Source organism: Salvelinus namaycush, chromosome 9, assembly GCF_016432855.1.
Source record: "Salvelinus namaycush isolate Seneca chromosome 9, SaNama_1.0, whole genome shotgun sequence".
Classification (NCBI taxonomy): Eukaryota; Metazoa; Chordata; class Actinopteri; order Salmoniformes; family Salmonidae; genus Salvelinus; species Salvelinus namaycush.
Window position 1 is genome coordinate 9,600,642 of NC_052315.1, and position 71,263 is coordinate 9,671,904.

The following is a 71,263-nucleotide window of genomic DNA, read 5'->3' on the forward strand; positions in this document are numbered from 1 at the left end:
GTTCTTGCTGTGAGATGTTACCCAACTCTTCCACCAAGGCACCTGCAAGTTCCTGGACATTTTGGGGGGGAATGGCCCTAGCCCTCACCTTCCAATCTAACAGGTCCCAGACGTGCTCAATGGGATTGAGATCCGGGCTCTTAGCTGGCCATGGCAGAACACTGACATTCCTGTCTTGCAAGAAATCACGTACAGAATGAGCAGTATGGCTGGTGGTATTGTCATGCTGGAGGGTCATGTCAGGATGAGCTTGCAGGAAGGGTACCACATGAGGGAGGAGGATGTCTTCCCTGTAACGCACAGCGTTGAGATTGCCTGCAATGACAACAAGCTCAGTCCGATGATGCTGTGACACACCGCCCCAGACCATGGCGGACCCTCCACCTCCAAATCGATCCCGCTCCAGAGTACAGGCCTCGGTGTAACACTCATTCCTTCACCGATAAACGTGAATCCGACCATCACCCCTGGTGAGACAAAACCGCGACTCGTCAGTGAAGAACAATTTTTGCCAGTCCTTTCTGGTCCAGCGACGGTGGGTTGGTGCCCATTGTTGCCGGTGATGTCTGGAAAGGACCTGCCTTACAACAGGCCTACAAGCCCTCAGTCCAGCCTCTCTCAGCCTATTGCGGACAGTCTGAGCACTGATGGAGGGATTGTGCATTCCTGGTGCATCTCGGGCAGTTGTTGTTGCCATCCTGTACCAGTCCCGGAGGTGTGATGTTCGAATGTACCGATCCTGTGCAGGTGTTGTTACACGTGGTCTGCCACTGCGAGGACGATTAGCTGTCCATCGTGTCTGCCTGTAGCACTGTCTTAGGCGTCTAACAGTACAGACATTGCAATTTATTGCCCTGGCCACATCTGCAGTCCTCATGCCACCTTGCAGCATGCCTAAGGCACGTTCACACAGATGAGCAGGGACCTTGGGCATCTTTCTTTTGGTGTTTTTCAGAGTCAGTAAAAAGGCCTCTTTAGTGTCCTAAGTTTTAATAACTGTGACCTAATTGCCTACTGTCTGTAAGCTGTTAGTGTCTTAATGACCGTTTCACAGGTGCATGTTCATTAATTGTTTATGGTTCATTGAACAAGCATGGGAAACAGTGTTTAAACCCTTTACAACGAAGATATGTGAAGTTATTCGGATTTTTACAAATTATCTTTGAAAGACAGGGTCCTGAAAAAGGGACGTTTCACTGAGTTTATGATCTCTGTGGTTACTGTTCACTGAGGATAACTCTTGGTGGTCAGGTTATGCGCTGACACCCTGTGGAGACTGGGCCTTGGTGGTCAGGTTATTCTGTAAACTTGGTATTGTTTGATTGGTCAAAGGTGGTTGTTTTTGGGTTGCAAGGTTACACCTTCAGATGTTATAAATGGAATTAAATGCCTTTTGTTCTCTCTCTTACCCTGTATCCTGCCCATGGAGGAAGAATGTATGACTCATTTGAATTTCCTAGACTTTTAGGCCTCAGGCCTAGTAAGCATCTCCTTGTTCATGCTTAACCTTAGGATCTATATTCTTGGAATGCTGTGGAGCTGAAGCTTCCTGCCTTGTATGTGAATACATTCATTGTTAAAATATCTGCCTTTGATCTAGACAATTGTCAGACCAATTCTTACGTGTCAGTGTCAACTCATTGCCAAACGCTTGCTTATTTTAAAGATCTTTATGGAGTCAAACATTTGAATAGGCTAATTACATGTTAAATATTACTGCCCATTACAGTCCTACCTTTCAGGGTAGAGTTTGCCTGGTGATTTTGGAGGGGTCAGACTGATTCTAGCATGAGTTACATACAGGTACTATGCTAGCCGTGAGATATTAGCACACAAGACCATTTGAAAAAACAAAGATGTTTATTGAATGGGTAATGGAGCAGATTGCTTTCCTCTCTTTTCAGACAGTGTGGACAACAGTCCATCTTAGCCTGTTCAAACTCTCCCACAAGCTAAATCTTTTGACTCATCTGAGTAAGGAAGTGTCACTGACCGCAATGACAGGGCGAGCCGCCAACTAAGAGGTAAGACACAAAACTACACAGCCCAGGAAACAAAACAGCATGATGAGAAACAAAAAGACAGTGACCAAAGGTCCCAGCCCCCTGCCCCAATCTCAAATAGATGTTTCTCTCCCCATGGCTCAATTAGCTCACTCTGGCTATTTACAGTTTACCTGGCCTCATCTCGGCCTGGGCGAAGGAGGGAGAGGAGTAATGAAATGTCAGTCGTTGTCTCTGTCATGATAGGCTGGGGGGGGGGGGGGGGTCCATTGGCTGTAAAGGGGATGTGGTGGTGTTGGTGGGGGGTATTATTCCTGTGTATCAGTCATATTCAGGGGTGTGTGTGATGGGGGGGGACAAGGCTTGGTTGTTTGTTATTTGTCAGAGGGGTTGATGACTCCCCCACCCCCCCTATCTCCAGCATTCTGTTCTGTGGGCCGCTCAACCGAGGCCTGGGTGGCTGTGACCTCATCCACTCTCCTCTCCTCCACAGTCCCATAAAACACCAGGGCTTGACGTTACGGCTTCTTCACCTTCTTGATGGACGAGGAGCTGGATGCAGATTCTCTGCGTTTACGCTGGAAAGACAAAAAAAAAAAATGCACCAAACGCTGTCAGCCATTGGTCCAGAACATGTATAAACCTGCATAATTTCACATGAAACTATGAGAATACTAAGAACTGTGCACATTGGAAAATTTTCTAAACGTATTCTCTTTGTCAAGTTGTATTCAGCTAATACAGCAGGGTCGTATTCATTAGGATACACTATCAAAACATATTGCAACAGACAATGAAAATAGGCATTTCTTATTGGACAAGTTTAGCAGGGATGCAAACTGGTGAGGGCTCAAAAAGATGACACAAACATGCAAAACATCTCTGCTAGGAGGAAATGCAGGTTGGAACTAATTAAACCACAAAGAATATGATCTACATGATCAGTCTCGGTGTGTAAAATAAAAAGTGGTTAATATGAACCTAACTCACAGCTAAAAAATGTAAAGAAAGTAATCCAATGTTATTTGTTGCCTAGACTTTACTGCAAATTACACAAGTCTTGAGAAAGAAACAACACATTAATATTGCAATTAGCCATGAAGGCCTTTATAATAGAACGCTTGTGACCACACACATCTAAATATTGCACTTGAGAAAAAAACATCTTAAAGTAGCAATAGAATGAAAGAAACAGGCATTCTATTTTTGCTGTATTATAGTGGCCACTATAGATATCGATCAAGAGCACAAGGCTACATGTATGCAAGAATAACGTTCACTGAGTAAAATGAAGTAGAATCCAGCCAGTAGTGATCCAAACCCCCCCTCTCCCCTCCCAAACGTTTCTCATCGGATCTACACGAATCACGCAGGTCACCTATTTTGGATTCAAAATGGCAAATTTCGCCGAAAAAGGTGACCAGTTTGCATCCCTGGTTCAGGTAGTCCCTCCCGTGTCGGTCTGTTTAATTCCATTTCAAATCATATCAAATTTTATTTGTCACGTGCCGAATACAACAGGTGTAGACCTTACCGTGAAATGCTTACTTTGGTGCCTAATGGTTTTTGTGAGTGGGGTGGGCTGAGAGACTTACTGAGTTGGGGGTGAGCGGAGCTCCCACCACATCGATGATCTGTTCCTTGGCCTCGCCCTTGATGTCGTCTGGGCCGGGCCAGGCGGGCATCTCGGGACCCCCAGGGGCCTCTAGTCCTCCTCCTCCTGGGGGCACAACAGGGATCCCCCCTCCTCCTCCAGCCTTCAGCAGGGCCTCGTAGCGGTGGCGCAGCATCTGTTGTTCGTACTCACAGTTACCGTGGGCCTGCTTCAGCTCATAGACCAGCACCAGGTCACTGCGCAGCTCGTTGAACATCTGGACTATCTCCTCTGTGGGCATGGGGTTCAGGTCTACACAGAGAGAGCAACGTAGGGAAAGATGAAAAACACACAGATAGGAAATATCCCACTAACCATTGTACGAGGCCCACAATGCATTGGCAGTAACCAAACGGTTTGCCTTGTTTTACTTGACCTACATGGACAAATCAACTCAAAGGATATTTAAGTCCAACTATCTAGTCACAGTACCTTGGTCTGTGTTTGCTCTATTTTTTATTTTTTTATTTTCACCTTTATTTAACCAGGTAGGCCAGTTGTGCACAAATTTGTTTATATCCCTGTTAGTGAGCATTTTTCTTTGGCAAGATAATCCATCCACCTGACAGGTGTGGCATATCAAGAAGCTGATTAAACAGCATGATCATTACACAGGTGCACCTTGCGCTGGAAACTATAAAAGGCCACAAGTTGAGGGAGTGTGCAATTGGCATGCTGACTTTAAGAATGTCCACCAGAGCTGTGCCAGATAATTTAAATGTTGCATTTCTCTACCATAAGGCGCCTCCAACATCATTTTAGAATTTGGCAGTACGCCCAACTGGCCTCACAATCGCAGACCACGCCAGCCCAGGACCTCCACCTCCAGATACTTCACCTGCGGGATCGGACAGCTAATGAAACTATGGGTTTGCACAACATAAGAATTTTTGCACAAACTGTCAGAAACCATCTCAGGGAAGCTCATCTGCGTTCTCGTCATCCTCACCAGGGTCTTGACCTGACTGCAGCTCATCATCGTAACCGACTTCAGTGGGCAAAATGCTCACCTTCGATGGCCACTGGCACGGATGAATCCCGGTTTCAATTGTACCGGGCGAGCGGTTTGATGCTGTCAGTGACCTATGGTGGCGGTGGGGTTATGGTATGGACAGGTATAAGCTACGGACAACAAACAACGAGCAAAATTGGATTGTCGTGCCATTCATCCGCCGACATCAGCTTACCGTAATTTCTGGACTATTAAGCGCACCTGAATATAAGCCGCACCCACTGAATTTTTAAATAATATGTATTTTGTACATAAATAAGCCGCACATGTCTATAAGCCGCAGGTGACAACCGGTACATTGAAACAAATGAACTTTACACAGCCTTTAAACGAAACACGGCTTGTAACAAAAATAAATAGGCTTTTAAACGAAACACGGCTTGTAACAAAAATAAATAGGCTTTAACGAAACACGGCTTGTAACAAAAATTTTTAAAATAGCAGTAAACAGTAGCCTACCAAGAAAGTCATTGGTCACTATCTTCCTCCTCCTGTGCACTGAAACCACTGAAGTCATCTCCTTCGGTGTCGGAGTTGAATAGCCTCAGAATTGCTTCATCCGATGTTGGATCGTTTTCATTGTCGCTCTCGTCACTTTCATCCGGAGGCAAATTCCCCGCCGAGCTCATGCTGCCCTCTTCAACACGCAGCAGTCCAGCCTTTCGAAACCCATTGATGATAGTGGATTTTTTGACAATGCTCCACGCTGTCAGGACCCACTGGCAGACTTGACCATAAGTTGCTCTTCGCATGCGGCCCGTTTTAGTGAAGGATTTCTCCCCACTTGTCATCCAAGCCTCCCACTGAACACGGAGCGCCACCTTAAATGCACGATTTACACTGATGTCGAGTGGCTGCAAATACTTTGTTGTGCCCCCAGGAATCAGTCTTCAAGCTCATTTTCTAGTTCGGGCCATCTGCTTTTCTTCCCTCTGAAAGCTTTTGTTGTCTTTTTACACTGAGTCAGTTCCACACGCTGCTGTTTCCAACGTCTTATCATCGACTCATTAAGGCCAAGCTCCCGTGCAGCAGCTCTATTTCCTTTTCCAACAGCCAGATTGATCGCCTTCAACTTGAAAGCTGCATCACATGCATTTCTCCGTGTCTTTGCCATGATGAGGGTGACAAAATGACTACCGTAATCAGAATGATGGGAAGTTTGAGCGTGCTCGATTTACGTCACATTATGTGACGGTGCTCAGTTTTTTGGCGGCATGAATCTTGTGAAAGCGGGAAAAATCCATAAATTAGCCGCGTCATTGTATAAGCCGCGAGGTTCAAAGCGTGGGAAAAAGTAGCGGCTTATAGTCCGGAAATTACGGTATGTTTCAGCATGATAATGCACAGTCCCATGTCGCAAGGATCGGTACACAATTCCTGGAAGATGAAATTGTCCCAATTCTTCCATGGCCTGCATACTGACCAGACATGCTCTGGATCGACGTGTACGACAGTATGTTCCAGTTTCTGCCTATATGCAACAACTTTGCACAGCCATTAAAGAGGAGTGGGACAACATGCCACAAACAACAGCCTGATCAACTCTATGTGAAGGATATGTGTCGCGCTGCATGAAGCAAATGGTGGTCCCACCAGATACCGACTGGTTTTCTGATCAACGCCACCTACCTTTTTTTACAGTATCTGTGACCAACAGATGCATATATATATATGTGTATTCCCAGTCATGTGAATTACATAGATTAGGGCCTAATGAATTCATTTCAATCGACTGATTTCCTTATCTGAACTCTAACTCAGGAAGCCACTCTAACTCAGGGGCGGGAAGCCTTGTGGTTAGAGCTTTAGGCCAGTAACCGAAAGGTTGCTGGATCGAATCCCCGAGCTGACAAGGTGAAAATCTGCCGTTCTGCCCCTGAACAAGGCAGTTAACCCACTGTTCCTAGACTGTCATTGTAAATAAGAATTTGTTCTTAAAACTGACTTGCCTAGTTAAATAAAAGGTTAGATTTAAAACATTTATATATTTTTTAAATATTCTAATACACAGAAAATAAGTATTTCAGTAACAAATAATACACATATTTGAACCCAGGTCTGGTTGTTTGTGTGAGTGAGACAGCGCCTTGGTTTGCTGTTTAACATTTATGCTGAGATTATGGTAGGTATTATGCCTAACTGAACTCACCCACTTCCCGCTCTGTCAAGATCTGGTCAATGGCCTTGATTTTCTTCTGGCCTACCGAGCTCGGCAGCTTCATCTGTAACACACACAGAAAATAATACGTTGGGGTGTATGGGGTGTATTTCAAATGGGAGTTCTTTATGGTGTTTCAAATGGGAGTTCTTTATGGTGTTTCAAATGGGAGTTCTTTATGGTGTTTCAAATGGGAGTTCTTTATGGTGTTTCAAATGGGAGTTCTTTATGGTGTTTCAAATGGGAGTTCTTTATGGTGTTTCAAATGGGAGTTCTTCATGGTGTTTCAAATGGGAGTTCTTTATGGTGTTTCAAATGGGAGTTCTTTATGGTGTTTCAAATGGGAGTTCTTTATGGTGTTTCAAATGGGAGTTCTTTATGGTGTTTCAAATGGGAGTTCTTTATGGTGTTTCAAATGGGAGTTCTTTATGGTGTTTCAAATGGGAGTTCTTTATGGTGTTTCAAATGGGAGTTCTTTATGGTGTTTCAAATGGGAGTTCTTTATGGTGTTTCAAATGGGAGTTCTTTATGGTGTTTCAAATGGGAGTTCTTTATGGTGTTTCAAATGGGAGTTCTTCATGGTGTTTCAAATGGAGTTCTTTATGGTGTTTCAAATGGGAGTTCTTTATGGTGTTTCAAATGGGAGTTCTTTATGGTGTTTCAAATGGGAGTTCTTTATGGTGTTTCAAATGGGAGTTCTTTATGGTGTTTCAAATGGGAGTTCTTTATGGTGTTTCAAATGGGAGTTCTTTATGGTGTTTCAAATGGGAGTTCTTTATGGTGTTTCAAATGGGAGTTCTTTATGGTGTTTCAAATGGGAGTTCTTTATGGTGTTTCAAATGGGAGTTCTTTATGGTGTTTCAAATGGGAGTTCTTTATGGTGTTTCAAATGGGAGTTCTTTATGGTGTTTCAAATGGGAGTTCTTTATGGTGTTTCAAATGGGAGTTCTTTATGGTGTTTCAAATGGGAGTTCTTTATGGTGTTTCAAATGGGAGTTCTTTATGGTGTTTCAAATGGGAGTTCTTTATGGTGTTTCAAATGGGAGTTCTTTATGGTGTTTCAAATGAGAGTTCTTTATGGTGTTTCAAATGGGAGTTCTTTATGGTGTTTCAAATGGGAATCTTTATGGTGTTTCAAATGGGAGTTCTTTATGGTGTTTCAAATGGGAGTTCTTTATGGTGTTTATGGAGTTTCAATGAGAATGCTTTATATTGGTCTTTGAGAGGGAAGCTGAGGTCCTATGGTGATATTTGGAGGGGGAACCATCTAAGCAAACCAATATACAATTCCTATACAGATCATGTGTGACTGATAATTTTAGTGCATGGCCATGCTTACCCTCTGGCTGCGCAGCGTGACTCCAGCTGATTTGAAGTCAGGGAATTTGATGCCTGCCGTCTCAGGAACAGTCTGTTGTGGACAGACGGGAAGACAGTAGAGAGGTGAGCACAGAGACAAGACAAACAAGCAGGGTGGCATCAGGTTCCTTATTAAGGGATTGGGCGAATGGGAGAGTGTTTGTATACCGGTTTCTCCATCTCTCGTTTCAGCGGGAGCTTCTTCTTGGTAGCCTTGCGCTCGGCACGTCTCATCTCTGTGTTGGTGTCTGCTGCTGTGATGAGCTTCTGCAGGTCCTGGGCCTTCTTCTCACGATCCTTCTTCCTGCTCTCCATCTTCCTCAGCTCCTGCATCAGATACTCCTCTTCTGCCACCTTCAGGACAAAACGGGGAAGTGCAACATGAGCGGGGGATTAAAACGGAAGAATGAGTTACGAATAATATAATTAAGCAATAACACTCGACAAGGCCCGAGGGAGTGCCTGGACACAACGCGGAGCGCCTGGACACAACGCGGAGCGCCTGGACACAACGCGGAGCGCCTGGACACAACGCGGAGCGCCTGGACACAACGCGGAGCGCCTGGACACAACGCGGAGCGCCTGGACACAACGCGGAGCGCCTGGACACAACGCGTAGCCTTGGTATATTGGCCATATATCACAAACCCCTGAGGTGCCTTACTGCTGTTATAAACTGGTTACCAACATAATGAGAACAGTAAAAATACATGTGGTATGACATCAGCCAATCAGCATTCAGGTCTTGAAACAACCAGCTTATAATGGTCTGTGACCTCTGGACATACATTAAAGACCTTCACAGCTTGATAGATGCAAATATATTTTGGTCACATGGTCTGTTTCTAGTAGGAAATACTTCAGACATTGTATTGGATTCGATGAAATTGTTCATGTGTGCCCTAACTGCCGCCAAAAAGGCAATAATTTAAAAAATAATTTTTAAAGTGGTTTGAGCCAAATACTTATATAAAAACTTATTGGAGAACTTATTCTTATTCTGTAGCTACAAAAACTCTAGTGGGCTGGTTAGAGGCCATCTCCATCATCAAAGACCTGGGTTAGCTAACTGCTGTTTCAACCCCCCCTTCTTGCTCATGTTTTGTTGTTGTGGTAGTCTGTGACAGCTATCTCGTTTGATTGGCACTGATAAAAACACCCCCCCCCCCTTAATTAAAAAATATATAACACTAAAATAATTTAGGCCTATGTAATATAGCCATCCTTCTGTCCAAATCAACGTACAATTTTTTATTTAACCTTTAACTAGGCAAGTCAGTTAAGAACAAATTCTTATTTACAATGACAGCCTAGGAACAGTGGGTTAACTGCCTTGTTCAGGGGCAGAACGACAGATTTTTATCTTGTCTGCTCGGGGATTCGATCTAGCAACCATTCGGTTACTGGCCCAACGCTTTAACCACTAGGCTACCTAATGAGTGCATTGTCTTAATTTATGCGATCCCAGTGAAAATATAACCCATGACCATGCCAAACTCCGTCCAGGAGTTAGACACCAGATACATGATAGGAATCAAAGGCTGAAAGTAATTGCACCTCAAAGGGATAGTGCAAGATTTTGGCAAATAAGCCATTTTCTACTTTAACCCAGAGTCAGATGAACTCATGGAAACCATGAAATTGCTCAGTAGCATTCGCGCAATAGCTGTACCCTTAGACTTCTAGTCATAGGTGAGTTAGCAATGGCTCGCAAATCTACTTTCAACTTCCTTCAAACTGCACACAGAGACATAAAAATGGTAACCATGATTTCTTCTGACTATGGGTAAGTAGACAACTATTATCTTGGACTACCATTTCAACCTTCAACACTAACAGTGGAATTGTCTTTGGGGAGGTGCTGCTAACCTGATCAGGCGTGCGGTTGAATAATCTCTCCAGCTGCTCTTTCCTGCGCCTCTCGTGACCCGCGTCAAATACGTACATCTTGGGCTCTGTCCCTGTTGCAGCGCGAACCTTGGTCAGCTTACCGCAAATGTTGTAGTAACGTTCCTTCAGGTCCTCTGTTGACCGTTTCTGAAAGTACAAATACAGAAATGTTACCGGCAGGTACAATTATCATGGGAAGACAATATATTTCATGATGCATCACATTCAAATATTTGCCCCCAAAAAATCTAATATTCTAAATGTTTTGAAATACTTGAATCTTCTTTTCTGTATTGTGATTTGTGGATTCAAATGTATTTAAAATGTGTGTGTGTGTAATGTCAGTCATAGATAGCCTCCTCACTCTGTATTGCTGATGGTCGTAGCGGTCGTGGACGACGATGAAGCGCAGGTCAAAGCGCTTGCACAGGTCAAACAGGTGGTCCGTCTCCGCCTTGGTCCAGCCGTCATCATGGAGATACATCTGGTACTCCTGCTCCGAGTACACTGGCACCTGCACTGCCTAGGGAGGAGACGGAGAGAGATTTTTGCATTTGCTTTGGCTATAAAGCCCCTTTGAATTGAAAAAGAGCGAGACGGGTGGTCACAGGGAGGGAGAGAGAGATGGAGAGAGAGGGAGATGGAGGGGGAGAGATGTGTGAGACCGACAGTGATGAAGTGAACAATAAAGAGATAAAAACAATAAAAGAGAGCGGAGAGAAACCCATCTCCTTACCTTGTTGAAGCGGGCGAAGGGGTAGTCCTTGCCTTCCTCTGCCATGCGTCTCCAGTGGTGGAAGACGGCTCCGTCTCGGCGGGCTGGGTTGGTGAAGGGCATCCATTTCCAGGGTCGCACCCGCTTACAGCCCAACTTGGCCTTCACTGTCCGGTAGCCCTGAGTAGTGTCACTGGGCAGCAGGGGGGGAGCATCTCTGCTGAGAGACAGGTGGTGGTCAGAATACTAATTCAGTGACACGCCCTATTAAACGCAGCAATACAGAAATTTAATCACAAGTAAATACCATTTTATGAGATCAGTGTTCACGTAAATCTAATTTTATTGGTCACATACACATATTTAGTAGATGTTTTGCGGATGTAACGAAATGCTTGTGTTCCTAGCTCCAACAGTGCAGAAGTATCTAACAACTCAAAAGTAAAAGAATGGAGTATGTTCAGCCCAAGAGGCAGGGCAGCCAGACAGAGGGAGTTTGCGTCAAACAGGGTTCCTACTTCTTGTCTGAGTAGAGCAGGGCGTACACCTCTCTGTGCATCCCCTCTGGTCTCTTGAAGGTCAACGTTTCAGTTGTTTTCTTGGCCTTTTTCTGTAATGGGGGGATTAAGGTTGAGTGCAGATCAACTGTGCAATTTAGATGTAAACGATAGACTGTCAGTTGATAGGCTTGTGCTAATGAAACTCAACAATGGACAGTTGGGACACAGTAAGTTGTTCCACACAAGCCACTCTCACACACCATCAACAGACAGGTCCTCAGCAGGTTGTGACCAGAGGGCATCATTCTTACCTTCTCGGAGTTGATGAAATCCTTCTTACTGATCGGCCCATCATTGTCCCCTCCGGCCAACTCCAGAATATCTCTCACATCGGCACCAGCTGCCATGATGACGTGTGCTGTAAAGAATAGGAACTCTGTATTTGTATTCTGTCATTGTGTGTCAAATGTATATGTCATCACCTGATAGCTCACCTAACTATCAAGTTATTTACCGTACGTTCTTGGCTAGACATGGCAAGCAGAGCTAGCAAGCAATGTAGCTAGCTAATCTCTTTGCAGAGGCTACTACTCGGTCTTTGCAGAAAGCCAACGTTAACGGTCTATAATTGATGGATACATTATTTAGTTAACATATGTATTAGGTGTATTCAAAGAAGATACCTGTATTTTGTGTCGATAATTTAGCTAGTTAATGCGTCGCTCACGTTGACTAGTTAACGTTAGCTTTCAAGCAAATATGTTCAGCTAGCCGGCTTTAGCAAACGTTGCAGCGCTAAAGCCCAGCAGGGACATAGCTAGTTATGGAATACTTCATTTTCAACGTAAAGTTTTACCATTTACCTTTTTGGTGAATCCACGCGTCTGTTTTTGTCTTTTTAAATCAAATATTCTGTGAAAGTATAAAAATTGGCTAGCTAGCTAACCGGCTAACAACAAGCTATAATCAACAAGCTTGCGTTCAGCGGAAACCGGAAGTAATTCTTCTTCGCCAGTAAAGCCGCTTCTGTAATACGTTTTTCGCCACCTACTGATGTGGAGGGGGTGAACTTGGGACAAAATGATTTAACCACATTTAAATTTAAAAAAATGTATTTATTTATTTAACCTTTATTTAACCAGGTAAGACAGTTGAGAACAAGTTCTCATTTACAACTGCGACCTGGCCAAGATAAAGCAAAGCAGTGCAACACAAACAACAACACAGAGTTACACATGGAATAAATAAACGTACAGTCAATAACACAATAGAAAAGTCTATATACAGTGTGTGCAAATGAAGTAAGATTAGGGAGGTAAGGTAATAAATAGGCCGTAGTGGCGAAATAATTACAATTTAGCAAATAAACACTGGAGTGATAGATGTGCAGATAAATCATTGATAAATGATATGACACATGTGATAAATGATATGACACACATGCCATATGTTGTCATATATAAGACATGAATACATGTAGAGAAGCAACATGTTGACTGTTTCATTAAAATCCTTATTAAAAACAAGTTTATTATTGTTCTGAACATGCCCCACATTTTCCAAAGTACATTGAAATTGGAATGATACTGTTTCGCCTGGAAGAAACATTCAGAAAATGATTGGATGGGTTATCAACAAAGATTACATAAAATTAAAATTTTAAGTGAATTGCTTTCTTATACTTGAATATAGAGGAATTCAACACCAAAAATGAAAATAACAAAAATGTTGTAACCTGTCCACTCTATTTTCTCATCTTCCTCATCCTCTACTTTCTGTTCATTCTGCTTGATCTCAGTGGTGTACTCAGACTGAACCACCACGCGGTAGGAGAACTGGTCTGAGTGGCACGGGTAGGCCTGGACCACACTACTGTTGACTGGGAATTTGACTCAGCCAACAGTGAAATCCTGGACATGGAATATATACTCCCCTTCACACATCAGGACAACCTTGTTGAGGTAACGGATGCCATCCTGGTATTCTTTGGGCAACTCCCTGTTATTCTGGGCAGTTTGCGAGACCATTGGCAGCGTTGCACAGTGGAAATAGTTGTTTGAGCATTCATGGTTGTGGATATACACCCTGGTATGCCAGTTTAGCTTTTTAAACAGGGCAAAATAAGCACTGTTGTGCACAGGGGTGTTGAAGGAGGCACTGAGTCATGGCTTGCCAGTGTAGATCCTGGGTGTGTATTCCACTTTTTTATGGAGGAGGTCCCCAAGCAGCATCCGGAAGGGCAACGCATTGAACTGAACGCCCTGCAACATGCCGGCATTATACAGCTCTAGTTGGTCCATGTACAGTTTAGACTTAGCTTTGAGGTTGAAAACATTTTCAGCAGCGATCATGGGAAAAGGGATGCAGTCCAAAAGGGCCACCTGGTCTTCGTGGGTGGATGAGTTACCCTGATCCAACAACCAGTCCTCCAAACCTTTTAGCAAGAAGACCTCCTCTGGCACTACCACGTCTGAACGGGCCAGAAGGTCCTTTACTGTGCACAGGCCAAGACCAGTCCAGGCTGGGGAATGGCTCAGTGACTTACAGTTCCAGGCAAGGTAGCGCAGACAGGTTTCCTGCAGAACTGGGTCGCCTGTACAGACGGAGTGCTCGTACAGAGAGGTCTGGGTCTGGAAGGAGGAATCCTCTGGGAGCAGTCAGGTGAAGAGCCTCCCTTCCTCCTCCTGGAGCTGCGTCAGACTCCAGTCGAACACCATCTTGTGGATGCACTGGTCAGAGGACGCAGTGATGTTGATTTGCCTTGTGTACAAAGATACCTGGGGAAGAAGGAGACACAAGATACATGGATTCTCTGCCACGACACGGCTTTGACAAAGAAATGGTGGATGTAATAACAGGCTAACTAGGCTCTGGTTTGTAAAGTAGAGCAGGTTGGTCTCACCTTACCTTAGAAAGTTGGTGAAATGAGGGTGGCAGTTGAGTCTGACGTCTAGGTTGAAGTTAATGAAGTTCTCCTCCTTTGAGACGTTTAAGATGGAGGCCTCTGGATCGAGAGTGACGGTCAGCTTGTGAACACAGATGTTTTCCACAGTGCTGTTTGCGACCCGACCCGCACCATGATGTCAAAGTCACAGTCGCGTCCACTTTCAAACAGCCCCCCCATGTGGTTAGCAAGGCCTGCGTTGTGCTCCAGGGCGTAGACACGGCTGATATTCTGAGCAGATTCTGATCAAATAAAAAAATATTGGTCAACCACATCATATATTGAAAAGCAGAAACAGTATATAAACAAAATATCAGAAATTGATCATACATTTTCATCCAATCTAACAGAACGATTCATTGAAAACCGGAGGCTGCTTAGGGGAGGACGGCTCATAATAGTGGCCGGAATGGAATGAATGGAATGGTATCAAACATGGTTTTAATGTGTTTGATACCAATCCATTGACTCCATTCCAGCCATTATTACGAGCCGTCCTCCCCTCAGCAGCCTCCACTGTTGTAAACTGAGCACCTCCTTGAGCATGTACTGTAACAGTCGTCTATACTAGCATCTCAAAGTGAGCCATGCACCAAACATTTCTGCTGTTTCAATTTTCATTAAGTGCATTTCAATGATACTGTGTCTGGTCTTTAGGTCTTTGTGGATGAGTATTTGTGGTCATTGGTCAGTCTTACCTCTCTCACAGACCACACTAGCATCCTCCGTCTGTTGGCAGTCAGTGACCCCCCCCCCCCCCCCCCCAGCCTTTGAAGAGACCGTGGGACAGGTCTTGCCCATCACAGCTTAGAGCCTGTGTCCAGATTACAGACGGGTCCTGGGTCAATAAAAACAAACAGTGAAGGTGTGATATTCTGTACCTATGCAAAGATACACATGGGGCTAGTTTCCCGGACACAGATCAAGCCTCCATTGAATCAAAACTGCGATGAGTGGATACAAGAGAAGTTATACAGATCCAACCTAACTTGTCCGTATATTCCAGCCACCACGGCAGTGAGAGCACCAGGTGAGTTGAGATCGCAACACACCACCTATGCCTCAATAATGTCCCAGTTGTCGTCACACACGGTCCCCCACTGTCCATTATATTAGACCTCCACACAGCCCTCAGAGGACAGCTTACCCCCCACCAGCCTCATGGCCCCATTCTGTAACCCTGAATGGAGGCATTAGAGTACAGTCAGTAAGTCAGTCAGTTAGTCAAATAGCGAGAAATAGTAATGGTGTCTTTTTGTAGGCACTAACTCCGCCATGGTTGTACTATGAGATAATCTTCATCAGCTGACGTCACTTTTTGTGATTTGTTAAGCATTTGTGTAATTTTAAAAAGGCTTCATAATTCATCAAGGTCATGTGGACTGATATAGGACTGATATAATCTCATAGAATAAAACGTATAAGATCTGCTAAGTCTGTGTTAACCTCAGACCTTTTTTTCAGCATTTATCGCCAAACCCTATTTTTTCCCCAAAGGAATGGCTGAACGAACCAGAGGTAACTCATTTCCGTTTTTTAGGACTGCAAGCTGGCGAGCTCTATAGTCCCCCAGTACCAGTTAACCAACTAAACAGTCCTTCAGGATGGCATGATCATGGCCAAAAGGGTACAGATCACAAAAGGGTACAAATAACAACAAAATGATCAATAAGTTAAAAGGATAATAATAAACAAGCATCCAATTGTCTACTCTAAAATTAGGTTATGCTTTTTTATACTATTTAAGGGTGGTTTGTCAGACACTGATTCAACCTAGTTCTGGATGAACAAACAAACATACAGTGGAAACTGTTTTATTCGATGTAAAATGTAAGCTAAAAAAGTATATTTTGTGTGCACTAGTTCATCACGCACTGATTTTTATCTGCAACAAGTCCATTTGGTGGAAATACCACTGGTGGGAAAATGCACATATGTTTCAATTGGATGGAAACCTAGCTACTGACAGCTACTCAATTAGCCCATGCTGGTACATTTTTGGAGATTGGTAAATTAGACAAGTTAGTCTAGCCAGCTATCTAAAGGTGTAGTATTCATGGCCAAATTACTGACTGGGGACGCAGGGCACATGCTACAGAGGCCCTGGCCCTCATGGGGGCCCACATTGATTTTGATAGTTACTCTCACTCAGATATCATATTAACATGGCACAAGTCAATTGCAGGAAATTAGCTCATAAAACTGCAAACATTTCTCCCCACCTCATCGCAAAATATGTAGAACTGCAGGAAATTAGCTGTAAAACTACAACAAAAAAACAGTTCTTTAAAGCAAACGTATTTCTTTATCTTTTGTTAATAAAATGTGTTTTCTGCTAGCAGATTCCTCTGTATAGTTTTTAATTCTGGTGCTGAGTTAATGTGTAGCAGATAATTGTATAGTTAATATACTATGTCTGCACCATCGAGAGCATCCTGACGGGTTGAATCACTGCCTGGTATGGCAACTGTATGGCAACTGCTTCTCCAAATAGCATTTTAGAATTGTTTTATTGTGTATAAATGCAGTAAATGAGCTTCAACTTAAGATTCCTTGAATATAATTAGAAATACAGTTTAAACGACTTTTAAACCAATTTTCTATATAGAGAGCCTCTAAAATATATGTAAACAGACCATAAATGTCTACATTTTTGTTTTCTGTGGAAAGCTGTGAGTGTTATATTACAATATCAGTACTTGTTGCATTTACAATTTATCTTAGCCCTATCACCTATCATGGCTCCCAAGTGGCGCAGGGGTCTAAGGCACTGCATCTTAGTGCTAGAGGCGTCACTACAGACACCCTGGTTCCATTCCAGGCTGTATCACAACCAGACGTAATCCCATAGGGCGGCGCAGAATTGGCCCAGTATCGGCCGTTGTAGGCCGTAATTGTAAATAAGAATTTGTTCTTAACTGACTTGCTTTGTTAAATAAAGGTTATAAACAAATAAAACAGCTGATTTCAGTCAGTGTATGGTCATGGCTAGAAAGCATACAGCTTTTGTCAAATTAATGTCAAAAGTTAGCATTTTAGCTAACCCTTTCCCAACCTTAACCTAATTTTCCTAACCTGCTATGTTAGTTATTCTAACCTACTAAGTAACCTTTCCTAACGTTTTACGAAAAGTCAAATCTGACAAAAACTGTATACCATCTAGTTAAAACCTCAGTGGCGGTGGAATGAATGCATTGTTGGAACGGAATGTTGGCAGTTAATTATAAAAATGTATGGAATCATTCGTCTAAAACTGGCTGGCTACCTAGCTAACAAACATGCAGTGCAGATAATATTCAAATTCATTGTTTTACAGGACATCTTCTGACAGGACTAGCAAACCATAGTTGACCAATTCCCTTCCCAAAAAGGCAGACTTTTTCTAGTTCTATGGTGCACTGTACCAGGAGGGAGGAGGCAACGCTGCTAAGCAACGGTACACACAGGGTGCCAACACACAATTTGAGCCAGCTGTGATTTCCAGCTAATGCATGTCGTTTTGGCTTGATATTTTGGCAGTATACTAACAGCAGGTAATCGATTATTTTCAACAAAGCAATTCACGTTTCAATGTAGGCGTACTTATGTGCGACTCACTCGATAACATGGCTTGCTAGTTAGGCATTTGACTCAAATTTCCAAAAGCAGGCTTTTGGCTAGCTAACGTTACTGTACAGTAGCTAGAATAGTTAACGTTAGGTATTGTTAAAAGGCTAGTTAGGTCCATCCAGCTAACTAGCTAGCTACTTTTTCCACATTAAAGCTCTGCTTTGCCCTCTCTGTTTGACAGTGTCAAAAGCAATAATGTCCACAAGCAAGGAACAAGCAGCTATCAGTAAAGTTATGAGTTTCCTTCAAGAGTGGGATCATGGCAACAAGACGGTACGCAGCCGCATGCTGACCGTTTTTCTGACTCAAAACACTGGAAAGACTTGCCCTGAGTTAGAACTGGAATTCGCACAGGTTGCCAGTCTCTTTCTGGCTCGGCTCACCGCCTGGATGAGGCTGACGTATCCTTGCATAATGCATTTGATGTGGTTAGATAACCAGTCCAGTGCTATGGTGTCATTCATATCCACATACAAAGGCCGCATGTTTGGAGAAGGGGATGCAAAACAAATGTGGTGTATTTTGGCATTTTCATTTACTCAGGCTCATTCAGCTACATGTTCGGAACATGCTTAGGTCTTCAACTGAAAGCAGTTGGTGTGTTCCTCTCTGCAGCTAGCAAGTGAGTGGAAAAACATTGTCTGAATTTGTATAGCTAACACATTAATCTCTTGCACCATAAGGTTTAGTCACATACCCTTTATCTTTCCACAGTCATCGTTATCTCATAGAGTTCCTGGAGGTTGGAGGGGTCCTAACCCTCCTGGAGATCTTAGGTCAGAAACAGACCAAGGAGGAGGACAAGGCAGAGGCCATTCGGCTGCTTCAGATAGTCTCCAACGCTGGACGCAAGTACAAAGAGCTAATCTGCGAAAGCTATGGTAAACAACTCACCAAACTATCTCTATGATACATACCGTGTTTTTAGTATGCAGTTGGATTTCTAAATTGTTACAGTTCAAATGATCTATGTAGAGAGAAATGATTCGCTGTTATTGCTCCAAGATGTGTTGAGTTTTTCAGTCTATGATTAAAGACTGATTGGCAAATAATAATAATAAATCATTTAATTTGTAAAACGCTTTTCTCAGACTCAATGCGCAAAAAAATACAAACGAATAATAATAAAAACAATCCAAAACACAGAACTTAGAACATAGACAACAATCAAAGCTATATATAGGTGTCGCCAGATCCGGAGGACATGAGAACAGAATTAGCAGAGGTCCTTGAAAGTGTTTCTGAACAGCACGGTCTTGAGCTGTACCTTAATAACCTTTTACTGCATTGGGCTAAATCCGGGTAGTCTTAAACAAATCTACTTTGAAACCAAAGTATACACCTCACACACATGGTTATGGGCAACAACAAAATAAATAAGACACCTGTACCATAGAGTTGAAATGTATACAATTTTGAGTTTGCACCCCAATATTACACTTTATATACATCACAGAAGACTAAAATATAACAAAACTGTTTGACATAGAAACACCAGATTTTCGGCTGTTAAAAAAAATGGTTTATTAATGATGAAATTTTGAGAAATATGAATAACATTCCACCCATGAGGCCAGTAGTCATTTGACTGCAGGAGAGGGCTACAGGAGGACAGAGATTCTGCAGCCCTAATAGTGTCTGGAAGTGCGTTCAACAGCCAGGGAGCCGCGCAACTGAAAGCCCTGTCACCCCTAGTTTTTAGTCAGCTGCGGGGCTGCTGAAGGGAGAAGGACCTAGAGGAGTGAAGGGTGTGTGTTGTTGATTGGTTAATGTTGTTTGATTGGTTCTCAGACCATATCACTGTGTCCACTGTTTCCTCTCTCCACGTGGCTTGCAGGTGTGAGAGCCATTGCAGAGTGCCTGGCCAAGTCCAAGACAGAGGGGACCCAAGAGACAGCACGGGCCCTGCTGGAGTCCCTGGCCCATGGAAACCCCAAATACCAGAACCAGGTGTACAGAGGGCTGATCGCCCTGCTGACCTGTACCTCGCCCAAGGCCCAGCAACTGGTCTTACAGACCCTCCGCATAGTACAAGTATAACAACACACATACACACAGGCAGTCACACACGCTTGCTGACACACAGGCATGCATTCAAGTGTGCTTACACACACACACACACACACACACACACACACACACACACACACACACACACACACACACACACACACACACACACACACACACACACACACACACACACACACACACATGGGCTCAACTACCATGGGACATAACAGCTGAAAATCCAGCTGTGTGTGACCTTGTCATACACACCTGACTGCTGTGGCTTGAGTGTATTTATGAAGGTAAATGATTGGATATAATTCTGACCCCTAACAGGACATAGTGAAGGAAGCCCACCCCAGCATCGTGGGACCTCTGTTGAATTTGTTGAGGTCCCTGCATTTGGAGGTGCAATATGAGGGTAAGTAATAGCTAGGTGTGCGTGTCAACTCTCAGCTATCCAGACAGCCTGTTCTACATGTATTTCAAATACAGATCTCTTCCATTGACATCTTCAGCATCCACTTGTACTTCACGCTGTAGTATCTGATTCCTATAGTATGCAGTATTATTTTATAATCTCTTTTGTAATTATTGTGTTGTCTATCTCCCCCCTCTCTCTCTCCCAGCTATCGAGCTGATCACAGATCTCAGGCAGTGTGAGGTCAGACCGGCGCTGCTCACAGGTCTCGTAGCGCTGCTCAAACCGGCTATGGAGGGAGTGCAGACATACAAGATCCTGGAAGGTCTCACATCTTCTCCTTATTGGTTCCCCAGTAAATGAGAGGCAAAGTCATTGTGCATCTAGTCATTGCGTAGTTCTCATTGCAACCCACTAAGAGCAACCCCATAGGACGTTTCTTGCTACAGTTCTAACAGTCCATTTTCTTCACACACAAGATGTGATATTGCATACGTCTTTTAACATAGTCATCATGCCTGAAGCAATGTAGATCCCCTTTCAGCATAGAGTTCTAGGTAATGAAAATGTTTTTGTATCAATAAAACACTTGAACTGTTATTGATGTGTTGATGTCCATTCCATCAGACCCAGAAATGACCAAGATGACTGAATCCCTGCCAGTGTTTGTCCAACAAGCTGCGGCAGCCAAAGCTTTAAGGTGAAGTCAGAACCCTCATGTATGGGTATCCCTTAGAAATATCATTCTGACATGGTCTGTGAATTTGCCACAAACTGTCTGAAACTGAAAACTGAAGTTAAATGCTGTATATTAGTAGAATCAGCGGCTAATCTGATTTATTTGTCACTCACTTGTTAAATTAGAAGCGATTTGCTTGTTATTTTATATTGCCACTCAGCCCATATTTAGTACTTTAAATGTAATGACATACAGATCAGTACAATTAGTACAATCCAGGCTGTATCACAACCGGCCGTGATTGGGAGTCCCATAAGGCGGCGCACAATTGGCCCAGCGTCGGCAGAGTTTGGTCGGTGTAGGCCGTCATTGTAAATAAGAATTTGTTCTTACCTGAAATGTAAAAAAAAAAAAAATGTATTAGTCTGTAACAGTAACGTTCATGATCATCATATACCAATGCTGACCGTTTTGACTGTATGTGCCGAAGGTTGCTTGCTCAGGGGAGTCAGGAGCTGTCCCAGGAACTGCTTCCTCTCAGAGTGGTGCACCACTTGATGTATGCTATGGGAAACCAGGAGCATGCTGACGCCCAGAGACAAGCCAGCCTGGCACTGGAGGTAAATTCTACCCTGTATATCAGTACAGTGTAGAATGTAATCACTCAAGCCAAGTCTTATCTCTGCCTTTGTCTTTAGCATTTTGTCCGTACATACCCAGTGGTGGAGGAGCATGTACGCAGAACCATGGGTATCAATCTGTTTGCAGCCTTCATGGTGAGCTGAAATCTATTTTGTATGTAAGAGTATGCATCTACACTGAACCAAAATATAAACACAACATGCTACAATTTCAAAGATTTTACTGAGTTACAGTTCATATAAGGACACCATTCAATTGAAATAAATTCATTAGGCCCTAATCTATGGATTTCACATGAGTGGGAATACAGATATGCATCTGTTGGTGACAGATACCTTAAAAAAAAGGTAGGGGCGTGGATCAGAAAACCAGTCAGTATCTGGTGGGACCACCATTTGCTTCATGCAGCGCAACACATCTACTTCACATAGAGTTGATCAGTGTGTTGATTGTGACCTGTGGAATGTTGTCCCACTCCTCTTCAATGGCTGTGCGAAGTTGCTTGATATTGGCGTTAAGACTGGAACACGCTGTCGTACACGTTGATCCAGAGCATTCCAAACATGCTCAATGACTAATGATTGGCTGAGAGAAATTGATGATAAAAAGATTGTGGGGGCTGTTTTGTTAGACTTCAGTGTGGCTTTTGACATTATCAATCATAGTCTGTTGCTGGAAAAAAACTTTTCATGTGTTATGGCTTTAGACCTCCTGCTATATTGTGGATAAAGAGTTACCTGTCTAACAGAATACAGAGGGTGTTCTTTAATGGAAGTGTCACGTTCGTGATGAATCGGACCAAGGCACAGCGTGGTATGCGTACATTCTTTAATATAATAAGAATGAACACTGAACAAACGGAGGTTCCGGACTGTGGCCCGTCGTTGGAGGTTCCGGACTGTGGCCCGTCGTTGGAGGTTCCGGACTGTGGCCCGTCGTTGGAGGTTCCGGACTGTGGCCCGTCGTTGGAGGTTCCGGACTGTGGCCCGTCGTTGGAGGTTCCGGACTGTGGCCCGTCGTTGGAGGTTCCGGACTGTGGCCCGTCGTTGGAGGTTCCGGACTGTGGCCCGTCGCCGGAGGTTCCGGACTGTGGCCCTTCGCCGGAGGTTCCGGACTGTGGCCCTTCGCCGGAGGTTCCGGACTGTGGCCCTTCGCCGGAGGTTCCGGACTGTGGCCCTTCGCCGGAGGTTCCGGACTGTGGCCCTTCGCCGGAGGTTCCGGACTGTGGCCCTTCGCCGGAGGTTCCGGACTGTGGCCCTTCGCCGGAGGTTCCGGACTGTGGCCCTTCGCCGGAGGTTCCGGACTGTGGCCCTTCGCCGGAGGTTCCGGACTGTGGCCCTTCGCCGGAGGTTCCGGACTGTGGCCCTTCGCCGGAGGTTCCGGACTGTGGCCCTTCGCCGGAGGTTCCGGACTGTGGCCCTTCGCCGGAGGTTCCGGACTGTGGCCCTTCGCCGGAGGTTCCGGACTGTGGCCCTTCGCCGGAGGTTCCGGACTGTGGCCCGTCGCCGGAAGCTCCGGACTGTGGCCCGTCGCCGGAAGCTCCGGACTGGGTACTGTCGCCGGAAGCTCCGGACTGGGAACTGTCGCCGGAAGCTCCGGACTGGGAACTGTCGCCGGAAGCTCTGGACTGGGAACTGTCGCCGGAAGCTCTGGACTGTGGAAGCGCACTGGAAGCCTGATGCGTGGTGCCGGAACTGGTGGTACCGGGCTGAGGACACGCATCTCAGGGCGAGTGCGGGGAAGAGGCACAGGCCGTACTGGACTGTGGAAGCGCACTGGAGGCCTGATGTGTGGTGCCGGAACTGGTGGTACCAGGCTGGGGACACGCACCTCAGGGCGAGTGCGGGGAAGAGGCACAGGCCGTACTGGACTGTGGAAGCGCACTGGAGATCTGGAGCGTAGAGCTGGCACAATGCGTCCTGGCTGGATGCTCACTTGAGCCCGGCAAGTGCGGGGCGCTAGCACAGGACGCACTGGGCTGTGCAGACGCACCGGAGACACAGTACGCAGAGCCGACGCAGGATATCCTGGTCCAAGGAGGTGTACTGGAGACCAGGAGCGCTGAGCCGGCACCATCCGTCCTGGCTGGATGCCCATTCTAGCCCGGCAAATGCGAGGAGCTGGAATAGAGCGCACCGGGCTATGAATGCGAACTGGAGACACCGTGCGCATCTCTGCATAACACGCTCCCCACGGTAAGCACGAGGAGTTGGCTCAGGTCTCCAACCTGACTCAGCCAATCTCCTCGTGTGCCTCCCAAATTATTGGGGCTGCCTCTCGGGCTTCCGTGCTAACCGCGTCCCCTCGTATCGTCGCCGTTCCTCCTGCGCTATCTCCACCTGCTTCCATGGTAGGCGATCCTCTCCTGCCAATATTTCCTCCCACGTCCAGGATCCTTTACTGTCCAAAATCTCGTCCCATGTCCATGATGTCTGCTCCTTCTGAACACGCTGCTTGGTCCTTTTATGGTGGGTTCTTCTGTCACGTTCGTCGTATGAATCGGACCAAGGCGCAGCGTGGTGTGCGTACATTCTTTATTATAATAAGAATGAACACTGAACAAACGAACCAAAATAACAAAACGACACGTGAAGCTATACAAATGAGTGCTGACAGGCAACTACACATAGACAAGAACCCACGAACACCAAAGGGAAAATGGCTACCTAAATATGATCTCCAATCAGAGACAACGATAAACAGCTGCCTCTGATTGGGAACCATATCAGGCCACCATAGACATACAAATCACCTAGACCTACAAAAACCCTAGACATACAAAAGAACCTAGACAATACAAAAACTAACGTACCCACCCTAGTCACACCCTGACCTAACCAAAATATAAAGAAAACAGAGATATCTCAGGTCAGGGCGTGACAGGAAGCCTCTCCAACAAAATCCAGGTAGAACCACAAATTCCCCATGGCAGCTGTATAGGCCCATCCGTGACTAGCATTCTTCTCCAGCATGCCATGGGCCATTGAACGAGTATTTTCCCACTGAATTTGTTTACGACGCCGAACTGCAGTCAGGTCAAGACCCTGGTGAGGACGACGAGCATGCAAATGAGCTTCCCTGAGACGGTTTCTGACAGTTTGTGCAAAAATTCTTCGGTTGTGCAAACCCACAGTTTCATCAGCTGTCCGGGTGGCTGGTCTCAGACGATCTCGCAGGTAAAGAAGCCGGATGTGGAAGTCCTGGACTGGTGTGGTTACACATGGTTTACACGTCTAGTTTTGATTTACATTTAATTGGTTGTCAACTAACGGGAATTCAACATGAAATCAACAAAAAATGTCACGATGTCATTGGATTAAGGTTAGAAGTTTGGTGAAAAAAAGACAATGCTCTTATGTTGATGACTTTTTGCAAATCCAATCAGTTTCCCACGTTGATCCAATGTCATCACTTCGATTTTTGGGGGGTTAAATGATGTGGAAATAATGCTGATTCAACCAGTTTTGCCCAGTGGGTGCACACCTGACACACAGCAGACTCAGGGACATCCATTCTGTTGAAAATTATGCCTCTGTCTCGAACAGACCTGCCATAAGTGAATGCTTCCATACTGACACGACTCACGTGATCCACAGCAGAGGGAGGGCTGTGACATGCTGGTCTGGACAGAAGGCCGTTTTAAATGCAGTGTTCGCGCAGAGTTGTCCTTATCTTTGCTGAGTTTTGATTGATTCTCTTAAATGTTTTTTCTTTCCTGGGGGGTTGAGATTAGGACTCACGTTTTTTGGATTTGAAAATCCAACAGTTGTATTGAAAGGGGGTGGCACTCTGGGGCTGTGTGTGGTCGTCCATGTTGGTTTGAGTGAGAAAGACACAGAGGAGAACCAATCAGTAAAAAAGCACATCCCATGCATTATCGACGCATTGTGCCGAGTCTCGACAACATCAAAATAGCCTTTCTAGACTCAGAAGTCAGGAGTACTTTGAGTTAGGTGTTAGCCAGACTAAATGGCACTGGCTAAAGTGGCCAACTGGTCTGAGCAATGATGTGTATAAACCCTGGACTGCTGATGCAATGTATTGGCTATTGAGAGGCTTTGAAACCACGGGTCAGCCATATTGGCACTCCGCAGTAGGCACAGTCATCCATAGGAATGAATGGAATTCTATAGTATATCAATTAAATGTTTCAAGGACAAAATTACATGTATTTAAGGATTGTTGTTGTTGTAGTGGAAACAGTAACATTATTAATTTAAAAAAAGAATACTTTAAGAATTTTTTTTTATAGGTGTTTTCATTCTTTTTTTAACGTTTATCTCACATAATATAATTTAGAGGTATGCACTAAGGTATCTGCAATAGAAATGTGGCAAAAAACAAATGTAGACATTAATAAATCAATTTCTATAGCTTTTACAACGGTGGGGGCGTGCCAAGATGGTCATTGGGTCCGAGTCTTCACTTTTTTTGAGATTACAATGCATTCAAATTACTTTTATTAAAAAAAAGAAAAAAATTGTTTGCTTCTCTACATTTTTTAGCACAAACCTGAGACTCTCTACATGAAGATGGATGAAATTCAAGCAGATATCCTGCTATCAAATAAAGTCAACATTTCAGAAGGTAATTGTATGAGACTTTCTCTTCAGTTTTGCAATATTTGTGTAAGTAAACTTGTATCCCTAAGCCTCACATCATTAATATTAATAATAGTTTATTAAGCTTTTATATTACTGTAACTTTCCATTACAAAATAGAATTTCAAATGAATATCTTTCATCTTTTTATTTACAGTTCTGGAGCAGCAGAGCTCAGAAGACTGAAACAGACAAAGTACAGGCATGCCATTTTGTATAATAATAGTTTACACTTTATTTTCATGTTACAGTAAAATAAATCAATAAAAATAACAAAAAGTATTCAGCCCATATTATTGTTTTTGAACCGATTGCTTAGCAACTGTAACCATGAGAAATGCCTTTCAAATGAAGAGAATAAGTGGTTTAGCCTGGGTACCAGTGTTTATAGCTGACATTCCACTTCTTACTTGCACTGCTGTCATTTGCCAAAGAGACTTGTCTTTCTCCAATCTTCAAATATGAACATTCTATCATAAATGAGCTCAAGGAGATAAGGATTTGGTCCTGATTCCATTACGTTCAGTGCTATCCGGAATCATTTGGACGTCCCTACCCTAAACCTTAACTCCTACCTTAACCATAACCTAACCTTTACCTTAACCATTTTAAATTTCAATTTTGGGTGTGTTCGTAAGTTAAATCTGGAGTGCCAGAGTGCGCTCAGTGCGTTTGTAAATTCCGAGCGTTGTCAAGCGGTTCCGGACTGCCAAGTCTAGGACAAAAAGGCTTCTCAACAGTTTTTACCCCCAAGCCATAAGACTCCTGAACAGGTAATCAAATGGCTACCCGGACTATTTGCATTGTGCCCCCCCCCCATATATGTTTATCATATATGCATAGTCACTTTAGCCATATCTACATGTACATACTACCACAATCAGCCTGACTAACCTGTGTCTGTATGTAGCCTCGCTACTTTTAAAGCCTCGCTACTGTATATAGCCTGTCTTTTTACTGTTGTTTTATTTCTTTACTTACCTAAATACCTTTTTTGCACTATTGGTTAGAGCCTGTAAGAAAGCATTTCACTATAAGGTCTACTACACCTGTTGTATTCGGCGAACGTGAAAAATAAACTTTGATTTGATTGTCTGTTCGTAAATTCAGAGAGTTTTACTCCCCTAGCAGACGTCCTAAGGATCCCGATTTGCTCAAACCAAGGATCCCAGATTTTAATCTTCAAACGAAAACCAGTCTGTCAAAAATTGCTAGCTCACGTTTAAATTCTCAAACTAAATACATACTGCAATTCCAACCACAAAACGTCTTCGGTTCGATTTTAAGCCTCACAATACACCAATTTGCCTAGCTAACAGCTACATATTTGTTTTGGACTTTGTTATAATTATAATTCTGTTTTCGAGGAGCCACATGTTGTCATGGAAAATACTAATGTTATTTCCAACAACCAATGAGCAACTCCGCTGGAAATCCAGCTTCATATTGAACGTTGAGATTGCTGAAAACCAGTTTCTTTGGCAAATGACAGGAGAGGCAAGAAGTGGAATGATAAACAGACTGTTTACCATTTATAGTCTGGGTACCAATCTACCCATTTGTTATGTAAGTGTAAATAAATTCAGGAGTAAAAATGTGCTAAAAAAATCACATAATAAGTTGCATGGACTCATTCTGTGTTCAATAATTGTGTTTAACATGTTTTTTGAATGACTACCTCATCTCTGTACCCCATACATACAATTATATGTAAGGTCCCTCAATCAAGTAGGGAATTTCAAGCACAGATTTAACCACAATGACCAGGGAGGTTTTCAAATAACTCACAATGGGCACAGATTGGTAGATGTGTACAAATTAAAAAAGCAGATGCTGAATATCCCTTTGAGCATGGTGAAGTTATTAATTAGGCTTGGGATGGTACAGTATATCAATACACCCAGTCACTATACATATACAGGTGCCCTTCCTAACTCAGTTGCCCGTAGAGGAAGGAAAACTGCTCAGGGATTTTACCATGATGCCAATGGTGTTTTTTTTTTTTTTTTGGACACCACACTCCAAAAAGCAAGTTCTGCAGGCTCTAGTTCAGTCTAATCTTGATTATTGTGCAGTCGTGTGGTCCAGTGCTACAAGGAAAGATCTAGTTAAGCTGCAGCTGGCCCAGAACAGAGCGGCACGTTTTGCTCTTAATTGTAATCAGAGGGCTGATATAAATGCATGCCAGTCTCTCTTGGCTAAGCGTTGAGGAGAGACTGACTGCATCACTTCTTCTTTTTATAAGAAACATTAATGTGTTGAAAATCCCAAATTGTTTGCTTAATTAACTTACACATAGCTCTGACACACACACGTATCCCACCAGACATGCCACCAGGGGTCTTTTCATAGTCCCTAAATTCAGAACAAATTCAAGAAAACATAAGTATTATATAGAGCCCTTATTGCATGGAACTTCCTTCCATCTCATATTGCTCAAATAAACAGCAAACCTGGTTTCAAAAAACAGATCAAGCAACACCTCGCGGTACAATGCCTCTCCCCTATTTGACCTAGATAGTTTGTGTGTATGTGTAACGGATGTGAAATGGCTAGTTAGTTAGCGGTGCTGCGCGCTAATAGCATTTCAATCGGTGACGTCACTCGCTTTGAGACCTTGAAGTAGTGGTTCCCCTTGCTCTGCAAGGGCCGCGGCCTTTGTGGAGCGATGGGTAACGATGCTTCGTGGGCGACCGTTGTTGATGTGCTCAGAGGGTCCCTGGTTCGCGCCCGGATCGGGGCGAGGGGACGCCGTAAAGTTATACTGTTACATTGATGCTGTTGACCCGGATCACTGGTTGCTGCGGAATAGGAGGAGGTCGAAAGGGGGGTGAGTGTAACGGATGTGAAATGGCTAGTTAGTTAGCGGTGCTGCGCGCTAATAGCATTTCAATCGGTGACGTCACTCGCTTTGAGACCCTGAAGTAGTGGTTCCCCTTGCTCTGGCCTTTGTGGAGCGATGGGTAACGATGCTTCGTGGGCGACCGTTGTTGATGTGCGCAGAGGGTCCCTGGTTCGCGCCCGGGTCGTGGCGAGGGGACGCCGTAAAGTTATACTGTTACATATGCATTGATATGTAGGCTATGTGTGCCTTTTAAAAAATGTACAGTTGAAGTCGGAAGTTTACATACACCTTACAGGCTGATCACACCGCTCGCGTCGCGTGCGTTGCAAAATAAATTTGGAAATCTATGTTATTCATTTATTGCACCCACACTGTTCGCACACACCAACGAGCGTCTGCGTTGCCATGGGCTAAAATAGAAATCAGTTCTATTTCTGACGCAGATCGCGCTGCAAGTCCTGCCTCTCCCATCCCCTCATTGGTTTATAGAAGCAGGTACCCACGTGCCATCTCCTCATTGGTTATACCCACGTGGGTGACTGAAAGACGAACAAGGTCAGTGGCGGTAATGCACCACATTTATGAAAGTTGCCAATCGCAATATAAAGTCAAGAGAAGAAAAAGCCTGGAAGGAAGAGCGATAACTAGTAACGATTCGGTTGATCGTTTTATGTGTGGATTAATTGTCAGAGTAGAGGACCTTGTGCATTTTAGGTAAAATAACAACTCAATGTTTATATCCCAGGACAAATTAGCTAGCAACAGCAAGCTAGCAAAAATTGAGAAATTAGCTAGCAAGTGCAAGCTAACTAGCTAAATTGCAATAAATATTTAATGCTTTTCAACCTGTCCCCAAATTAATATAATTGGTTCAGAGTGTGTTTTGATATTTTAACCTGCGTTTCGTGATTGCGTTTGGTGTGGGGGGACAAAATAAATGTATGCACGATGGAGCACGCGCACAGCCGGTTTGGGTTCCGTGTTAGCCAAACACATTTAAACTCAGTTTTTCACAATTCCTGACATTTAATCCTAGTAAAAAATTCCCTGTCTTAGGTCAGTTAGGATCACCACTTTATTATAAGAATGTGAAATGTCAGAATAATAGTAGAGAGAATGATTTATTTCAGCTTTTCTTTCTTTCATCACATTCCCAGTGGGTCAGAAGTTTACATACACTCAATTAGTATTTGGTAGCATTGCCTTTAAATTGTTTTACTTGGGTCAAACATTTCAGGTAGCCTTCCACAAGCTTCCCACAATAAGTTGGGTGAATTTTGGCCTATTCTTCCTAACAGAGCTGGTGTAACTGAGTCAGGTTTGTAGGCCTCCTTGCTCACACACGCTTTTTCAGTTCTGCCCACAAAGGGCTTTGTGATGGCCACTCCAATACCTTGACTTTGTTATCCTTAAGCCATTTTGCCACAACTTTGGAAGTATGCTTGAGGTCATTGTCCATTTGGAAGACCCATTTGCGACCAAGCTTTAACTTCAGGACTGATGTCTTTTGATGTTGCTTCAATATATCCACATCATTTTCATGATGAAAATTAATCTATTTTGGAAGTGCACCAGTCCCTCCTGCAGCAAAGCACCCCCACAACATGAATCTTCCACCCCCGTGCTTCACGGTTGGGATGGTGTTCTTCGGCTTGGAAACATCCCCCTTTTTCCTCCAAACATAACGATGGTCATTATGGCCAAACAGTTCTATTTTTGTTTCATCAGACCAGAGGACATTTCTCCAAAAAGTACGATCTTTGTCCCCATGTGCAGTTGCAAACCGTAGTCTTCAGTTGCAAACCGTAGTCTTCCATCTTTTTATGGCGGTTTTGGAGCAGTGGCTTCTTCCTTGCTGAGCGGCCTTTCAGGTTAGGTTGATATAGGACTCATTTTACTGTGGATATAGACACTTTTGTACCTGTTTCCTCCAGCATCTTCACAAGGTCATTTGCTGTTGTTCTGGGATTGATTTGCACTTCTCGCACCAAAGTACGTTCATCTCTAGGCGTCTCCTTCCTGAGCGGTATGACGGCTGCGTGGTCCCATGGTGTTTACATTTGCGTACTATTGTTTGTACAGATGAACGCGGTACCTTCAGGCGTTTGGAAATTGCTCCCAAGGATGAACCAGACTTGTGGAGGTCTACAATTTTTTTCTGAGGTCTTGGCTGGTTTCTTTTGATTTTCCCATGATGTCAAGCAAAGAGGCACTGAGTTTGAAGGTAGGCCTTGAAATACATCCACGGGTACACCTCCAATTGACTCAAATTATGTCAATTAGCCTATCAGAAGCTTCTAAAGCCATGACATCATTTTCTGGAATTTTCCAAGCTGTTTAAAGGCACAGTCAACTTAGTGTATGTAAACTTCTGACCCACTGGAATTGTGATACAGTGAATTCTAAGTGAAATAATCTGTCTGTGAACAATTGTTGGAAAAATTACTTGTGTCATGCACAAAGTAGATGTCCTAACCGACTTGCCAAAACTATAGTTTGTTAACAAGAAATGTGTGGAGTGGTTGAAAAACGAGTTTTAATAACTCCAACCTAAGTGTATGTAAACTTACGACTTCAACTGTATGTAGTTCTGTCCTTGAGCTGTTCTTGTCTAATGATGTTCTGTATTATGTCATTCTGTATTATGTTTCATGTTTTGTGTGGACCCCAGGAAGAGTAGTTGCTGCTTTTGCAGCAGCTCATGGGGATCCTAATAAAATACCAAATACCAAAACAGTTACAGAGTTTAATGGTTGTTATAGGATAAAACTGAGGATGAAACTGAGGATGAATCAACAACATTGTAGTTACTCCACAATACTAACCTAAATGACAGAATGAAAAGGAACCCTGTACAGAATATAAATATTCCAAAACATGCATCCTGTTTGCAACAAGGCACTTGAGTAATACTGCAAAAAATGTGGCAAAGAAATTAACTTTTTGTCCTGAATACAAAGCGTTACGTTTGGAGCAAACACAACACGTCACTGAGTACCACTCTTAATATTTTTAAGCATGGTGGTGGCTGCATCATGTTATGGGTATGCTTGTCATTGGCAAGGACTAGGGAGTTTTTTAGGATGAAAAAGAAACGGGATACAGCTAAGGACAGGCAAAATCCTAGAGTAAAGCCTTGTTCAGTCTGCTTTCCAACAGACACTGGGAGACAAATTCACATTTCAGCAGGACAATAGCCTAAAACACAAATCCAAAATCTACGCTGAAGTTGCTTACCAAGACGACATTGAATGTTAACTGAGTAGCCCCGTTACAGTTTTGGCTTACGTCGGTTTGAAAATCTATTGCAAAACTTGATAATGGCTTTCTAGCAATGATCAACAATCAACAGAGCTTGAAAAATAAAAAAAATAAGAATGGCAAAATATTGTACAATCTTGGTGTGCCAGAGACTTACCCAACATGACTCACAGCTGTAATCGCTGCCAAATGATGTTTGTAACATTTTAACGTATTGTCTCAAGGGTGGGTGAATACTTATATAATCAAGATATACAGTGAATTCGGAAAGTATTCAGACCCCTTGACTTTTTCCACATTTTGTTACATTACAGCCTTATTCAAAATGTTCTGCCTCAATCAACACACAATACCCCATAATGACAAAGCAAAACAGGTTTTTATACATTTTTGAAAACGATAGAAAAACCTTTGACATATTAATTTAAATATATTATGCTATTGTTATCATATAGAAACATAATGGAATATTGTACATCATATTAGCATCAACATACATTACTGTTTCATTCAGTTTCACATAATAATTTCGTATTTCATCAACTGTTGATGATGCTCATTATATATTAAGGTTGAACCAAAAGATTACATGTAACAAAAATGAAATGAAATACGAAATTATGTGAAATTGAATGAAACAATAATTTATGTTGATGCTAATATGATGTACAATATTCCATTATGTTTCTATATGATAATAATAGCGTAATATATTTAATATGCCATATACTATTTTTTAACAGTTTCACTAATTAATTTGAATTAACTTAATCATTATGACACATCCCTCACTATTGTCATTGGTTACACTAATTGCACTGTGTGTCTGCATAACCTGGTTCAAGTATTCATGACATTACCCTGAGGAAGGCACAGTGATGCCATAAACATAGGTAAATACCCATTAAATTGCTGGGAGTTTATACATGGAGTGTGCGACTTTCTTTATTTTGATAGTTTATAGTTTATTCGCCATTAGTCAGCACCTCCACACAAACTATTATTCTGGGTGTGCGCCAGCTCATGTTTTTTTAGTCAACAATGTGAGCCAAACATAATCTCCATTGCTTGCTTATATTAGTTTTTTACATGTTTTTGGTTCTTTCAGAGATTGATCCCCTAATAGATCCTTATAGACGTATTGCTCTGTCTTGGTGTGCAGTGTGGACTCCTATTGTTGGTCCTATCTGTCTTTGGTGCCAGCTGTATGTACTTATTTAGTATTGCAACCCATACTTACTACATTCACACTCACAAATAGGCCTACCCATACAGTACCAGTCAAATGTTTGGACACACCTATACTCATTCAAGGGTTTTTCTTTATTTTTACTATTTTCTACATTGTAGAATGATAGTGAAGACATCAAAACAATGAAATAACACATGGAATCATGTAGTAACCAAAAAAGTGTTAAACAGATCAAAATATATTTTAGATTCTTCAAAGTAGCTACCCTTTGCCTTGATGACAGCTTTGCACACTCTTGGCATTATCTCAACCAGCTTCATGAGTTAGTCCCCTGGAATGCATTTCAATTAAAAGGTGTGCCTTGTTAAAAGTTAATTTGTGGAATTTCTTCCTTTTTTAATGCGTTTGAGCCAATCAGTTGTGTTGTGACAAGGTAGGGGTGGTTAACAGAAGATAGCCCTATTTGGTAAAATACCAAGTCCATATTATGGCAAGAACAGGTCAAATAAGCAAAGACAAACGACAGTCCATCATTACTGTAAGACATGAAGGTCAATACGGAAAGTGTCAAGACCTTTGAAAGTTTCTTAATCTGCAATTGCAAAAAAACATTAAGCGCTATGATGAAACTGTCTCTCATGAGGACCGCCACAGGAAAGGAAGACCCAGACTTACCTCTGCTGCAGAGGATAAGTTCATTAGAGTTACCAGCCTCAGAAACTGCATAGCCAAATAAATGCTTCACAGAGTTCAAGTAACAGACACATCTCAACATCAACTGTTCAGAGGAGACTGCGTGAATCAGGCCTTCATGATCAAATTGCTGCAAAGAAACCACCACTGATGGACACCAATAATAAGAAGAGACTTGCTTGGGTCATGAAACAAAAGGAATGGACATTAGACCGGTGAAAATCTGTCCTTTGGTTTGATGTCCAAATTTGAGATTTTTGGTTCCAACCGCCGTGTCTTTGTGAGACGCATAGTAGGTGAACGGATGATTTACACATCTGTGGTTCCCACTGTGAAGCACGGAAGAGGAGGTGTGGTGGTGCTTTGCTGGTTACGCTGTCAGTGATATATTTAGAATTCATGGCACACTTAACCAGCATGGCTACCACAGCATTCTGCAGCGATACGCCATCCCATCTGGTTTGCTCTTAGTGGGACTATCATTTGTTTTTCAACAGGACAATGACCCAACACACCTCCAGGCTGTGTAAGGGCTATTTGACTAAGAAGGCGAGTGATGGAGGGCTGCATCAGATGACCTGGCCTCCACAATAACCCGATTTCAACACAATTTGAGATGGTTTGGGATGAAATGGACCGCAGAAAAGCAGCCAACAAGTGCTCAGCATATGTGGGAACTCCTTCAAGACTGTTGGGAAAGCATTCCTCATGAAGCTGGTTAAGAGAATGCCAAGAGTGTGAAAAGCTGTCAAGGCAAAGGGTGGCTACTTTGAAGAATCTAAAATATATTTTACACCTTTTTGGTTACTACATGTGTTATTTCATAGTTTTGATGTATTCACTATTATTCTACAAGGTAGAAAATAGTAAAATAAAGAAAATCCCTTGAATGAGTAGGTGTGTCCAAAATGTTGACTGGTACTGTATGTGTTTCTAAAGTCATGTGTTACTTTTTAAATGGTTTTACCTATAGCGATAGGTGAACCAAAGTGTACCGATGCTCAATTAGCCAAACTATGGAATAGTATTAGCACTCTGATCAATCAAAACATTCAGTTGAAAAAGAAAAGGGCCACACTTCAGGAAGAAAAACTATACTGATTAAGGAAAATACTTAGTCCAGACTGCAGATGATTCCAGGTTAGAAGACAAGACGAAGCTAAGCAGTGAGACGAACAAACTCAAGAAAGTCCTCACCAGTTCACTGGAATTGACTAATGTGTTGTATTGAGCAATGAGATGGAACAGCTTCAAAAACACATTGAACATTTAACCAATGAAAAGGAGAAGTTGTTAAGCGAAACATACACTCTTCAGACAGAATTTGATGCAATGTAAAACCTCAGTTCTCAGTTATGTCAAGACAAAGATGAGAAAATGGAAGAACATACCCAACTGAGAAGCGAGAGAGACCGTCTTATGCCTATAAGGTGACTGAAGAAAAGGAGATGTTGAAAGATCTGAATGACACTTGAGATAGTCACATTATCAAGGTCTAAACATAGGGACCAACTTCTACTGGACCTCAGCAATGTCACTGATCAGAACACTACCTTAACCAGTGAGAGGGATACTATTTTCTTCAAAATCAAAAGCAAACAAAATGGGAGGACTGATATGAACAATAAGGAAAGAGTTCAAACTGCCTTCAGCTCCCTATTCACCAAAATCCCCCAGATGGCTATTTATTGTAGCCACCTCAAGGGGTAGGCTAAGTAAAGGGCCTCCTGTATTTAATATGGGAAACACAGATATTATTTACTTTATATGTCCATAACCACCCTTTGTATATGTCATTCTTCTTAGATGTTTTTTTCAAAATGCACATTTTTACTGCAACTGTCAAAACAGCATTTTTACATAGTGAGTTTGTATTGTTTTTATTTCCCTCCCTGACCCATGCAGTTTGTCAGAGCTGTCCCCCCCCCCCCCCCCCCCCTACCCTCAAAGGTGCAGACTCCGGCCACAAAACCTGAAACCAAATGGGGAGGGTAGGGGGGGGGTGGATTAGTGTCGGTGGCGGCCCCGGTGCAGGTCGTAGCCCCCGCCCAGACCCCGGATCCGGCCATGGCGCCGGTCTGAACGCCGTGCCTGGACTGGGCACCGGCGCAGAATAAGACTCCGGCCATGGAGCAGGACTGGACACCGTACCTGGACATCAGTGCATAGGAAGGCTCCCGCCATGGCTCGGAACTGGACACCGTGCCTGGACTGGACACCGGCGCAGGGGAAGGCTCCTGCCATGGCTCGGAACTGGACACCGTGCCTGGACTGGACACCGGCGCAGGCTCCTGCCATAGATCTGGGCACCGGCGCAGAGGAAGGCTCCTGCCCTGGAGCGGGACTGGACGCCGTGCCTGGACGTTACGAACTGTGGACCATCGCAGGAGGTTCCGGACTGGGAACCGTCGCCGGAGGCTCTGGACTGTGAATGCGCACTGGAGGCCTAGTGCGTGGAGCCGGTACAGGTGGCACGCACTTCAGGGCGAGGAGCAGGCACAGGACGTACCGGACTGGGGACACGCACTTCAGGGCAAGTGCGAGGAGGTGACACAGGACTGGGGAGGCGCACTGGAGGCCTGATGCGTGGAGCCGGCACAGGTTGCACCGGACTGGTGATACGCTCTTCAGGGCGAGGAGCAGGCACAAAACGTACCGGACTGGGGAGGCGCACTGGAAGCCAGAAGCGTGGAGCCGGCCCAGGTTGCACCAGACTGCTAACCGGATCCTCTGGTCGGATGTTGAGCAGAACACACTTGCACAACATCGCTCTCATCCAACTTCCCCATTGCCTCCCTGACGGTCTCTGGCTCTTCAGGGTGAGTGCAGGGAGCAGGCACAGATGGTACCGGGCTGAGAAGGCCCATCAGTGCACCTGCGCTGCAGCATACTCCTCGCCAAAACCTTTCTCTGGTATCCCTCGTTGAACTCCTCCAGAGTTTGCCATTCGGGCACTGGCACTCCCCGCCGACCACTCCATGTGCCCCCCCCCAAAAAAAATCTTGGGGTTTCTGTGGCCGCGGTCCCCGGCGTCGTCGCTGTCCCCCTATGCTCCTTGGCGACTCCCGCCAAGGAAGGGTCTCGTGTCTTCTCATGTCCTCCCAAGTCCAAAACTTCCTTACCTCATTTTCACACTGCTTGGTCCTTTGTTGGTGGGATATTCTGTCACGACCGTGTGGAGAGACGGACCAAGGCACAGCGTGATCGGAGTTCCACATCTTTATTTTTAGTGAAACTTGAAACAAACAACGACCGTGCAGTACTGAGGTGCAACATGCACTCACTCAAAAACAATATCCCACAAAGCAGGTGGGAACAGGGAACCTTTAAGTATGATCCCCAATTAGAGACAACGAACATCAGCTGCCTCTAATTGGGAAACATACCAAGAGCACCAACATAGAAATATATAACCTAGAACACCCCCTAGTCACGCCGTGATCTACTACACCATAGAGAACCAAGGGCTCTCTATGGTCAGGGCGTGACAGTGTTTGTATTATGTTTGCCGTGTGTTATGTATTCTAAGTGTTTGTATTATGTTTGCCATGTGTTATGTATTCTAAGCGTTTCCTCGTGCTATTCTGTATGCAATGTGTGATTATGTAAATTCTGCATTTCTTCAGTTTGTATAAACTGTGAGCAAGAATAAATAAAGCCAATGTCAAAGTTATCGTTCCCTAGTTCTCTATAGTAAATATAATTGTGACCTAAAAATAGGATATGACGACAATAGTTTTCGAAATTGCTCAACAGATCATTGTAACCCAATGGCAGCCAGGAATTGAGCTTTAAGTATTCTACAATTAAACAATTTAAATAATAAGAATAATTAACCATGAAGAAGCATGTTAAGCGGGCCTTGATTGATCCTTGATTGGGAGCGCCAGATGTTGCTGGAACTTGAAGTGGTGTTGTTGGTCCAGTAGGGAGCGCTCTTCTCCACCTCTGCATTTGTGCTCAATTTGACCTCTGCATTATGTTTTTCCCCCTCTTTGTGCATTAGCTGTTCCTCAACAGTGGAGTTCAAGAGTATGAAAAGACGGCGTTGTGGTTGGATTGGACTGGCAGATTTGAGAAAATAGTTTTTTCTTTTAGGTGAACAACCAACCAGAGGCGGGCGTATTTACCAGAGTATGAGGCATCTCCCCGTTTTCTAATGGTAATTATTCAGTGCACGAATCATTTAAAAAGGAGCTGCAATAACACCTGCGTGTTGTTGTGCATTTTCTTAACACCGTTCTATCATTAATATTCATTCAGTTTTACTGTCATTATTGTCATATTTATTACATAACACATTATATAATGTATAAATATGAATGTATCTTTAGGTTTCACTATAATGGTTAGCTGCGTACACCATGGCTCCGTTTGACTACAGAATCTAAAATGGTTACATTGGTTTAAGTCATAGGGTGGTAACCTTGCTTACATGTATCCAATTTAGTATAGATCAAACCACGTACATGTGCTAACCTCAAGGGAACAAGGAAGAAATTATGCATTTGTAAATTATTCAAACAGGGCCCTGGCTGTCAGTTGCTCTGGATAAGAGCATCTGCTGAATGACCCAATATCTCTCCCAAAGGTATTGACTACAGTGGTGGAAAAAGTACCAAATTGTCATACTTGAGTAAAAGTAAAGATACCTTAATAGAAAATGGTGCAAGTGGGCTATGCCCCTTTACATTTAGCGGAGAGCTCTAGGGGAAGTCACGCTTTAGCTAATAGCTGAGACAGACGGTGTCGGTCCACGGATCCTTGGGACGTCCCTACTCCATTGAAGTTGACATTTAAAATGTTTAAGGTACAGGTTCGTGTTAATGTTAGGATTGGGTAAGGGTATGGGTTAATGTTAGGGAACCCAAGGATCGCAGATGGCACTGACCGTCGATCCCCTCCCATCAAATTTTGTAAACTGCCATTCAGTCACTAGTGGCGGGAGAGATCTGTGCGAACTGACTGAAGTTAAACAAACTGCTTTATCAGTTTTGCATGAACAATATTGGACATTATTTTTGATTGTTGATAATATCTCCACTAGTAATTAGTTGAATTTGTCAACTGTAGCCTACATACGTACCAAAATAGGGAGATTTTATGTTATTATTAGCAGGCTACTATCAGCTATGCAGAAGGAGAAGAGAGTTGTGCTGGACAAAACCGCGGAAAATATCAAAAGAAACTGTGAAAGAAGGTATTGTAGCTAGGCCTACTTTTGCATCAATTCAAGTGCTTTATTGGCATGGGAAACTATGTTAACATTGCCAAAGCAAGTGAAGTAGATAATAAACAAAAGTGAAATAAACTATAAAAATGAACAGTAAACATTACACTCACGAAGTTCCAAAAGAATAAAGACATTTCAAATGTCATATTATGTCTATATAGAGTGCTGTAACGATATGCAAATAGTTAAAGTACAAAAGGGAAAATAAATATGGGTTGTATTTACAATGTTGTTTGTTCTTCACTGGTTGCCACAGTGGCAACAGGTCACAATCTTGCTGTTGTGATGGCACACTGGTATTTCACCCAGTAGATATGGGAGTTTATAAAAAATTGTGTTTGTTTTCAAATTCTTTGTGGGTCTGTGTAATCTGAGGGAAATATGTGTCTCTAATATGGTCATACATTTGGGAAGAGGTTAGGAAGTGCAGCTCAGTTTCCACCTCATTTTGTGGGCAGTGCGCACATAGCCTGTCTTCTCTTGAGAGCCAGGTCTGCCTACGGCGGCCTTTCTCAATAGCAAGGCTATGCTCACTGAGTCTGTACATAGTCAAAGCTTTCCTTAAGTTTGGGTCAGTCACTGTGGTCAGGTATTCTGCCACTGTGTACTCTCTGTTTAGGACCAAATAACATTCTAGTTCTAGTCTTCTAGTCTTTCTCTGACTGTCTCTCACCCACTCTCTCAAATCTTTAATTCTCTGTCTTTCTCTCTCTCGGTGTCTTTGTCTGACATTTGTTCTTTCTTTCCCTCTACCATGACCCTCTATTGACTGTTTTGATTCATTTGAGTGATTTCCACAACCGAAAATCTGTGATTTCATAATGTCATGCTGTAATGTCTTCCCTCCCCTCAGAGCCCATGGAGACTGCAGTGTCTACATGTCATTCGTTCCAAGATCCTACTGACATCACACTATCCAGGACACATCTCCTGGACTGGTATGACTAGGGGAATAGAGAGCTACCCTGGAGAGCCATGGTAAAGAGGATAACATAATGCTCTCATTACAGTTTCAAGGCATGATCAATCAATCAAATGTATTTATAAAGCCCTTCTTACATCAGCTGATCTCACAAAGTGCTGTACAGAAACCCAGCCTAAATCCCCAAACAGCAAGCAATGCAGGTGTAGAAGCACGGTGGCTTGGAAAAATTCCCTAGAAAGGCCAGAACCTAGGAAGAAACCTAGAGAGGAACCAGGCTATGAGGGGTGGCCAGTCCTCTTCTGGCCGTGCCGGGTGGAGATTATAACAGAACATGGCCAAGATGTTCAAATGTTCATAGATGACCAGCATGGTCAAATAATAATAATAATCACAGTGGTTGTCGAGGGTGCAACAGGTCAGCACCTCAGGAGTAAATGTCAGTTGGCTTTTCATAGCCGATCATTCAGAGTATCTCTACCGCTCCTGCTGTCTCTAGAGAGTTGAAAACAGCAGGTCTGGGACAGGTAGCATGTCCGGTGAACAGGTCAGGGTTCCATAGCCACTGAGTGTACTGACCATAGCCACTGAGTGTACTGACCACAGTGTTAATAGAACATGATATATTATAGAATTTCTGTCTCTATTGTACTGACTCTATTGTACTGATGATCATGATTATTAAATGTGTACGAATTTACTCCCTTATACCATTGGAAAGTGTGTTAGAATATAATCCATGAGTTGCTATATGGTATAGAAAAGGCTAGGTAGAATGCATTTTGCGTTCCCCCAAGGAATATGATTTGACTTAAAGGTTCAATACGTGTAGCACGTATAGTGTAGAGAATCATTGTACCATCTAAACTGCTATGAAATGTATTTTCCATAACCAACAATATTGTGTTTTCAGGTGGTTGAAGCTGGTAGGCCTATACAAAACCGAAAGTAAAGAACAAGGAAGCATAGAAATTGTTGCACATAGAGCAGATCTACTGCTTCTTAGACTTGCTTTCAATGAGAATGACAGATCTATAACTCCCATTTCTATGTGAATTTGGTCAGGTCGCCCAAAAAGTTACATATTGCAGCTTTAATAGGCTCTGACAGAACCGGACATCAACATCAGGACACCAGAGGCTGCATGCTCCGCTCTGTGTGATGATCTATCTAGTGGGCCTTTTCGTGCACATGCACATTTGTGGCCTGCTGGAGGTCATTTTGCAGGGCTCTGGCAGTGCTCCTCCTTGCACAAAGGCGGAGGTAGCGGTCCTGCTGCTGGGTTGTTGCCCTCCTACGGCCTCCTCCACGTCTTCTGATGTACTGGCCTGTCTCCTGGTAGCGCCTCCATGCTCTGGACACTACGCTGACAGACACAGCAAACCTTCTTGCCACAGCTCGCATTGATGTGCCATCCTGGATGAGCTGCACTACCTGAGCCACTTGTGTGGGTTGTAGACTCCGCCTCATGCTACCACTAGAGTGAAAGCACCGCCAGCATTCAAAAGTGACCAAAACATCAGCCAGGAAGCATAGGAACTGAGGAGCGGGTCTGTGGTCACCACCTGCAGAACCACTCCTTTATTGGGGGTGTCTTGCTAATTGCCTATAATTTCCACCTTTTGTCTATTCCATTTGCACAACAGCATGTGAAATTTATTGTCAATCAGTGTTGCTTCCTAAGTGGACAGTTTGATTTCATAGAAGTGTGATTGACTTGGAGTTACATTGTGTTGTTTAAGTGTTCCCTTTATTTTTTTGAGCAGTGTATATATAGCAGATAGTATTTACTGTATGTTCTTGCAAAAGAAAGGCTTACCACAACACAAACGTGTCACTTGTATAATATGACAAGTGGAGAGCACTCTTTGGTTAATTTTGTCAACTGCCTCTGTCTCTGTCAAAAATAGGATCTTATCTTAGATGTTAGGTCTTTGCCTGTCTGTTTAGTTGGAGATGTGGTTGTGACATGTACTGTGTTGTTATAAACTTTTGAGCGTGTGTTTTCTGTCTGTAGGGAGTTCTGAGGGTGTGTTGTTTTTGTTGTCCTGTCTGACTGTGATGGGTAGTACAGGTATTATCAGAGCTGGGAGGAGAGATGCCCAGGACGGTTGAGGCTTTGCTGAAACTGTCTGGAGTGGGCCGCTACACCGCTGGTCCATCACACTGGGGCAGGTCAGAGCTCCCTCTCTGCGGGCACACACACACACAGGCACGCTCACACACACCTTTGCTCTCACCCTTTTGACTGTCTTAACATCTCCAGATCTACCTATGTATGTTTTCAAGTATTTTTACCCATCCCTCTTTGAAGTCATCGTTCACTGACATGACCTGTGACCTCTGTTGCCCCGGTGACGGGAGTTGTTGATGGGAATGTGATCCGGGTCCTGTGTCGTGTGCAGGCTGTAGGGGCAGACAGTACAAGGTGAGGTTGAGCTCAGAGTTTTTTGTCTTCTAATGGTGACTCTTCAGTGGATATTTAACGCCAATACCGACACCGATTATTGGAGGACCAAAAAAAGCCGATACCGATTAATCGGCCGATTTTATATATATATATATATATATTTGTAATAATGACAATTACAACAATACTGAATGAACAATGAACCCTTTTATTTTAACTTAATATAATACATAAATAAAATCTATTTAGTCTCAAATAAATAATGAAACATGTTCAATTTGGTTTAAATAATGCAAAACCTCAGTGTTGGAGAAGAAAGTAAAAGTGCAATATGTGCCATGTAAAAAAGCTAACGTTTAAGTTCCTTGCTCAGAACATGAGAACATATGAAAGCTGGTGGTTCAATATTCCCAGTTCTTCAATATTCCCATTTAAGAAGTATTAGGTTGTAGTTATTATAGGAATTATGACATGTCAACTATTTCTCTCTATACCATTTGTATTTCATATACCTTTGACTATTGGATGTTCTTATATTGCCAGCCTAATCTCGGGAGTTGATAGGCTTGAAGTCATAAACAGCGCTGTGCTTCATGCATTGCTAAGTGCTGCTGGCAAACGTAGTAAAGTGCTGTTTGAATGAATGCTTACGAGCCTGCTGCTGCCTACCACCTCTCAGTCAGACTGCTCTATCAATATCAAATCATAGACTTAATTATAATAAACACACAGAAGTACGAGCCTTTGGTCATTAATATGGTCAAATCCGGAAACTATCTATCAAGGCACAAGGCGAGACCCAGATGCAGACATCTGGAGGCAGATGGTTGGAGGCAGATGTTAGGTCTTTGCCTGTCTGTTTAGTTGGAGACGTGGTTGTGACATGTACTGTGTACATGAGGCAGACGGTTGGAGTCTTACAATGTTTATTAATCCAAAGGGGTAGGCAAGAGAATGGTCGTGGACAGGCAAAAAGGTCAAAACCAGATCAGAGTCCAATAGGTACCAAAGGGCAGGCAGAATCAAGGTCAGGACAGGAAGGATGATCATGCAGGCAGGAAAGTAGTCCAGAGTCAGGCAGGAGTCAGAACCGGGAGGACTATAAAAAGTGAATAGAAAAGGAGTACGGGAAAAACACGCTGGTTGACTTGACTAAACATACAAGACGAACTGGCACAGAGAGACAGAATACACTGGGGAAAATAAGCGACACCTGGAGGTGGTGGAGACAATCACAAGGACAGGTGAAACAGATCAGGGTGTGACACTATCATTTCGGAAACAAAATGTTTATTCTTTCAGTGAAATATGGAACCATTCCGTATTTTGTCAAACGGGTGGCAACCAAGTCTAAATATTGCTGTTACATTGCACAACCTTCAATGTTATGTCATAATTATGTAAAATTCTGGCAAATTCATTATGGTCTTTGTTAGGAGGAAACACAGTTCGCCACTAGCCAGGCGGCCCAAACTGTTGCATACACTCTGACTCTGCTTGCACTGAACGCAAGCGAAGTGACACAATTTCCCTAGTTAATATTGCCTGCTAACATGCATTTATTTTAACTAAATATGCAGGTTTATAAAAATATACTTTTGTGTATTGATTTTAACAAAGGCATTGATGTTTATGGTTAGGTACATTTGTGCAACGAATGTGCTTTTTTCACGAATGCGCTTTTGTTAAATCATCACCCGTTTGGCGAAGTTGAATTAGGCTGTTATTCGATGATAAATTAACAGGCACCACATTGATTATATGCAACGCAGGACAAGCTAGTTAACCTAGTAATATCATCAACCATGTGTAGTTAACTAGTGATTATGTGAAGATTGATTGTTTTTTAGAACATAAGTTTAATGCTAGCTAGCAACTTACCTTGACTCCTTGCAGCCACAGGTCCTTTTGATGCTGCACTCGCGTAACAGGTGGTCAGCCTGCCACGCAGTCTCCTCATGGATTGCAATGTAATCGGCCATAATCGGCGTCCAAAAAGTCAGATTACCGATTGTTATGAAAACTTGATATCGGCCCTAATTAATCGTCCATGCCAATTAATCGGTCGACCACTTGAAGTATGTACATGTAGGTAGAGTTATTAAAGTGACTATGCATAGATGACAACAGAGAGTGGCAGTGGTGTGGAGAGGGGGGGGGGGGGCAATGCAAATAGTCTGGGTAGCCATTTGACTAGGTGTTCAGGAGTCTTATGGCTTGGGGGTAGAAGCTGTTTAGAAGCCTCTTGGACCTAGACTTGGCGCTCCGGTACCGCTTGCCGTGCGGTAGCAGAGAGAATAGTCTATGACTAGGGTGGCTGGAGTCTTTGACGATTTTTGGGCCTTCCTCTGACACCGCCTGGTATAGAGGTCCTGGATGGCAGGAAGCTTGTCCCCAGGGATGTACTACCCTCTGTAGTGCCTTGCGGTTGGAGGCCAAGCAGTTGTCATACCAGGCAGTGATGCAACCAGTCAGGATGCTCTCGATGGTGCAGCTGTAGAACCTTTTGAGGATCTGAGGACCCATGCCAAATCTTTTCGGTCTCTGAGGGGGATAAAGGTGTTATCGTTCCCTCTTCACGACTGTCTTGGTGTGCTTGGACCATGTTAGTTTGTTGGTGATGTGGACACCAAGGAACTTGAAGCTCTCAACCTGCTCCACTACAGCCCCGTCGATATTAATGGGGGCCTGTTCGACCCGCCTTTTCCTGTAGTCCACGATCAGGTCCTTTGTCTTGCTCACATTGAGGGAGAGGTTTTTGTCTTGGCACCATACTGGCATCTCATCATTGTCTGTAATCAGGCCTACCACTGTTGTGTCGTCAGCAAACTTAATGATGGTGTTGGAGTCGTGTTTGGCTACCCAGTCGTGGGTGAACAGGGAGTACAGGAGGGGACTAAGCATGCACCCCTGAGGGGCCCCCGTGTTGAGTATCAGCGTGGCAGACGTGTTGTTGCCTACCCTTACCACCTGGGGGCGGCCCGTCAGGAAGTTCAGGATACAGTTACAGAGGGAGGTGTTTAGTCCCAGGGTCCTTAGCTTAGTGATGAGCTTTGTGGGCACTATGGTGTTGAACGCTTAGCTGTAGTCAATGAACAGCATTATCACAACAGTTATTTATACAATTAACAGTTCCAGAACACAATGGCCTTGTGTTAGGGTGCAGATATAACTGGACTCTATGAAAGGCATGACATCACAGTTCAACACAGAACAGAGCATAATCCCTGAGAAGTTACAACAGCTCACCCCAATTCTTCAACAACAATATGCTGCCGACTGCAAAGTCACACTCACAAGCTGTGAAATCTGTCTGAAAGGACAGAAAATTATGATTAATAAGAGAAGAAAATTGTGACGAATGTGGTGAAAGATTTTGTAAATGCTTGTACAGCTACAACTACTAATCAACAGTTTATGTTGCATTTTACTTTCATTAAACTTGTATTTGATTTGTCTCCAGTTGGCTACTGTCCAATATTATACTTGTACAATCAGAAGTCATCTTTTAACAAGTGTGCATTACTCCTCCATTAAATAACAAATTAGGCCTGCTATTAATTAGTCCTTAACATTCAGTATCATGTTTTATGTAGGCCTATGTAGGCCTACTTTAAGCTAACTTTAGTTTCTGAAAGTTGATCTGTGATTCAGTATCCTTGGGATTTCTAAAGATTGGTTTTCAAATCAAATGTATTATTTTCATTATGACAGATTAATACAGAACAGAGACAATTGCTATTTTATCACATTTTCTGATATGTCCAATGAAGCTTTCTACCTGTGACATGTTTCTCTACTTTCTGTCACCTGCACTGATCTGAAAGAACTGAAAAGGTAAAAGAACTGGACAGGTGAAAGAACTGACAGGTGGAAGAACTGGAAAGGTGGACCAACTGGACAGGTAAAAGAACTGAACAGGTGAAATAACTGGACAGGTATAATAACTGGACAGGTGAAAGAGCTGGCAGGTGGAAGAACTGGACAGGTAAAATAACTGTACAAGTAAAAGGACTGGACAGCTAAAGAACTGGACAGGTTAAAGAACTAAAAGTACTGGACAGGTAAAAGAACTGGACAGGTGAAAGAACTGGACCAGGTAAAAGAACTGGATAGATGTATGAACTGAACAGGTGAAAGAACTGGACAGATGTATGAACTGAACAGGTGAAAGAACTGGACCAGGTAAAGTTACATTTCCTTGGGTGGAAAAAATGGGCACAGGAATGGATAGAGAAACTGAGGACAAGATAGTTTCTTCTGTACTCTGGATTACGTCAGTGCTACCGGGATGCATCCAGTATGTGTACTTGCATGCATCTCTTCAGTGGGTCATATGATTGAGTGTAGTCTGGCCCAGGAGTGTGAAGGTGAACGGAAAGGCTCTGGAGCAACGAACCACCCTTGCTGTCTCTGCCTGGCCGGTTCCCCTCTCTCCACTGGGATTCTCTACCTCTAACCCTATTACAGGGGCTGAGTCACTGGCTTACTGGTGCTCTTTCATGCCGTCCCTAGGAGGGGTGCGTCACTTGAGTGGGTTGAGTCACTGACGTGATCTTCCTGTCTGGGTTGGCGCCCCCCCCTTGGGTTGTGCCGTGGCGGAGATCTTTGTGGGCTATACTCGCCCTTGTCTCAGGATGGTAAGTTGGTGGTTGAAGATATCCCTCTAGTGGTGTGGGGGCTGTGCTTTGGCAAAGTGGGTGGGGTTATATCCTGCCCGTTTGGCCCTGTCCAGGGGTATCATCGGATGGGGCCACAGTGTCTCCTGACCCCTCCTGTCTCAGCCTCCAGTATTTATGCTGCAGTAGTTTGTGTCGGGGGGCTAGGGTCAGTTTGTTATATCTGGAGTACTTTTCTTGTCTTACCCGGTGTCCTGTGTGAATTTAAGTATGTTCTCTCTTTCTCTCTCTCTTGGAGGACCTGTGGCCTAGGACCATGCCTCAGGACGACCTGGCATGATGACTCCTTGCTGTCCCCAGTCCACCTGGCCGTGCTGCTGCTCCAGTTTCAACTGTTCTGCCTGCGGCTATGGAACCCTGACCTGTTCACCAGACGTGCTACCTGTCCCAGACCTGCTGTTTTCAACTCTCTAGAGACCGCAGGAGCGGTAGAGATACTCTTAATGATCGGCTATGAAAAGACAACTGACATTTACTCCTGAGGTGCTGACCTGTTGCACCCTCGACAACTACTGTGATTATTATTATTTGACCATGCTGGTCATTTATGAACATTTGAACATCTTGGCCATGTTCTGTTATAATCTCCACCCGGCACAGCCAGAAGAGGACTGGCCACCCCTCATAGCCTGGTTCCTCTCTAGGTTTCTTCCTAGGTTTTGGCCTTTCTAGGGAGTTTTTCCTAGCCACCGTGCTTCTACACCTGCATTGCTTGCTGTTTGGTGTTTTAGGCTGGGTTTCTGTACAGCACTTTGAGATATCAGCTGATGTACGAAGGGCTATATAAATACATTTGATTTGATGTGGACTGTTTGTGATAAGAACTGTGACAGTGAACAACAGTGAACAACAATAGTCACGCGTCATCTGTCCCCTGCAGTTTATGAAGCTGTATGACACTGGAGGATCAAGAGGGACAAACTACCAAGGTGAGTGTTATTTCACTACATCACATTCATCAGCAGGACACCCTTATCTAGAGTGAATATTATTATACTGTCTGCTATACACTACATTCAGAATGTACGTTCAAAAGTTTGGGGTCACTTAGAAATGTTCTTGTTTTGAAAGAAAAGCCTTTTTTTTTGTCCATTAAAATAACATCAAATTGATCAGAAATACAGTGTAGACATTGTTAATGTTGTAAATTATTATTGTAGCTGGAAATGGCTGATTTTTAATGGAATATCTACATAGGCGTACAGAGGCCTATTGTCAGCAACCATCACTCCTGTGTTCCAATGGCACGTTGTGATAGCTAATCCAAGTTTATAAATTTAAAAGGCTAATTGATCATTAGAAAACCATTTTGCAATTATGTTAGCACAGCTGAAAACTGTTCTGATTAAAGAAGCAATTAAACTGGCCTTCTTTAGTTGAGTATCTGGAGTATCTGCATTTGTGGGTTCGAAGTAACATACAATGACTATTGCTGTCTGGCGAACTGCCACAAGTTCCAAACTGGTCTAAAAGTAAAATACTTTTTAGGATGCAAACAGTGTGTAATTATTTTAGTTGAATGCTGAACACTACCCGCAAAATGTTTGTTGTCCTATTTGTTGCATAAAATATGCTTTGGTGCGTTTTACCTCAGATATACACAGTACACATGCATTGAGAATACTGACTGTAAAACTGGAATATATATATATATATTTTATATATTTTTTGCCTAGCAATTTGAGATCAAAAAATATAATTTTATTAACGAAACAGTTTGTGGATATGAAGTAATATGATTCGGTTTTTAAACGTAGGCCTACATAAGTATTATGGCAGTGTGTGTGGGGGGGTGTTCTCTTGCTTGTCTTTCTGCGCTTGTTACGTTAGGTGATCTCTTACTGAACACATGCTCAAACTTGAAATACCTGCCTGGTAGCTGTTGCCATAATGTGTCCAATCAAAACGCCGTGTGGAGCGTCTCGCGTAGGCCTATTTTCACCAGTTTTCAGAAGGAAGTCCCACGCTTTTATCGGGTAAGTCCAGTTCATTCATTTAAACACAGCTCTGTATGTATTGTATTTATTCAGACGAAAAATCGTAAGATAAATATTGACACAAATATTGTAAGTTTATTTGAACTTTGCCCGTCATTTTATATGAATTTACGGCGCGTGTGAAATAATATTTATGGTAATGTCCTTACAAGGACTGAAAGAAAGTTTAAAGGCCACTAAATGGGTGTCAAGCTTTGAGATTTTACCACGCCTCTCTAACGTGCAAAAACATGACACATTTGGTGATTCAATGAATTGTCTCCACATTATTTGGTGATTCAATGAATTGTCTCCACATTATTTGGTGATTCAATGAACTAACCAGGATATATATTTTTTGAACGCAAACTATGAATCCTACGCGTTGGTTGTTGTATGGTATCTCTCTACTTGGTTATGGGAAAAGTGACGTCATTTGTGATTTAAAGCGAGCATCCTTATGGTGCGTTCTCGACAACTGGGAACTCAGAAGAAAAAAACGAGCTCAGACTGGGACAAATCGTGATATCAGGGATATATTAATTACTAATTTAATTCAAAGGGCATTATTGGCATGGCAAACATATGTTTACATTGCCAGAGTAGGTGAAATAGATAAACAAATGTGTATGAATTTCTTATTTTTTTACAGTAAACATTACACTCACAGAAATGTCAAAGGCGTAGAGATATTTCATATGTCATATTATGGCTTTATACCCTGTTGTGACAATGTGCAAATAATTAAAGTACAAAAGGGAAAAAGTATGGGTTATATTTACAATGGTGTTGGTTCTTCACTGGTTGCCCTTTTCTTGTGGCAACAGGTCACAGCTTACTGCTGTGATGGCACACGGTGGTATTTCACCCAATAGAAATGGGAGTTTATCAAAATCGGGTTTGTTTTCAAATTCTTTGTGGGTCTGAGTAATCTGAGGGAAATATGTGTCTCTAATATGGTCATACATTTGGCAAGAGGTTAGGAAGTGCAGCTCAGTTTCCACCTCATTGTGTGGCCAGTGTGCACATAGCCTGTCTTCTCTTGATGTCCAGGTCTGACTACGGCAGCCTCTCTCAATAGCGTATTGCAACTGGAACCGTTTACAGTTTAAGACACAAACGGAAGCAAACGAAACTGGGAATGATCTACCTGAATTTGTCCAATATAAACTCAAACTTTCATTACCAAGTAAACAAAAGTAAATGGCAAAGTAAACAAAAAATTTGGAGTAAATGGTTGTTGTTGTGGAATTGGCTTCTTGAATACACCCCAGTGATCTTTGCTCAGATCAGTTGGAGGTCTAGGATGATGCCCAAGTTTCTGAGTTGGATGACCGTTCAAAGCAATTTTTCCCCAGTCAGAGTTTTTTTTTCTTCTCCAGGTTCCCTGTTGTCGTGAATACACTATATGTTGCTACATCCATTTTTGGACTTATAAGTCAATGATATATCAAATCAAATGTATTTATATAGCCCTTCTTACATCAGCTGATATCTCAAAGTGCTGTACAGAAACCCAGCCTAAAACCCCAAAGGTATGTACGGAAGGACCAAATCGGAAAGATAGGTAGGAGCAAGCCCATGTAATACTTTGTAGGTTAGCAGTAAAACCTTGAAATCAGCCCTTGCCTTAACAGGAAGCCAGTGTAGAGAGGCTAGCACTGGAGTAATATGATCAAATCTTTTGTTCTAGTCAAGATTCTAGCAGCTGTATTTAGCACTAACTGAAGTTTATATAGTGCTTTTTCCAGGTAGCTTGAAAGTAGAGCATTGCAGTAGTCTAACCTAGAAGTGACAAAAGCATGGATACATTTTTCTGCATAATTTTGGGACAGAAAGTTTCTGATTTTTGCAATATTAGGTAGATGGAAAAAAGCTGTCCTTGAAACAGTCTTGATATGTTCGTCAAAAGAGAGATCAGGGTCCAGAGTAACGCCGAGGTCCTTCACAGTTTTATTTGAGATGACTGTACAACCATGAAGATTAATTGTCAGATTCAATAGAAGATATCTTTGTTTCTTGGGACCTAGAACAAGCATTTCTGTTTTGTCCGAGTTTAAAAGTAGAACATTTGCAGCCATCCACTTCCTTATGTCTGAAACGCAGGCTTCCAGCGAGGGCAATTTTGGGGCTTCACCATGTTTCATCGAAATGTACAGCTGTGTGTCATCCGCATAGCGGTGAAAGTTAACATTATGTTTTCGAATGACATCCCCAAGAGGTAAAATATACAGTGGGGAGAACAAGTACACTGCTCAAAAAAATAAAGGGAACACTTAAACAACACAATGTAACTCCAAGTCAATCACACTTCTGTGAAATCAAACTGTCCACTTAGGAAGCAACACTGATTGACAATAAATTTAACATGCTGTTGTGCAAATGGAATAGACAAAAGGTGGAAATTATAGGCAATTAGTAAGACACCCCCAAAAAAGGAATGGTTCTGCAGGTGGTGACCACAGACCATTTCTCAGTTCCTATGCTTCCTGGCTGATGTTTTGGTCACTTTTGAATGCTGGCGGTGCTTTCACTCTAGTGGTAGCATGAGACGGAGTCTACAACCCACACAAGTGGCTCAGGTAGTGCAGTTCATCCAGGATGGCACATCAATGCGAGCTGTGGCAAAAAGGTTTGCTGTGTCTGTCAGCGTAGTGTCCAGAGCATGGAGGCGCTACCAGGAGACAGGCCAGTACATCAGGAGACGTGGAGGAGGCCGTAGGAGGGCAACAACCCAGCAGCAGGACCGCTACCTCCGCCTTTGTGCAAGGAGGTGCACTGCCAGAGCCCTGCAAAATGACCTCCAGCAGGCCACAAATGTGCATGTGTCAGCATATGGTCTCACAAGGGGTCTGAGGATCTCATCTCGGTACCTAATGGCAGTCAGGCTACCTCTGGCGAGCCCATGGAGGGCTGTGCGGCCCCACAAAGAAATGCCACCCCACACCATGACTGACCCACCGCCAAACCGGTCATGCTGGAGGATGTTGCAGGCAGCAGAACGTTCTCCACGGCGTCTCCAGACTCTGTCACGTCTGTCACATGTGCTCATGTGCTCAGTGTGAACCTGCTTTCATCTGTGAAGAGCACAGGGCGCCAGTGGCGAATTTGCCAATCTTGGTGTTCTCTGGCAAATGCCAAACGTCCTGCACGGTGTTGGGCTGTAAGCACAACCCCCACCTGTGGACGTCGGGCCCTCATACCACCCTCATGGAGTCTGTTTCTGACCGTTTGAGCAGACACATGCACATTGTGGCCTGCTGGAGGTCATTTTGCAGGGCTCTGGCAGTGCACCTCCTTGCACAAAGGCGGAGGTAGCGGTCCTGCTGCTGGGTTGTTGCCCTCCTACGGCCTCCTCCACGTCTCCTGATGTACTGGCCTGTCTCCTGGTAGCGCCTCCATGCTCTGGACACTACGCTGACAGACACAGCAAACCTTTTTGCCACAGCTCGCATTGATGTGCCATCCTGGATGACCTGCACTACCTAAGCCACTTGTGTGGGTTGTAGACTCCGTCTCATGCTACCACTAGAGTGAAAGCACCGCCAGCATTCAAAAGTGACCAAAACATCAGCCAGGAAGCATAGGAACTGAGAAGTGGTCTGTGGTCACCACCTGCAGAACCATTCCTTTTTTGGGGGTGTCTTACTAATTGCCTATAATTTCCACCTTTTGTCTATTCCATTTGCACAACAGCATGTTAAATTTATTGTCAATCAGTGTTGCTTCCAAAGTGGACAGTTTGATTTCACAGAAGTGTGATTGACTTGGAGTTACATTGTGTTGTTTAAGTGTTCCCTTTATTTTTTTGAGCAGTGTATTTGATTCACTGCCGATTTTGCAGGTTTTCCTACTTACAAAGCATGTAGAGGTCTGTCATTTTTATCATAGGTACACTTCAACTGTGAGAGACGGAATCTAAAACAAAAATCCAGAAAATCACATTGTATGATTTTCAAGTAATTCATTTGCATTTTATTGCATGACATAAGTATTTGATACATCAGAAAAGCAGAACTTAATATTTGGTACAGAAACCTTTGTTTGCAATTACAGAGATCATACGTTTCCTGTAGTTCTTGACCAGGTTTGCACACACTGCAGCAGGGTATTTGGCCCACTCCTCCATACAGACCTTCTCCAGATCCTTCAGGTTTCGGGGCTGTCGCTGGGCAATACGGACTTTCAGCTCCCTCCAAAGATTTTCTATTGGGTTCAGGTCTGGAGACTGGCTAGGCCACTCCAGGACCTTGAGATGCTTCTTACGGAGCCACTCCTTAGTTGCCCTGGCTGTGTGTTTCGGGTCGTTGTCATGCTGGAAGACCCAGCCACGACCCATCTTCAATGCTCTTACTGAGGGAAGGAGGTTGTTGGCCAAGATCTCGTGATACATGGCCCCATCCATCCCCCCCTCAATACAGTGCAGTCGTCCTGTCCCCTTTGCAGAAAAGCATCCTCAAAGAATGATGTTTCCACCTCCATGCTTCACGGTTGGGATGGTGTTCTTGGGGTTGTACTCATCCTTCTTCTTCCTCCAAACACGGCGAGTGGAGTTTAGACCAAAAAGCTCTATTTTTGTCTCATCAGACCACATGACCTTCTCCCATTCCTCCGCCTGGATCATCCAGATGGTCATTGGCAATCTTCAGACGGGCCTGGACATGCGCTGGCTTGAGCAGGGGGTCCCCCTGCGCTGCAGGATTTTAAACCATGACGGCGTAGTGTGTTACTAATGGTTTTCTTTGAGACTGTGGTCCCAGCTCTCTTCAGGTCATTGACCAGGTCTTGCCGTGTAGTCCTGGGCTGATCCCTCACCTTCCTCATGATCATTGATGCCCCACGAGGTGAGATCTTGCATGGAGCCCCAGACCGAGGGTGATTGACCGTCATCTTGAACTTCTTCCATTTTCTAATAATTGCGCCAACAGTTGTTGCCTTCTCACCAAGCTGCTTGCCTATTGTCCTGTAGCCCATCCCAGCCTTGTGCAGGTCTACAATTTTATCCCTGATGTCCTTACACAGCTCTCTGGTCTTGGCCATTGTGGAGAGGTTGGAGTCTGTTTGATTGAGTGTGTGGACAGGTGTCTTTTATACAGGTAATGAGTGGAGAACAGGAGGGCTTCTTAAAGAAAAACTTACAGGTCTGTGAGAGCCGGAATTCTTACTGGTTGGTAGGTGATCAAATACTTATGTCATGCAATAAAATGCAAATTAATTACTTAAAAATCATACAATTTGATTTTCTGGATTTTTGTTTTAGATTTCGTCTCTCACAGTTGAAGTGTACCTATGATAAAAATTACAGACCTCTACATGCTTTGTAAGTAGGAAACACTGCCGATTTTGCAGGTTATCAAATACTTGTTCTCCCCACTGTATAGTGAAAACAATAGTGGTCCTAAAACGGAACCTTGAGGAACACCGACATTTACAGTTGATTTGTCAGAGGACAAACCATCCACAGAGACAAACTGATATCTTTCCGACAGATAAGATCTAAACCAGGCCAGAACTTGTCTGTGTAGACCAATTTGGGTTTCCAATCTCTCCAAAAGAATGTGGTGCTCGATGGTATCAAAAGCAGCACTAAGGTCTAGGAGCACGAGGACAGATGCAGAGCCTCGGTCTGACGCCATTAAAAAGGTCATTTACCACCTTCACAAGTGCAGTCTCAGTGCTCTGATGGGGTTTAAAACCAGACTGAAGCATTTCGTATACATTGTTTGTCTTCAGGAAGGCAGTGAGTTGCTGCGCAACAGCTTTTTCTAACATTGTTGAGAGGAATGGGAGATTCGATATAGGCCGATTAGTTTTTTATATTTTCTCGGTCAAGGTTTGGCTTTTTCAAGAGAGGCTTTATTACGGCCACTTTTAGTGAGTTTGGTACACATCTGGTAGATAGAGAGCCGTTTATTATGTTCAACATAGGAAGGCCAAGCACAGGAAGCAACTCTTTCAGTAGTTTAGTTGGAATAGGGTCCAGTATGCAGCTTGAAGGTTTAGAGGCCATGATTATTTTCATCATTGTGTCAAGAGATATAGTACTAAAACACTTGAGTGTCTCCCTTGATCCTAGGTCCTGGCAGAGTTGTGCAGACTCAGGACAACTGAGCTTTGGAGGAATACGCAGATTTAAAGAGGAGTCTGTAATTTGCTTTCTAATGGTCATGATCTTTTCATCAAAGATGTTCTTGAATTTATCACTGCTGAAGTGAAAGCCATCCTCTCTTGTGGAATTCTGCTTTTTAGTTAGCTTTGTGACAGTATCAAAAATACATTTTGGATTGTTCTTATTTTTCTCAATTAAGTTGGAAAAATAGGAGGATCGAGCAGCAGTGAGGGCTCTTCGATACTGCACGCTACTGTCTTTCCAAGCTAGTCGGAAGACTTCCGGTTTGGTGTGGTGCCATTTCCGTTCCAATTTTCTGGAAGCTTGCTTCAGAGTTCGGGTATTTTCTGTATACCAGGGAGCTAGTTTCTTATGACAAATGTTTTTAGGGGTGCGACTGCATCTAGGGTATTGCGCAAGGTTAAATTGAGTTCCTCAGTTAGGTGGTTAACTGATTTTTGTCCTCTGACGTCCTTGGGTAGGCAGGGGGAGTCTGGAAGGGCATCAAGGAATCTTTGGGTTGTCTGAGAATTTATAGCACGACTTTTGATGATCCTTGGTTATACCCATTGATTCTTAAACAATATAAATTATAAATGCCTCATGAGCTTAGGTCAGAGCTCAAAATATAAGCTTGTTGTACTCCAATGTTCGTAAACAACGTAAATGTAAACTTTACATTTGATTTCATGGATGGTCAGTCCTTGCATCCATAGCTCTGTCTATGAATTTGAGTGGTTACATTTCTCCAGCCTCATTTTGTAATTGTTTTAAGTAAGGATTATCACTATAATCAATGACCAACTTCCTGTTCCAACAGTGTCAAATGGCTTCAGCATGGCAAAGCGTTCAGTCCATGCACCAGTGGATGTTGGAGAATGGAGGTATTTCAGAATTTGTGTTTAGATTTTATGATAGGCCACTGACAATATAGGGGCCTACTAGACTTTTTTGTGATTCAGCCCGCAACACAAAATGTCACAGGACTGGATTATCTAGTTGCAATTGATACACGTAGGACATTCACCATCAGCCTCCCTCACACAGTCAACAGATATCAAAATGTACTACTTATACGGTCAATCCAGCTCCAGTTGTGTACCCAGTGCTGTAAAAACGTATTTACCTCCTTTCTAATTTTCTCTACTTTTGCATTTTTTCATAAACTGAAAGTTATCAGATCTTCAACCTAAACCTATTAGATAAAGGGAACCCAAGTCAACAAATAACACAACAATTACATACTTAGTTAATTTATTTCCTTAACAAAGTTATACAACACCCAAAGCCCCTGTGTGAAAAAGGAATTGCCCCCTTACACTCAATAACTGGTTCTGCCACCTTTAGCTGCAATGACTCCAACCAAACACTTCCTGTAGTTGTTGATCAGTCTCTCACGTCACTGTGGAGGAACTTTGGCCCACTTTTCCATGCAGAACTGCTGTAACTCAGTGACATTTGTGGGTTTTCAAGCATGAACTGCTTGTTTCAAGTTCTGCCACAAAATCTCAATTGGGATTAGGTCTGGACTTTTACTAGGCCATTCCAAACCTTAAAATGTGTTGCTTTTTAGCCATTTTCACGTAGACCTAATTGTGTGTTTTGGATCATTGTCGTGCTGTATGACCCAGCTGTGTTTCCGCTCACAGACAGGTGTCCTGACATTCTCCTGTAGAATTCTCTGATACAGAGCATAATTCATGGTTCCTTCTATTAAGGCAAGTCGTCCAGGTCCTAAAGCAGTAAAGCATCCCCAAACCATCACAATACCACCACCATGCTTGACCGTTGGTATAAGGTTCACCAGGCATATTGGGACCCATGTCGTCCTAAAAGTTATACTTTTGAATCATCTGTCCATAGAACATTCTTCCAAGAGTCTTGATAATCATCCAGGTGCTTCCATGTGATTGTTTTTGGCTAACTTGAGTAAACTTTTTGGATGGCATGGCTCCCATTATGCCTGGCGAAAACCAAACACTGCATTCCACAGTAAGAACCTCATACCAACGGTCAAACCCTGATTCGTCCGTCGGACTGCCAGATGGTGACGCGTGGTTCATCACTCCAGGGAACGCGTTTCCACTGCTCCAGAGTCCAATGGCGGCGAGCTTTACACCCTCCAGCCGATGCTTGGCATTGCACATGGTGATCTTAGGCTTGTGTGCGGCTGCTCGGCCATGGAAACCCATTTCCTGAAGCTCCCAACTAACAGTTATTGTGCTGACATTGCTTCCAGAGGCAGTTTGGAACTGAGTGAGTGTTGCAACCGAGGACAGACGATTTTTACAAGCTAAGTGCTTCAGCACTCGGCAGTCCAGTGAGCTTGTGTGACCTACCACTTCACAGCTGAGCCGTGGTTGCTCCTAGACGTGTCCACTTCACAATAACAGCACTTACGGTTGACCAATGTAGCTCTAGCAGGTCAGAAATTTGACGAACTGACTTGTGGGAAAGGTGGCATCCTAAGATGGTGCCATGTTGAAACTCACTGAGCTCTTCAGTACGGGTCATTCTACTGCCAATGTTTGTCTATGTAGATTGCTATGGCTGTATGCTCGATTTTATACCCCTGTCAGCAACGGGTATAGCTGAAACAGCCGACTCCACTAATCTTAAGGGGTCTACTATGTCTTTGGTCATGTAGTGTAAGTATCAATATTTTTAGTTATCTGTAAACTCAGGTTCCCTTTATCTAATATTAGGTTTTGTTTGAAGGTCTGCTAACATTCAGTATAAAATTAGTTTAAAAAATATGTAGAAAAGAATGGCACTGTAATACTAGTACTGCAAATATACTGTGCTGAATGCACTGACTGTAAGTCACTGTAGATAAGATCGTCTGTTAAGTGACTAAAATGTAAATGTGTATTGTCTGCTGGTTGTTAGTACTGTCCAGTAGGCCTACACTGTCCAGGGTTTCCTGATTTCTATGAAATATGAGCTAGAATTAATGACAATATGAGTTAAACAGTTTTCCTTCCAATAAATGGTAATCAAGTATGTTATACTGAACAAAAATATAAATGCAACATGCAACAATTTCAGGGATTTAAAAAAAAAAAATAATAATTTTAAATTATTATTATTATATATATATTTTTAAATATATAAAAAATTATTAATATTTTTTTTTTACCGAGTTACAGTTCATATAAAGAAATCAGTAAACTGAAATCAATTCATTAGGTCCTAACCTATGGATTTCACATGACTGGGCAGGGGCACAACCATGGGTGGGCCTGGGAGGGCATAGGCCCACCCACTTGGGAGTCAGGCCCAGCCAATCAGAATGGGTTTTTCCCCACAAAAGGGCTTTATTACTGACAGAAATACTCCTCAGTTTCATCAGCTGTCCGGGTGGCTGGTCTCAGATGATCCCGCAGGTGAAGAAGCCGGATGTGGAAATCCTGGGTTGGCATGGTTACACATGGTCTGCGGTTGTGAGACTGTTTGGACGTACTGCCAAATTCTCTAAAATTACGTTGGAGACGGCTTATGCTAGAGAAATGAACATTACATTATTTGTCACAGCTCTGGTGGACATTCCTGCAGTCAGCAAGCCAATTGCATGCTCCCTCAGCTTGAGACATTTGTGGCATTGTGTTTGACAAAACTGCACATATTAGAGGGGCCTTTTATTGTCCCCAGCACCTGTGTAACGATCATGCTGTTTAATCAGCTTCTTGATATGCCATACCTGTCAGGTGGATGGATTATCTTGGCAAAGGAGAAATGCTCACGAACAGGGATAAGCTTTCAGTGCGTATGAAACATTTCTGGGATCTTTTATTTTAGCTCATGAAACATGGGACCAACACTTTACATGTTGCGTTTATATTTTTGTTCAGTATAAAAAACAGATTTTCTGTGTTTTTAAAAGTTGTGGGTGTACGCTAAGAACAGAATGGTGTGAGCGTATACCGGTCATTAAAAATATTCACGACATGTAGCTGCTCATTGTCCAGCTCAGCTAATCTTGACGTCATATTAACTAAGGAAATAGCAAGCATTTTTGAAAAGGTCTGTTTTGAGATACAACTTTGAGGTGGGGTTTTGTAAGTGTTTTTTATACTTTGTACAGGTACAGGATGAGTACAGGATGAGTATAGGATGAGTCAACAACATTAATTGGGAATGAGTTAACAGAATATTAACATTTTAAAAGTGAGATGAATACAGTGGGCTACCATGTTTACTTCCAGATAAGAGGACAGATCCATGGTTACTGGTCTACTCTCCCATGCCAGTGGCTTCTATATTCCTCCTCTATCTCGGTGTGGTCTGGGCTGGGCCCAAGCTGATGAAACACAGGCAACCTGTTGACCTCAAGGCTGTGCTCATTGTCTACAACTTCGCCATGGTCTGCCTGTCTGTCTACATGTTCCACGAGGTGTGCTCCAACTGCCATCAAAATTGGTGGATTTCTCTTTAAACGTGTTTGTGTGTGTGTGTTCAGCAGCCATAGAAATGGGCCTAATTTACGTTTTATTATGAAATGTTTCACCTGACCAATAAAGGTTTTTATGTTGCAGTTCTTGGTCACGTCCATGCTGTCTAACTACAGTTACTTGTGTCAACCTGTGGATTACAGTACTAGCCCACTGGCGATGAGGGTAAGAGTGTGTCTGAATAGTCCCTACTGGACACAAACCGTTGGACCTCTCACATAGTTGACCTAACTGGAAAATGCCCCCAAATAGTATACATATCTATTCCATCTCTGAAGACTGTCCCAAAGCCCTGGCCATAACAGTGGATAACTCTCTGTCTGTTTGTTTCACCAGATGGCCAAAGCATGCTGGTGGTTTTTCTTCTCCAAGGTCATAGAATTGGCTGACACGGTAAAACACATTGAAAATCAGGGTCATATTCATTAGGCATCAAACTGAAGAAAACAAAGTGAAATGGGGACTACTTGTCCAGGAAACGCTCATTTTCGTGTTCCGTTGCAAAACGTTTTCCTACGGTGTGCATTAATCAATATGACCCAGGATTAACGTCAGACTCATGTGAAACATTGGAGATCCATTTCAAACCCATTACAAACTCTCCATTTCACAGGTGTTTTTCATCCTGAGGAAGAAGAACAGTCAGCTGACCTTCCTGCATGTCTATCACCATGGCACCATGATCTTCAACTGGTGGGCAGGGGCGAAGTACCTGGCTGGAGGCCAATGTAAGTCTAGCAGTACGAAGACCAGGAAAAACTCTGTATCCTATTCGTTAATGCTCTGTATCAACGCATATGGAATGCTTCAGGGCTGCCATAGATTTGTTTAATTAAGATGTTTTATCAACTCTCTGTTGGGACTTCTCAACACCTAGTAGGCACCTGCTAGACTTACAAATAGACATTCATTGTAAGTCGCTCTGAATAAGAGTGTCTGCTAAATTACTCAAATATAAATCTAAAATGATTAATGGGGTCCTAGCAAATTGTCCATACCATTCATGATGCGTAACAGATAGTTGAGATGTTTTGTGTTCCTCTCTCTCCTAGCGTTCTGCATTGGTCTTCTCAACACCTTCGTCCACACTGTAATGTACTCCTACTACGGACTGGCTGCTCTTGGGCCTCACATGCAAAAGTACTTATGGTGGAAACGCTATCTGACGTCACTTCAGCTGGTGAGTGGCTCTATCTACAGCTCTGCAGACATCTAGTGAGGTTTAAGAAAAAGGGGATACATCTGGGGTTTGTGAATTGGTTGGCTACTACAGAAGCTTAGAGTATAGGGATTAAGACGTGGATTCAATCAGTTCAGTGTTAACCCACCATAACCAACAACTGCATAGCCTATTATTGCTTTTGTTCATGATGATGTGGGAGTTGTAACTGTTAGAGTAGTCAAATTGGTGAGCGGTTGCTCTTGTGGTCATTGTCAAGAAACCACACCCGTCCTTAAATCCCACCCGTGTTAATAGTGCACAACAAGAACGTGTAGGCTATATAGAAACTATGACACTCAAAGTGAAAACCATTCAACGATAGGCTAAGGAATTATATCAGCCTAGTCGAGGTGTAGATTACTTCACACATTTCAGTGTTTGGTTTTGTAACACGTCTGCATTGGATTTCTACTAATGCCACATGGTGCATCCAATGGCGACGACAGCGATAACACTTGGAGACGATTGTGGATTTGACAGCTCCACCACGGTTACACCTCCGATGTAACCTATACAAAAGCAATAATAGGCTATGCAATTGTCGGTTATAACTGATTGAATCTAGGCCTTACGTGTGGTAGGAAACAGATCGTGATTATGAACGGAGATATCTAAGGTTGTACCTCAACTGTCTGAATCTAAAACAATGTTCTCCTGACGGTGGTTTCAGCTCCAGTTTGTCCTGCTGACCACTCACACAGGCTACAACCTCTTCACTGAGTGTGACTTCCCAGACTCCATGAATGCCTATGTGTTTTTCTACTGTGTCAGCCTCATCCTACTCTTCAGCAACTTCTACTATCAGAGCTACCTCAGCAGGAAGAGCAAGAAGACGTGAAGGATATGGCCGTGACCCCACTCTCCGAGGGTGTCTCAGGGCGTGTTGGGATATGCAAAGAGAAACGCATTTCCAATTGAATAGGACAAATATAAGCACCCACCAAATTATGTATTTATTATCATTATTATATTCATAATCACACACTGTGTCTAACTGTACCTGAATTCAATTCACTGTCAATTTAAACATTTTGCAAAAACATTATCTGGATATTTATTTGTGAAGCCTCCTGCAATATTCCCTATGGCAGCATTTTGCAAACTTGGTCCTGGGGAACCCCGAGAAGGGCATGTTTTGGTTTTTGCCCAAGCACTACACAGCTGATTCAAATAATCAAAGCTTGATAATGAGTTGATTTTCTTTTTTTGTGGATGTGTAGTTCTAGGCCAAAACCAAAATGTGCCCATTGACCGAGTTTGGAAAACCCAGTCTAACTGGCTGTGAACCTATGGAGAGAGAACAGTCATCACAAATTGTCTCAATACAACTGCATTCCTTTTCATAATGTCACTGTGAAAAGCTGAGAGTGCTCACAAGAGGGCAGAGTATGTCAATCGTTGGTGTTCTTCTTACCGGTGTGTCGAACTGTCCAACACTGTGTAATTTTTCTGTAACTTCACATACACTACTTTGTAGTGCTGCTGCTTTTATCTTGGGCATATTCATTTCACATTATAGCAGATACAGTGCTAGTTATTTGAGGCACAGACGCTGTACTTGGTGCTATAACCATGTTTTACTACCAAGCAAGGCTTATAGGAAAAGGAGAAGAATACCTGACCACTGTTTTGTTTGAATGCTCCTCCGATACTTAAAATAGTGTTATTTTACTGACATGGCATTACCTTGCAGCTGTGCTAGTTCTGTGGATGTGCCATAAGATATGTATTTATTAGGGATCCCCATTAGCTGTTGCCAAGGCAGCAGCTACTCTTCCTGGGGTCCAAACACATTAAGGCACTTACATTACATGTACATCATATAACATTAAGTCACAATTGTGTTATTGTACAATTATTTATTTCTTAAACTTGGAAATAACAAACTTTCAAAAGACTGCTTTAAACAAACTGTACATTTATACACAAAGTAGATTTGACTGTGTTCCAGAATATTTCATGTATGACCATCCACCACCCCTCCATTTACCTTCCAGAAATATCTTCAGACAATCTAAACAAATAACCAAGGCATTTCATCCACTGTAAAAACACTGCAACATTATATATTTTTCTACATTTCAGTCCCTAGTAGATTGAACAATGTAGAAAGAGAGAGAGAGAGGAAATTCTGAACTAGGTTATGTCTTAGTTGGAAATGTGTCCATTTGGATGCATCTGAGTCCATGTGAAATCTGTTGGGCAGGGCTGTAGGAAGCTCTTGTCTTGTTACAGAGTTATGACTGACAGTCGTTCAAGAGCAGTAGATTGTTTTCAATTATATTGTTTCCTTTAGAACAGAACAAACTTGTAAGGAATGGATGCCACTCCAGACTATTGAGATACATCGCCCGTATAGCGATACCCAGGGGAACATCAGGTCCTCTATGTCTCTGTGTAGACGGAGGACATCTGGCTCAGGCTGCGGTCGAAGCTGTTCACCTGGAAGAAGATGTTCTCCTCTGGGCTGGAGGAGAACTGGCACTCCCCTGATCCCTGGAGGTCCTGTGCCAAGCTGAAGCCTGGGGGAGGAGACCACTGAATTAGACACACAATCAAATTTGATGCTACACTGTTTAGTGTGTGGGGAAATAGTTGGCTTGATCAACATACAGAAATAATTCAATTATTGATTTTAGTGCACACACACACACACACACTTCTCATTCAATGAACAAGGAGGGGGAAAATAATGACAGGAAAACAAAACAAAAACTGTTAGAGGAGAAGGAGGAAGTTGAGATGATCTACGCCAGGTCTCACCCGCAGCAGAGCCACTGCTGGTACTGGACATGTGGAAGCCGTTGTTCTGGTGGGAAGTGTAACCATGTGAGTCCACTGGTACATGAACACCACTCACAGACTGTTCCATTCTGTACGAGTCTCCAAAATGGAAGCAGCTCTGAAAGCTGCCCTGGTAATCTACAGAAAGAAGGGAGGATCAAGCACAGAATAACTAGAATGGACAAAGCCCCTAACACCACTGCAATTTAACTGGAACTCTCTAGGGAATGCTCAGTATGGCCACTCGCAAGCCACTGTATAGGTCCAAAGTATTCACCCCCTTGGCATATTTCCTATTTTATTGCCTTACAACATGGAATGAAAATTGATTTTTGGGGGGTTTGTATCATTTCATTTACACAACATGCCTACCACTTTGAAGATGTAAAATATTTTTTATTGTGAAACAAACAAGAAATAAGACAAAAAAACTGAAATGCTATTCCCTCCTCTCCTCTGACACACACAATATTTAATCTAGCTATCTCAGGGTGGCCCTATCGCTGCTGTAACTAAATAAAAAACATTATTATACACGTTACACAGGGATGGGGAGGGAGGGGCCTGCCGCTGCAACAAAAGACCACTTGAGCATGCGTAACTATTCACCACCCCAAAGGTAATACTTTGTAGAGCCACCTTTTGCAGCAATTACAGCTACAAGTCTCTTGGGGTATGTCTATAAACTTGGCACATCTAGCCACTGGGATTTTTGCCCATTCTTCAAGGCAAAACTGCTCTAGCTCCTTCAAGTTGGATGGGTTCCGCTGGTGTACAGCAATCTTTAAGTCATACCACAGATTCTCAATTGGATTGAGATCTGGGCTTTGACTAGGCCATTCCAAGACATTTAAATGTTTCCCCTTAAACCACTCAAGTGTTGCTTTAGCAGTATGCTTAGGGTCATTGTCGTGCTGGAAGCTCTAACCTCCGTCCCAGTCTCAAATCTCTGGAAGACAAACAGGTTTCACTCAAGAATTTCCCTGTATTTAGCGGCATCCATCATTCCTTCAATTCTGACCAGTTTCCCGGTCCCTGCCGATGAAAAACATCCCCACAGCATGATGCTGCCACCCACCACCATGCTTCATTTTGGAGATGGTGTTCTCGGGGTGATGAGAGGTGTTGGGTTTGCACCAGCGTTTTCCTTGATGGCCAAAAAGCACAATTTTTGTCTCATCTGACCAGTGTACCTTCTTCCATATGTTTGGGGAGTCTCCCACATGCCTTTTGGTGAACACCAAACGTGTTTCCTTATTTTTTTCTTTAAGCAATGGCTCTTTCTGGCCACTCTTCCGTAAAGCCCAGCTCTGTGGAGTGTACGGCTTAAAGTGGTACTATGGACAGATACTCCGATCTCCGGCTGTGGAGCTTTGCAGCTCCTTCAGGGTTATTTTTGGTCTCTATGTTGCCTCTCTGATTAATGCCCTCCTTGCCTGGTCTGTGAGTTTTGGTGGCGGCCCTCTCTTGGCAGGTTTGTTGTGGTGCCATATTATTTCCATGTTTTAATAATGGATTTAAATGGTGCTGCGTGGGATGTTCAAAGTTTCAGATATTTTATAATCCAACCATGATCTGTACTTATCCACAACTTTGTCCCTGACCTGTTTGGAGAGCTCCTCGATCTTCATGGTGCCGCTTACTTGGTGGTCCCCCTTGCTTAGTGGTGTTGCAGACTCTGGGGCCTTTCAGAACAGATGTATATATACTGAGATCATGTGACACTTAGATTGCACACAGGTGGACTTTATTTAATTAATTATGTGACTTCTGAAGGTAATTGGTTGCACCAGATCTTATTTAGGGGCTTCATAACAAAGGGGGTGAATACATACGCACGCACCACTTTTTCGTATTTAATTTAAATTTTATTAATTTTTTAAACAAGTAATTTTTTTAAATTTCACTTCACCAATTTGGACTATTTTGTGTATGTCTATTACATGAAATCCAAATAAAAATCTATTTAAATTACAGGTTGTAATGCAACAAAATAGGAAAAACACCAAGTGGGATGAATACTTTTGCAAGGCACTATAGACTTAGGTCCAATGGGAATACCAATTTCAGTCATTCTATTTCTATCGGGTCAAGAGGGGAGGGGAAAGAAAAGTGTCTGTAGGGGGCATTCCTTGTGACCAAACAATACGGAGTGATTACGTTTGTAAACTGATTCCATACATCAACTTGAAACATTGTGTGGCTTCGAGCTATTATAACGCTACATTTGTGTTAGCGTGGTAACTCTTCCAGTTCCTCCATGGTAGCATTTGTCAATTGTCCCCCTTCTATTTTTGTACTCAAGTAAGACCACGGGAGTCATGATAATGTGAAAGCAGCCATTTCTGGAGCACTTTACGCAACTCTGTCACGTTCCTGACCTGTTTTCCATTGTTTTTGTATGTGTTTAGTTGGTCAGGGCGTGAGTTGGGGTGGGCATTCTATGTTATGTGTTTCTATGTTGGGTTTAATGTGTTGCCTGATATGGTTCTCAATTAGAGGCAGGTGTTTGACGTTTCCTCTGATTGAGAACCATATTAAGGTAGGCTGTTCTCACTGTTTGTTTTGTGGGTGATTGTCTTCCGTGTCTGTGTATGTCGCACCACACGGGACTGTTTCGTTTTCGTTCATGTATGTAGTCTGTTCCTGTTCGTGCGTTCTTCGTGTTATTATGTAAGTTCGTTTGTTCAGGTCTGTTGACTTCGTTTATTGTTTTGTAGTTTGCTCAAGTATATTTTCGTCTTCGTTATTATTATTAAAATCATCATGTATTCCACCTACGCTGCATTTTGGTCCAATCCTTCTCGCCTCTCCTCATCCGAGGAGGAGGAAAAATATGACGACCGTTACAGAATCACCCACCAACCAAGGACCAAGCGGCGTGGGAGAAAGCAACAGCGCACGAAGGAGGAATGGACATGGGAGGATGTTTTGGACGGCAAGGGTTGCTACACATGGGAGGAGATCCTGGCTGGAAGGGATCGCCTCCCATGGGAACAGCTGGAGGCGATTAGGAGAGCAGAGGCAACCGGAGAGAGGAACCGGAGTTATGAGGGTACGCGACTAGCACGGAAGCCTGTGAGTCAAGCCCAAAAATTTCTTGGGGGGGGGCTACAAGGGAGTGTGGCGAAGTCAGGTAGGAGACCTGCGCCAACTCCCCGAGCTTACCGTGGAGAGCGAGAGTACGGGCAGACACCGTGTTATGCGGTAAAGCGCACGGTGTCTCCTGTACGTGTGCTTAGCCCGGTGCGGGTTATTCCACCTCCCCGCACTGGCAGGGCTAGATTGAGTATTGAGCCGGATGTCATGAAGCCGGCCCAACGCATCTGGCCACCAGTGCGTCTCCTCGGGCCGGCATACATGGCACCAGCCTTACGCATGGTGTCCCCGGTTCGCCCACATAGCCCAGTGCGGGTTATTCCACCTCCCCGCACTGGTCGGGCTACGGGGAGCATACAACCAGGTAAGGTTGGGCAGGCTCAGTGCTCAAGGGAGCCAGTACGCCTGCATGGTCCGGTATATCCGGCGCCACCTCCCCGCCCCAGCCCAGTACCACCAGTGCTTACACCACGCACCAAGCCTACAGTGCGCCTCAGCCGGCCAGAGTCTGCCGTCTGCCCAGCGGCGCCTGAACTGCCCGTCTGCCCAACGCCGTCTGAACTGCCCGTCTGCCCAACGCCGTCTGAGCTGTCCGTCTGCCAAGCGCCGCCTGAACTGCCCGTCTGTACTGAGCCTGCAAAGCCGCCCGTCTGTACTGAGCCTTCAAAGCCGCCCGTCTGTCCTGAGCCTTCAGAGCCGTCCGCCAGACAGGAGCCGCTAGAGCCGTCCGCCAGACAGGAGCCGCTAGAGCCGTCCGCCAGACAGGAGCAGCCAGAGCCTTCCGCCAGACAGGAGCAGCCAGAGCCTTCCGCCAGACAGGAGCAGCCAGAGCCTTCCGCCAGACAGGAGCAGCCAGAGCCGCCAGCCAGCCATGAGCAGCCAGAGCCGCCAGCCAGCCATGAGCAGCCAGAGCCGCCAGCCAGCCATGAGCAGCCAGAGCCGCCAGCCAGCCATGAGCAGCCAGAGCCGCCAGCCAGCCATGAGCAGCCAGAGCCGCCAGCCAGCCATGAGCAGCCAGCCAGCCATGAGCAGCCAGAGCCGCCAGCCAGCCATGAGCAGCCAGAGCCAGCCAGCCAGCCATGAGCAGCCAGAGCCAGCCAGCCAGCCATGAGCAGCCAGAGCCAGCCAGCCAGGATCCGCCAGAGCCAGCCAGCCAGGATCCGCCAGAGCCAGCCAGCCAGGATCCGCCAGAGCCAGCCAGCCAGTCCGGTGCTGCCCCTCAGTCCGGTGCTGCCCCTCAGTCCGGAGCTGCCCCTCAGTCCGGAGCTGCCCCTCAGTCCGGAGCTGCCCCTCAGTCCGGAGCTGCCCCTCATTCCGGTGTTGCCCCTCATTCCGGTGCTGCCCCTTAATCCAGTAGGGTTAATTTGGAGGGTGGCCATTTGGAGGAGGCTACGGAAGCGGGGATTGACTATGGTGGGGTGGGGACCACGTCCGGAGCCGGAGCCGCCACCGTGGACAGATGCCCACCCAGACCCTCCCCTAGACTTTGGTTGTGCGCCCGGAGTTCGCACCTTGAGGGGGGGGTTCTGTCACGTTCCTGACCTGTTTTCCATTGTTTTTGTATGTGTTTAGTTGGTCAGGGCGTGAGTTGGGGTGGGCATTCTATGTTATGTGTTTCTATGTTGGGTTTAATGTGTTGCCTGATATGGTTCTCAATTAGAGGCAGGTGTTTGACGTTTCCTCTGATTGAGAACCATATTAAGGTAGGCTGTTCTCACTGTTTGTTTTGTGGGTGATTGTCTTCCGTGTCTGTGTATGTCGCACCACACGGGACTGTTTCGTTTTCGTTCATGTATGTAGTCTGTTCCTGTTCGTGCGTTCTTCGTGTTATTATGTAAGTTCGTTTGTTCAGGTCTGTTGACTTCGTTTATTGTTTTGTAGTTTGCTCAAGTATATTTTCGTCTTCGTTATTATTATTAAAATCATCATGTATTCCACCTACGCTGCATTTTGGTCCAATCCTTCTCGCCTCTCCTCATCCGAGGAGGAGGAAAAATATGACGACCGTTACAAACTCTCTGACCACAGCGCGGTTTCACAGACGTCCATGCGTAGATCTTTAACAGGGAAAGCTGTGTTTAAGGCATTAGGGAGTGGGTCTGCAGTGACAGCTAACTAGAGCAGCCTTGGTGGAGCTCTGAGAGAGAGAGACAGCTAGCTAGAGCAGCCTTAGTGGAGCTCGGAGAGAGAGAGACAGCTAGCTAGAGCAGCCTTAGTGGAGCTCTGAGAGAGAGAGACAGCTAACTAGAGCAGCCTTGGTGGAGCTCTGAGAGAGAGACAGCTAGCTAGAGCAGCCTTAGTGGAGCTCGGAGAGAGAGAGACAGCTGACTACAGAAGGCAGTGTTTTGTTGGCTAATTCAGAGCAGAGGAGGTTCCTGCCTGTGGTTTCTCCTGCTCTGTCTCGCTAACTGCAATCTTCTCAACTCCAAACACTCTAACAGATCCATGGGCCGCGTCCCAATTCTCCGACACGGCTTCCTCCCCTTGTGTCCTTTCATGTTCATATGGTGGTAAAGTGTGAGGCTTAGGCCTATTCAATGGAATGGAATGTTTTAAACGGTGCAGTTACAACTGTATTTGATACTTTTCTCTATTCCATACGAAAGAAAGTTGTGTCAGTTCCATAAAAGTGGAAATGGGGTGTTCAGAGAGTTGCAGACAGAAATCTATTACATAGAACTACTGCATTATCTATCCTACATGACAGAAAGTTGAGTCAGTTGTGTAATACACTGAGTGTTCAAAACATTAGGAACACCTGCTCTTTCCATGACAGACTGACCAGGTGAATCCAGATGAAAGCTATGATCCCGTATTGATGTTAAATCCACTTCAATTAGTGTAGATTTTATTTATTTATTTAATCAGGTAGGCCAGTTGAGAACAAGTTCTCATTTACAACTGCGACCTGGCCAAGATAAAGCAAAGCAGTGCGACACAAACAACAACACAGAGTTACACATGGAATAAACAAACCTCCAGTCAATAACACAATAGAAAAAAAAGTTGAAAAAAAAGTTTATATACAGTGTGTGCAAATGAGGTAAGATAAGGGAGGTAAGGCAATAAATAGGCCATAGTGGCGAAATAACTACAATTTAGCAATTAAACACTGGAGTGATACATGTGCAGAAGATGAATGTGCAAGTAGAGATACTGGGGTGCAAAGGAGCAAAAAAAAAAATAATAACAGTATGGGGATGAGGCAGTTGGATGGGCTATTTACAAGATGGGCTATGTACAGGTGCAGTGATCGGTGAGCTGCTCTGACAGCTGGTGCTTAAAGTTAGTGAGGGAGATGAGTCTCCAGATGAAGGGGAGGAGAGACATGGATTGTGGATGTGTGCCATTCAGAGGGTGAATGGGCAAGAAAAAATATTTAAGTGCCTTTGCACGGGGAATGGTAGTAGGTGCCAGGTGCACCAGTTTGAGTGTGTCAAGAACTGCAACGCTTCTGGGGTTTTCACACTCAACAGTTTCCCGTTTATATCAAGAATGGTCCACCACCCAAAGGACATCCAGCCAACTTGACACAACTGTGGGAAGCATTGGAGTCAACATGAGCCAGCATCCCTGTGGAAAGCTTTCGACACCTTATAGAGAGTCCAGGCCCCAACAAATTGAGGCAGTTCTGAGGGCAAAAGGGGGTGCAACTCACCTTTCTTAATATTGTTCCTAATGTTTTGTGCGCTCAGTGTATACATTTCTGTATTCAACCAATGCTCGGAGGGTTCCAGCCAACTAAATTGGCCTGTTGGTTAGCTTGGGTTGAGAGAGGACAGACTGTGCTGGTCTGATCTTACCGTCGCTGGCAGCCTGCTGGTGGTAGTGAGAGTAGGGCTTGTGGTGGGGGTGGAGGTGCTGCTGTTGCTTCTCCAGAGGAGGAGGGGAAGTGCCTGTACCCTTCATCCCTGGGGAGAGGAGAGGACCTGACACGCTGGAGGAGAGAGAGAAAGATAAAGAGAGAGTGAGAGAAAGAGAGGGAGAGAGAATTAATTGTCTAATTCCCCCATATTTTGAAATGATCAGATGCTGGTGCATAAATACAATGATTTATTATTTATACACTCTGACAACTGTGGTTTCATATTTTTATTTTAATCAAACGTCTTGCTTGATCAAAGTGCTATGTACTAAGCAACATGTATCTAACCAACACACTGGAGCAGTTAAAGGATCTTGAACGGCCC

General features: G+C 43.7%; 4 protein-coding genes and 1 pseudogene across 5 annotated transcripts in view; 2 read left to right on the plus strand and 3 right to left on the minus strand.

The window, feature by feature from the left end:
* Window positions 1-1,841: 1,841 nt before the first annotated feature.
* LOC120053654 (DNA methyltransferase 1-associated protein 1-like) lies at window positions 1,842-12,271 on the minus strand. 2 transcript variants are annotated; one of them, XM_039000820.1, is made up of 11 exons: window positions 12,155-12,271; window positions 11,603-11,709; window positions 11,310-11,401; window positions 10,813-11,008; window positions 10,441-10,599; window positions 10,056-10,223; window positions 8,355-8,540; window positions 8,167-8,238; window positions 6,819-6,891; window positions 3,599-3,909; window positions 1,842-2,581 (listed from the first exon to the last, which is right to left on the minus strand). In XM_039000820.1, exons 2-11 carry the CDS (start codon window positions 11,696-11,698, stop codon window positions 2,522-2,524), a joined length of 1,413 nt encoding a protein of 470 aa, XP_038856748.1. In that variant the 5' UTR covers window positions 11,699-11,709; window positions 12,155-12,271; the 3' UTR covers window positions 1,842-2,521. The 2 variants fall into 2 exon arrangements, with proteins under 2 accessions (XP_038856748.1, XP_038856747.1); XM_039000819.1 differs by having other exon boundaries at window positions 10,813-11,011.
* Window positions 12,272-13,453: 1,182 nt separating this feature from the next.
* LOC120053821 lies at window positions 13,454-15,398 on the minus strand (annotated as a pseudogene).
* Window positions 15,399-18,039: 2,641 nt separating this feature from the next.
* armh1 (armadillo like helical domain containing 1) lies at window positions 18,040-26,383 on the plus strand. The gene is made up of 11 exons (XM_039001082.1): window positions 18,040-18,245; window positions 18,398-18,466; window positions 18,559-18,725; window positions 19,682-19,878; window positions 20,191-20,275; window positions 20,484-20,600; window positions 20,903-20,975; window positions 21,445-21,574; window positions 21,653-21,730; window positions 26,102-26,183; window positions 26,355-26,383. The coding sequence occupies exons 1-11, from the start codon at window positions 18,040-18,042 to the stop codon at window positions 26,381-26,383; spliced, it is 1,233 nt and encodes a 410-aa protein (XP_038857010.1).
* Window positions 26,384-56,343: 29,960 nt separating this feature from the next.
* Window positions 56,344-62,028, plus strand: LOC120053356 (elongation of very long chain fatty acids protein 4-like). The gene is made up of 7 exons (XM_039000478.1): window positions 56,344-56,401; window positions 59,723-59,910; window positions 60,053-60,133; window positions 60,305-60,361; window positions 60,582-60,696; window positions 61,021-61,148; window positions 61,861-62,028. Exons 1-7 carry the CDS (start codon window positions 56,344-56,346, stop codon window positions 62,026-62,028), a joined length of 795 nt encoding a protein of 264 aa, XP_038856406.1.
* Window positions 62,029-63,575: 1,547 nt separating this feature from the next.
* LOC120053824 (zinc finger protein GLIS1) overlaps window positions 63,576-71,263 on the minus strand; it is a 162,536-nt gene continuing 154,848 nt past the window's right edge. Inside the window, exons 9-11 of the mRNA XM_039001086.1 lie at window positions 70,877-71,010; window positions 63,954-64,112; window positions 63,576-63,712 (exon numbers count right to left, since the gene is read on the minus strand). Of these exons, the coding sequence (XP_038857014.1) occupies window positions 63,576-63,712; window positions 63,954-64,112; window positions 70,877-71,010 (430 nt within the window). The remainder of the gene's footprint in view (window positions 63,713-63,953; window positions 64,113-70,876; window positions 71,011-71,263) is intronic.

What these genes read in the sequence shown, in the direction of transcription:
- LOC120053654 (XM_039000819.1), bottom strand. Translation starts at nt 11,698, where the DNA reads ATGGCAGCTGGTGCCGATGTGAGAGATATTCTGGAGTTGGCCGGAGGG. An exon ending in ACGACCATCAGCAATACAGA is followed by an intron (nt 10,224 to 10,440) that starts GTGAGGAGGCTA and finishes TTGTACTTTCAG; the next exon opens with AAACGGTCAACAGAGGACCT. An exon ending in TCAACCGCACGCCTGATCAG is followed by an intron (nt 8,541 to 10,055) that starts GTTAGCAGCACC and finishes TTTGTCCTGAAG; the next exon opens with GTGGCAGAAGAGGAGTATCT.
- armh1 (XM_039001082.1), top strand. Translation starts at nt 18,040, where the DNA reads ATGTCCACAAGCAAGGAACAAGCAGCTATCAGTAAAGTTATGAGTTTC. An exon ending in TTCCTCTCTGCAGCTAGCAA is followed by an intron (nt 18,467 to 18,558) that starts GTGAGTGGAAAA and finishes ATCTTTCCACAG; the next exon opens with TCATCGTTATCTCATAGAGT. An exon ending in AAGCCAGCCTGGCACTGGAG is followed by an intron (nt 21,575 to 21,652) that starts GTAAATTCTACC and finishes CTTTGTCTTTAG; the next exon opens with CATTTTGTCCGTACATACCC.
- LOC120053356 (XM_039000478.1), top strand. Translation starts at nt 56,344, where the DNA reads ATGGCTTCAGCATGGCAAAGCGTTCAGTCCATGCACCAGTGGATGTTG. An exon ending in TCATAGAATTGGCTGACACG is followed by an intron (nt 60,362 to 60,581) that starts GTAAAACACATT and finishes TCCATTTCACAG; the next exon opens with GTGTTTTTCATCCTGAGGAA. An exon ending in GTACCTGGCTGGAGGCCAAT is followed by an intron (nt 60,697 to 61,020) that starts GTAAGTCTAGCA and finishes TCTCTCTCCTAG; the next exon opens with CGTTCTGCATTGGTCTTCTC.